Here is a 72,089-nt window from a genome sequence, read left to right as displayed (position 1 = left end):
ATATATATCCCCTATCCCGTATTCCCTCCTATATTTATATTTTCCCTATTTTTTATAATCTTATGTATGAGACATGACATTAAATTTGCATTTCATATAAGAAATATTAGAGATAGGTTAGTACATTTGTTTGATTAGATTAGGGAAAACCCCTTGAGTATGAGATATGGACGAGTTTGATTTTCTAATCTTAGCACGCTCATATTCCCTCTGTTAAAGGAAAAATTGAGTCACGAACATTAGTTCCCCGTACCCGACATGATGCATTCCTTTAGCACATGTATATTTGTATCATTATGACTATTTTTATTACTTTCCTTTTCTTTTCTTAGAGTCTCATATTTTTGCATTTATTCGTGACTTCTTCGAAAGGTCTTTATTGGGCATTACAATTAATGTGATTGGTTCCAAGTAAGCTTTGAAGATACATTTCCTCCCTCCAGAATAAGCACAGAGACCACAGTCAACCACCAAAAGAAGACAGGGGACCACAATCAACAATTACTACTCAATATGCAGAAGCCCAATAGCAAAGAGGGACCACAATTACTCCACCAAACAATGACAAGGCAACAAACACAAAAATACCCCACTGGCGTCACTTGGCAGACAACAATAAAGAAATAGATCCAACACCCCACAAATTGGAATATCAGTTAATAATAGTCAACAACCGGCGAGTTACTGACCACGTGTACCAAATATCAGATTCACCAGAGCCCGCAGATGCCTCCCCCCAAGATAGATAATAAATAAAAGGTAGATATGAGGTCTCTCACTTTCAGATAGCAATCAAATGACCCCCCGATAAAACTACTAATTATGTCAACCCAATAAGAAGCAAAAATTCAGCAATAAAATGCCCCCTATCTAAGTCACCAGTGCAAAAAGAGAGAGATAGGGGTACCACTTTTGTTCCTATGCTAGAGTTGACCGTGGGAGGGACATACGGCGAACCGGCGAGACGCACGTGCGCTGCTAGGCTGCGGAAGGCTGGACTCGAGTGCACTACTGCACCCGCAGGAGTTCGACTGCGCACGGAAGCAAGGGCGCGCGCGGTAGGGCTGCCTGTGGGCAAGAGCAGCGCACTCGTGCGGCTGCTGAGGACTGGGCGCATGCTGGGGGGGTCCGCGCGCTGGGGCGATGCTCGCGCACGGATAGGCTGTCGCGTGTTGGAGTTGTGCGCACTGCTGGGGGTCGCGCGAGCGGCTGACGAGCTGCACCGGTTGCGCGACGGCAGATGAACGGCTGTGTCAGCAGATCTGGGCAGCGGCGAGATGGGTCTGTTGGGCCACTGCTGCGTGCGCACGGGTTGAGAGAATGGAGCCCGCGATGGAAAGAGAGAGTAAGGTGGGCAGCGGATAGCGACGATGATGGTGGAGGCGGGCGGCGGATCTTCGAAGGTGGCAGCGGACGGCGACAAGAAAAGGAAGAAAAATTACTCAAACGTAGACAAAATAAATTGGGAAGACATTGGGCAAGATTAGACAAAGAAGAAGAAAAAGTGGAAAAGTAGGGTTTTGGTCAAATTTTTTTTTTTTTTTTTTACTTACGTTATCCGAAGGGTTGGAAGGTATGGGCACGCCTTGGAGGCTGTAGTCTTCTGACCGTCGCATCTTGACAAAGTCCAAAAGAGTTCCTTCCAGGGCGTGGGCACGTCTTGGAACCCCTAATCTTCTGTTCATCACCACCAAAACAATCAAAATAGAAAAATAGAACTGAAAAATCGCCAAGTAATGAAAAATGACCACAACTGATACTGTAATCCTTGGATTGCCTCCCAAGCAGCGCCTTTCTTTAATATCTTTGGTTAGACACGGCCATTAGCTGTTTAGACCTCACGACTTGGGTTATCAAGAGATATAACTCCACTTGCTCACTATTAAACCCTTCGTAATAAGGTTTAAGACGATGACCATTGACTACGAACTTCTTCTCCGTCTTCAGACTCTAGATTTTCACTGCACCATAATGGAAGATATTAGAAATGACAAATGGACCAATCCAACGCGAACACAACTTATTCGGAAAAAACTTAAGTCTTGAATGATAAAGGAGAACTTTTTGCCCTACGACAAATGACTTCCTTGAGACTTGTTGGTCACGGAAGATTTTGCTCTTCTCCTTATAAATTGCTGAATTCTCATAGGCTTCATTCCTTAGTTCCTCCAACTCTTGTAATTGGAGTTTTCCATGTCCTCCGACATCCATAAGATCCATATTATACCGCTTAAGCGTCCAAAATGCTCGGTGTTCAAATTCCACAAGGAGGTGGCATGGCTTCCCAAAGACTAATCTGTATGGAGATATTCCAATCGGCGTCTTATACGCGGTGCGGTAAGTCCAAAGAGTATCGTCCAACTTCAAACTCCAGTCTTTTCTATCAGGCCGCACCATTTTCTCCAGAATTGACTTAACCTTCCTATTCGATACTTCGGCCTGACCATTCGTTTGTGGATGATAGGGAGTGGACACTTTGTGGAGCACGCCATACTTACGAAACAAAGCCGCAATCGTTTTATTGTAAAAATGGGTGCCCCTGCCACTGATTATAGCTCTTGGCATTTCAAAACGGACAAAAATGTTAGATTTAATAAATTTTGCAACCACTCTCGAATCATTAGTCTGGGTGGCCTTTGCCTCCATCCATTTAAAAACATAATCGACAGCAAAGAGAATGTATAAAATCCAAAATATGAGGGAAAGGTACCTATAAAATCTATACCCCAAACATCAAAAATTTTAACAAATAATATAGGGGTCTGACTCATTTGGTCTCTACGAAAAATATTCTCTACCCTTTGACACTTATCGCAAGATTTACAGAACAAATATGCATCCTTAAAAAGAGTAGGCCAATAAAAACAACTCTCTAACAACTTACGAGTTGTTCGTTTTGGCCCAAAGTGCCCCCCACATGCAAATAAATGACAAAAAGTCAAAATGGAATGGTACTCACCGGCACTTACACACCTCCTTATTACTTGATCCGAGCATTGCCTCCACAGGTAAGGGTCATCCCAAATATAATATTTGGCGTCATTTCTTAACTTATCTCTTCTCGCCTTTGGCCAACCTGAAGGCAATTGATTCGTTACCAAAAAATTTACAATGTCAGCATACCAGGGTACCGATGAATCAATGGCTAGCAATTGCTCCTCGGAAAATGACTCTCTCAACTGCAGATCCTCCTTATTTGTGAGCATACGGCTCAAATGATCAGCCTCCAAATTCTCGGCTCCGCTCCTATCCTTGATCTCTAGATCGAACTCCTGCAGAAGCAAGATCCACCGAATTAGCCTTGGTTTTGCGTCCTTTTTCGCCAACAGGTACCTCAAGACTGCATGATCAGAGAAAATAATTACTTTAACACCCAATAAATATGATCTAAATTTTTCTAGTGCAAAAATAACAGCCAGTAATTCCTTCTCCGTCGTGGAGTAATTAAGTTGGGCTCCGCTCAATACTCTCGATGCATAGTAGATCACGTGCGCCGCCTTGCCTATTCTCTGTCCCAACACGGACCCTATGGCATAATCGCTCACGTCACACATTATTTCAAACGGCAGGCTCCAATCTGGGGATTGAATGATGGGCGGTGACGTCAACGACTCCTTCAATTTATCAAAGGCCACTTTGCATTCATGGGTGAAATTAAATGTCATGTCCTTTTGCAGCAATTTGAACAGGGGTGCTCCTATCTTTGAAAAGTCTTTGATGAACCTCCTGTAAAATCCTGCATGGCCCAAAAAGGAACGTACTTCTCGTACACATACGGGGTAAGGTAGAGCAGAAATAAGATCTATTTTAGATTTGTCTACCTCTATTCCTTTAGCCGATACAACGTGCCCTAAGACAATACCATACTCTACCATAAAGTGACACTTCTCCCAGTTAAGAACCAAGTTAGTTTCTATGCACCTTTTCAGAATTAAAACTAGATTATCAAACCATTCATCAAAACTATCCCCGTATACGCTAAAATCATCCATGAACATCTCGATTATTTTTTCTACATATTCTGAGAAAATACTTACCATGCACCTTTGAAAAGTTGTTGGAGCATTACAAAGACCGAAAGGCATCCTACGGTAAGCAAATGTACCAAATAGGCAGTGAACATTGTCTTTTCCTGGCCCTCTGGTGTTATCGCGATCTGGAAGTACCCTGAAAAATCATCCAAAAAATAATAATAAATACGATCAAATAATTTTTCTATCATCTGATCAATAAAAGGGAGAGGGAAATGGTCCTTTTTCGTCACAGAATTTAGCCTCCGGTAGTTAATGCACTGACGCCAGCCAGTAGCTTTCCTAATCGGAATCATGTCACCCTCCTAATTCTCCTCTACAATCACTCCCGTTTTTTTCGGGACCACTTGGACGGGGCTCACCCAAGGACTGTCCGAAATAGCAAAGATAATCCCCACCTCTAGGAGTTTAAGTATCTCCTTTTTCACAACTTCCATCATCAGGGGATTTAACCTCCGTTGTGCCTGTCTTAATGGTTTCGCATTATCCTCGAGCCTTATCCGGTGCATGCATAGGGACGGGCTTATCCCTTTGATATCTGCTATGCTCCACCTGATCGCCTCCTTATGATCCCTAAGGAGTCGCATCAGTTTTTCCTCTTGATTTGGAGATAAGTGTGCGGAAATGATTACCGAAAGTGTCTCTCGATTTTCCAGAAATGCGTACTTCAGATGTCTCGAGAGAGACTTTAATTCTAATTCCGGTGCCTGCACAACTGATGGCAATAATTTTGCATGAGTTTCTGGCACAAAAAGCGAAGTAAGCTCATACGTTGGAGGGATGGTTGGAAGTGAATGTAAGGCTCAACTGCATGGTGTAACTCATCCCTCATGTCCACATTAGGGGTTACTCCCAACTCGAGATGCTTGATCAACGCCATTTTCAGTGCGTTTTCACTATCCAGTTCGAAAGTTTCCTGTACAATGGGCTTAAGAACACTCAACGCAAAAACTGAGTTAGACTCCTCTGGTTACTTCATCGTCTAAAAAATATTAAAGTTTATAGTTTTGCCATCAAACTCCATTGATAAAGTTTCCTCATTCATATCTATTTTAGTCCTGGCAGTGCTAAAAAACGATCTACCTAACAAAATAGGTGACGGATTTAACGACTTTTCATCTCCCATATCCAGGATATAAAAATCTACAGGAAAGACTAATTCATTTACCTGAACCAAAACATTCTCAACTAGCCCCTCTGGGTAAGCATTAGTGCGGTCGGTTAGTTGGATTATAATGGCCGTTTCTTTTAATGGCTCAAGATTCAGGGACGCATAAATGATTTTTGGCATCACGTTGATTGACGCCCATAAATCCAACATGACTCTCCTGATCGGTGTATTTCCTATCTTACAAAGGATGATAAATATACCTGGATCCCCACATTTGGGTGGGAGTTTTCTTTGGAGTATGGCTGATACATTTTCTCCTATCGCTACTCTTTCATCCCTTCTCAACTTTCTCTTATGGGTGCACAAGTTATTGAGAAATTTCGCGTACTTCGGTACTTGCTTGATTGCATCCAACAAAGGAATGTTGATCTCCACTTTTCGGAACACGTCCAGGATCTCTTTCTCTTTCTCCGCCTTCTTCGATTTCTCCAACCTGCATGGAAAAGGAGGTAAATTAGATTTAATAGGAATTGATGGAGCAAGAGTTATCTTAGGGTCTCTATGAATGTGCCCTTCTTCTTCAATATCCTTTTCTATCTTCTCCTCACTTTTGCTTTTCGAATTTACCAACTTAGGTCCCTCTACCTCTTTGCCACTCCTTAATGTCATGGCACTTACATTCTTGAGATTTGCCACGGATTGTGATGGCAATTTCTCATAAACGTGGGACTCCAGGCGATTAATGGCTGTTGCCATTTGACTCATTCGAGTCTCCATATCTTTCATGCCTGCTTTGGTGTCCTGCTGGAATTGAGTAGTGCTCGCGACTAGGGTCCTAGTCTCCTGCTGGAGCTGAGTGATAGTCGTGGGCAAGCTCTTAACAATCTCCTCCAAGGAACTTCCTGAGTTGGAGGACGAGAGTTGAGACTTTTGTTGCCAAGGTTGCTGAAATCCTGGTAGGCGATTGGAGAATGAATTCTGTGGCCTATTACCATAGCTAAAATTGGGGTGATCTCTCCAACCCGAATTGTACTTGTTGGAGTATGGGTCGTACTGCTTACAGGGCGCGGGCACGCCTCCAACCATGTTCACTAGTTCAGCCCATCCTCTTGCAACATAGGGCATGACTCAGTGGGGTGGTCCACATTTGTGCAGATTCCAGAGGCCTTTGCTTGGTGCCCGTTTCCCACAGCTAATCGTCGAACAAAAGAAGTCAGCTCCAATAACTGCTGCTGAATGGACGACGTCTCTACCTCATTAACCCTACGGGTAGGGTTACTCTCACGGAAACCAAACTGTTGAGAATTTTTCGCCATTGATTCAATAAGTAGCCATGCTTCCCTTGGTGTCTTGTTCGCCAACCCTCCCCCACTCGCAGCATCAATGATACTCCTATCGGACGCTTGGAGTCCCTCATAAAAGTATTGGATCAATAGTTGTTCACTAATTTGATGCTGTGAGCATCTAGTGCACAACTTATTGAACCTCTCCCAACAGTTGTATAGGGATTCTCCAGGGTACTGTTTAATGCTGCATATCTCTTTCCTTAGACTTGCAGCCCGGGATGCAGGGAAGAATTTTTCCAAAAATTTCTTCTTATGTTTGGCCCATGTTGTGATACTACCTGCAGGTAGGTAGTATAACAAATCATTTGCTGCATCCTTGAGGGCGAAAGGAAAGGCCCTGAGTTTGATCTGCTCCTCAGTAATACCTAGAGGTTTCATACTGGAACATACCACATTGAACTCCTGGATGTGTTTATGAGGCTCCTCACCTGAGAGGTCATGGAACGTGGGTAGGAGGTGAATCAATCCTGACTTCAATTCGAATGAGGTATTTTCAGCCAAAATTGGAAATGTGATGCACAAAGGTTGTTGGGGCAATTCAGGAGAAGCCAACTCCTTTAGTGTTCTTGCATTCGCCATAGGGATGTCCTCTTGGCCTGGGTCACTTAAATTTTCACCACTCAAATTTGTTGACTCGACTTTTTGATTCAGTCTCTGAGATGCAGTGCTAGATTGCTCCTCTCTGAGTTGTCTAGTTTCTTTCATAGTTTGGCGTGCAGTCTTCTCTACTTCTGGATTGAAAATCAATTCACCTGTACAAGAAGAACGAGGCATAAACTAGAAAAAATGCCAGACAAATTCAGAGAAAATAACTTAAAAAGAAACAAAATTAACCAAAACACCGTTCCCCGACAACGGCGCCAAAAATTGACAGGTGCCGAACCTGTGCAATAATAATTACTAAAAAGTCCTAATTACCACCACAATTATTTATAGAACAAATTCAAGTACTAGAGTAGGAACCCTAAGTGTGCAATGAGTTATTTGATTCACCCTATTCCCGAAGGCTTTGCTTGATCCGATATACCAGACTTGTCTATAAAAATATTAAATTTGCATACAGTAGCAAGTAGGGTCGATTCTATAGGGAACGGGTAGGAAGTTATTTCTTTCCAAGTCAATAGAATAAAATTGGGGAATAATTAATGGGATGAAAATAAAAATAAAAATAACAAAATTCAAAAGCTAATTCACCAAGTACAATTTACTTAAAAATAGCAATTAATAAAATTCTACTCAAATGATCAACTTTTCTGGCACGGTCCAATTAAATGTTCATCGATACAAAGATATTTCATCCATTCGTCACTAGGTTGGTTATAGTTATCAACAAAAACTGACAACCAGTTCTTTCTTATTTTTTCGACAGTCAAGGTACGACCATTGACTGTTTTTCTAACCAGAAAATAACCCTAGGTACGACCGTAGGAATTTAATTATCCAATTGCATTAAAACTAAAAAAAACCCAACCCTAACCAATAAACACGCTAAGAGGGTTTATTTAAACCAGATCTTACGTTTTCCCAACATAAAACCAATTATGGTGGTTGCCACTAATTGTCAACTAAACGAATAATTACGGATTCAATTTAATTAACGTGACAGTAGGCTATTTTATTAAATTAAATATCCGACCATTGATACTCAATTAATAAAATAACCATCAATAATTAATCTAGAAAACGCACGAATAGCGACAAGTTGAAAGAAATAATGAAGACTCGATTAGATCTCACAGATATTATGGACCGCGCCTTCGCATCGACCGTTGGGTAGAGGAGAAAACTAGCCGCTCCTCATCGTGTTGATCTCGCGTGATTTAATTGAATTCATTCAATTAATTACCGAAAAATTGGGAAAAGTGAACCAACAAAGGACGAAAAGAAAGTCTCTTAATCCCTTTTCTTATTTCTTGTCCGTACTGGGATGAAGTCGAAAAGAGTCTCACGAAATTTATCAAAAGCCAAAGCAGAGAGAGAATCCGTCTACAGTGAAAGAAACGAAAGCTAAACTATTAAGCCCACGTGATTCTGGCTTTTACTCCTGTTTGCAGCCGAAAAAAAAAAAAAAGACAAACGTCTGACAGCTCTTCCAAAAGAAAACTAAAGCTCTCCTCTTTATTGATCGTGAATCTGGCTTTTTTCCTTCCTCTTGTAGCGTCGCCAGGGAGTTCCCCACAAAAAGGTCCGTAGCAAAGCTTTTCTTTTTGGAGTTTTAATCCCATGCACCTCGCGGTTTACGTGGACCCCCTTTCTTGATTGGTTCTGCTGCTATTAATCCCGCGGGTCTGGTTTTTAGGTGTAACTCTTCAGTTTTTGGCGTGGGCACGCCATGAAGCAGAGAGTCGTCTGAAAATTTGTCTCGTGAAAGCACTTTTCACACCAACCACCTACAATTCATACAAATATGAAATATGAGCAGAATCTCAATACTTAACATAGTAAGTAGCCAAAATTAGGACAAGATAACAGCGTAAAATGTGCCCAATAATTGCTCTATCACTCATATTTTTGCATTTATTCGTGACTTCTTCGAAGGGTCTTTATTGGGCGTCACAATTAATGTGATTGGTACCAAATAAGTTTTGAAGATACATTTCCTCCCTCCAATATCATCCTAGGTCTAGGGTTTGCATTCATATAATACATCCAAATGTGATAAATTTTTAGGTTAAAAATAAGAAAATATTTGACTAAATCACGCAACTAGTCTTGGTTAGGTCGAAAGGGTGCCTCGAATTTTTATCCTTACCTTCCTTTTTTTCAAATGTGACTCCCAAATACCTTCTTTGATTTTCGTAGATTTAGGAATCGTTTAAAAAGGGTTTTCTATAATTTTATCTAAAATTTCATTTTTAGGTGACTTGATACACCTTAACTCTATACCAAGTGGCGACTCCGATTTTTATTCAAAAATCCTTTTTAAACTAAAATTTGGGTCAAAATCGTCGCACTTTCAAACCTCTTTTAGGCCCATGTCATTTTCTTTATTTATTTTCTCAAAATTCAAAAATTCATTATTTTCATTCAAAATAAATCCAAAAACTCATTTTTCCAAACTATTTACTATTTTTCTTATTATAAAAATGGGGCGCGACAAAAATATCATGCATGAATTGTCTATTATAATACGTTTTTCAAATGATATGGTCCACATAGCCATTCCATTTTTTGTTGGTGATACAAAAAATTGGTTGAAATCAATGAAACCTATAATGGATGTTAAAGAAAATACTATAACATGGGAGGAGTTTAAAACGTCTTTCTTGATTAATACTTCCCAAGGATGTTAAGAAAGAAAAGACAAAATGACTTCTATAATTTGGAACAAATTGCAAAAATACTCGTGCTACAATATGCAAAAAGTTTGCTTCTTCGGGATGCTTTTGCCTAAAAGTATTTGGAAATGAAGAAGAGTGGATGGATTGTTTTGATCATGGACTAAGAGAAGAAATCGGGCATCTACTATCCTCTCACAAATTCACAATATTTAAGGATCTCTATGATATTGCTTTAACAGTAGAGCGCGATTTAAATTGAATAAGGGTAATAAACTTGTTGACAAGAAACCGAAATGGATGAATATACATAATCAAGGTATGGGATCGGGACAACAATAACAGGTTAATTTTCAAAATGCTAATAAAAGTCAAGAACCTCCAAATTTTGCTAGAAACAAATTTAAACAATGTGAACATTGTCAGAAGTTTCATAAGAGTGAACATTGACTAAAGATTGGAGCATATTTTGCTTGTGGACAATGAGGGCATATTACATGGAATTATCCAACAAATAAATTAGAAAAAGGAGTTAGACCTTCTAAATAAAAAGAGCAGAAGCCAAAAATCAATGTTCTTGTTTTTGCTATGACCAATAAGGAGGAAGATATATCTGACAATATGGTTATACGTATCATTTCAATAAACGCAATTCCAACTCATATGCTATTTGATTGTGGTGCTACCCATTCATTCATGTCAAGAAAGTTGGTTGAAAAATTGAATGCTAAAAGTGAAAAATTGTATAACCCCTATTATGCTGCTACTCCTGTGAAAATGATGTTTGTTGTTGATTTAATATTTTGGAGTTGTTAAATAGATATAAGTGGTCAGGAATTAAGAGCAGAATTAGTAGAAACAGACATCAATGATTTTGATGCAATTTTGGGGATGGAATTGGCTATTTAGGAATTACACACATATTGATTGTTTGAGTAAAAATGTTAACTTTTATATACCAAAAATTTTCTTTTCAAGGTAAATTAATGAAACCACCTGAAGGTTCTATACCAATAATTTCTGCTATTAAGGCATTCAAGGCCTTAAAAAAAGGGTGTGATAGCTATTTGACATGCATTGTTGATATTCAACAAAAAGTTTTGAAACTTAAAAATTCCTTGTAGTGCGAGAATTTTCAAATGTTTTGTTAAATAATTTTCTCATGTTATCTCCAGATAGGAAAATTGAATGTAAAATCAATATCATATTGGAGGTTGGTCCTATTTCTAAAACTCCTTATTAGATGGACCCTACTGAATTGCAGGAGTTAAAGGTGCAACTCCAAGAATTATTAGATAAAGGATTTGTTTAACCTAGTGTATGATGTTATTTGTGAAAAAGAAATATGGGAGTTTGCGATTATGCGTTGATTATCGTGTTTTGAATAAGAATAAGTATCCTTTACCTAGAATTGATGATATATTTGATCAATTGAAAGAGACATCTGTGTTTTCTAAAGTTGATTTGCTCTGGTTATCACCAGTTGACGATAAACTTGCCGATGTACCAAAGACTGTATTTAGAATAAAGTATGGTCATTATGAGTTTTTGATCATGCCTTTCGAACTGACAAATGCACCTACAAATTTTATGAATTTGATGAACATGGTGTTCAAGCCTTATCTGGATCAATTTGTAATTGTATTCATTGATAATATTTTGATTTGTTCTAAAACCAATAAGGAGCATGAGGATCATTTGAGGCCGGTATTAGAAATTTTAAGAAAAAAAGAAACTATATGCCAAATTCAATAAGTGTGAATTTTGGTTTAATAGTATGGCATTTTTGGGTCATGTGATATCATCAAGTGATGTTTTAGTTGATTCTAACAAGATAGAAACTGTTGTTGATTGAATTCGACCAACTAATGTGACCGAAGTTAGAAGTTTTTTAGGATTAGTTGGATACTATATAAAATTTGTGGAAGAATTTTCAGTGATTGCTATTCCTTTAACTTATTTGACCTAAAAACAGGCCAAATTTGAATGGACTTCAAAGTGTGAGAGGAGTTTCAAAGAGTTGAAGTAAAAGCTGATTTCTGCTCTAGTTTTGGTATTGCCACAAGATGGTGAAAATTTCACTATTTATAGTGATGAATCTAACAAAGAATTAGGTTGTGTTTTTATGCAAAATAATAAATTGATTGCGTATGCTTCTAGTCAATTGAAACCTGAACATAATTACCCTCCACATGACCTGTAATTGGTAGCAGTAGTATTTGCTTTAAAGATTTGGAGATTTTATCTTTATAGAGAATAATGTCAAGTCTTTACTAATTATAAGAGTTTGAAATATTTGTTCACTTGGAAAAAGTTGAATATGAGAGAGTGTAGGTGGTTAGAATTACTTAAAAAGCATAATTTGATGATTAGTTACCACCGTGATAAAGCTAATAAGGCGACTGATGTATTGAACAAGATATTTACTTCTAATACTACCTGTTTGTTGATTAGGCAAAGGTAATTTTGAAAGACTTTGAAAAGTTGGAGATAAAAGTTGTTCCATAGGCAAATAGAGAAGTAATGGCTGCTCTAATTGCATAACTCTCCTTAATGAGCAAATTAACATTTTCCAGGTACATCATCCTAATTTAGTAAAAACAAAGGAGAAAGTTAAGGAAGGATTATGGCAAGATTTTTCAATTTATAATGATGGTAGTCTATGGATGTGTGGCTAATTGTGTGTACCTAATAACATAAATTTGAGAAATGTTATATTTAATGAATCTCATAATTCTAAGTTCTCTATACATCCAGGAAGTACGAAAATATACAAAGACTTGAAGCAGTATTTTTGGTGGAATGATATGAAGCAAGAAGTAGAAGAATTTGTGGCCAAATATTTGATATATTAACAATTCAAAATAGAACGTCAAAGGCCAGGAGGGTTATTGAAACCCCCTTGAGATATCAGTGTAGAAGTAGGAGCACATTTCTATGAATTTCGTAATTGGATTGCCTAAAACTAGACAATGCAATGACATAATATGGGTAACTATTGACATGTTAACTAAGATGGTTTATTTTCTTCCTACGCGCACTACCATGTTAATAGAGAAATGGGTTGCAATGCATGCACCACATTATGAGGCTAATGGAGTTCTTGTTAGTGTTACGTCTAATCGGGATCCTCAATTTATATCTCAATTTTGAGAAATTTTCAACAGGCCATGGGAATTAATTAGAATCTTAGTACAACATTTTACTCTCAGACGGATGGATAGACGGAGAGAACAATTCAAACCTAGAAAGATATGTTAAGAGCTTGTGCTATTGACTTTAAAGGCAATTGGAATGAGTATATTACTCTCATATATTTTTGTTATAACAATAGCTATCAAGCAAGTATAGGCATGACTCTCTATGAAACTCTTTGTGGAAGAAAGTGTAGGTCTCCCCTATATTGGGGCGAGATTGGTGAGAAACAAATTATTGGACCAAAATTGATTCAAGTCACTCTTTAGAATATTTCATTGATAAGGGAAAGAATTAAGACGGCTGCAGATAGACAAAGGAGTTGGACAAACTTGAAAAAAAGATCTTAAATTTCAACAAAATGATTTTGTGTATATCAAAATATCTTCTTTAAGGGAGTTCTTAAGTTTGGGAAGCAAAGAAAGCTAAATCTGCATTATGTTGGTCCATTTGAAATTCTGGAATGGGTTAGAGATTTGGCACATCGACTTGCTTTACCTCTAGACTTGTCAAGAGTGCAAAATGTGTTCCATTGATAAGGGAAAGGATTAAGACGGCTCCAGATAGACAAAGGAGTTGGACAAACTTGAAAAAAAAAAGATCTTAAATTTCAACAAAATGATTTTGTGTATATCAGGATATCTTCTTTAAGGGAGTTCTTAGGTTTGGAAAGAAAAGAAAGCTAAATCCGCATTATGTTGGTCCTTTTGAAATTCTGGAATGGGTTGGAGATTTGGCATATAGACTTGCTTTACCTCCAGACTTGTCAAGAGTGCAAAATGTGTTCCATGTGTCACTTCTAAGAAAGTATGTGCATGTGCCCAATCCAAACCATGTGTTAGAATATGAACCACTGCAAGTAGAAGAAAATTTGGCACATGAAAAGGTTCCTATGCATATTGTAGACCATAAAGATCAAGTTCTCCATCAACATGTTATACCATATATTAAAGTCTAGTAGTCTAACCATATGTCTCGTGAAGCGACTTGGGAACTAGAGGAGAATATGAAAAATAAGTACCCTCATTTGTTTCAAGAATCAGGTATGTTGAGTTTTGAGGATAAAACTTTTTTATAAGGAGTATAAGATATAATATTCAAGCCCCAATATCCCAAACGTTTCTACTTAAATTGAGAATTAGATACAAGTATGGGGTACAATTAGTAATTGGACGAGTAATTGGAAGATCAAAGTGCAAGGAAAGTTTATGTATATCTATCCTACCGCTTGTTGCTACCCTTCTTACTTCTACTATTAAACTTGAATGGCTAGAACCTTTGGAAAAGACAAACTCGGAGCGTAGCTAGGAAACATCAAACTCCCACTCTTTAAGTCGAGTTGAGTTAAGAATCCACTCTCCCTAAGTTTCATTAGTTGCAATTGAGGGTTATGCAATAGAACCTTGATGGTTTCTCTTGATATGGTTGCTCCAATAACTGCTAGTTACCAAAAATAAGATTCGACAACCATAAATCAATTTTATGGGAGTAATTTCATATGTATGTTGCTGTTGACCTGTAATAATCAGTTGATACGGACATACATGAAACTAAAAAGATTTTAAATGTTAATGGCCAAGAAATATTTAGTTCTAGCTAATCCCGTGGTTGACAGTCACCTTTGTGTAGCTTTAGTAAATTGACCATAACTTGATATGAAAAAGTCGAAATTGAGTGGCGTCAATTGCAACTAGACTTAGAGATCTTTTCAGGGGTATAAAATTCAAGCTTTTTTCTATAAATACCAGAAAATCTACAAATCTGGCTGAAAATTGAAACAAGTGTAGCTCAAAACTGAAGAATTGTAGTGGCTTGCAACTAAATTTAGGCTAGCTTATATTCTAAATCTCTGAGAGATGTCTTCTAAAGATTTTTAACCCTTCAATTCTAGTTTCTAACAGCACCAATTTCATAGTTTTTTTTGACAAATGTAACTGGAGTTATGTTGATTTAATTGAATATTTTCGTTACTAAATATCTTGGGCAAGCATCCTTACTAGGAGTACCTTTTAGGTATACTAAAAGTACCTTACAACTGAATTGCTATTGTAGGGAAAGACTAAAATGACATTTCATTGACTTTTGACCGAAACTAGAGTTATCCTCATATAGGGTAGGTGGCTCTGTCATGTCTCTATGATTTTTTTAAAAATATCTTTATAAAAGATTTTATTTGCTAATTGCTATGGACAAAAGTATTTTATTACATTAAATTGGATTAAACATATGTAATTCATTGATGAATATGTGCCCCTGATTGAGTTGTACTACATGTTTAAAGGTGATCGTTATGCAATATTTGGACATGTTGAACTTGTTAAAACAAGTAAAGGATGGGAAAATACTCTAGAATTGCTACATTTGAATATGGGTACTATTTTTTCACGAGATATAATAGTGGACAAACGGACTTGTCATGGAAAAAAATAGTGACCGTAGTAATTACCCACAACTTTTTAATCGATTTATGACCCTACCATAGAAAATAACATTGGTATTTAATGGCTTTGTCGTGGGATAAAATATAAACCGTAGAATATTATTTAGTTGAAGGCAAATTGAAAAAAAATAGAAGATACCACAAATTATAATTAAATAATAATGAAATATGAATTTATGTATAGTTATGCATTGTATATATAATATGCATGTAATATGCTAATTGTGATTGAATTCTATGAAATAATTTTATTAACTGTTATATGTAATATTAATGTGCTTGATTCAATATATGTATCTTTGGACTACTTACTAAGCAAGTTGATGCTCACCCCACTTAATTTTCCTCTCCTGCAGATAAGAATCAGGATTAGAATGGTTTGAAAACTATTTTTGATTAGGCTATGTTTCTAGAGTTGAATTTTGCAAAATTGTAGCCTATTTAGCTTTTGTATTCTAGTAATGTATATATGTTGAGAGTTTAGTGCGAAGTATTGTATGAGTGATTTTCTATATGAGTAAATCTTTCCTACACTGACGGTGTATACACTATCATCGTTGGATTCATGACATGTGTGCAAAAGTTGAATTTCAAATTCAAATTTTGCATAGTTGTCATGAATCCAACGATGATAGTGTATACACTGTCAGTGTAGGAAAGATTAATCCTTTCTATATTTGAAACTTTTGTAAGCACATTCAAAGTTTTATATAATTATTGGTTTGTACTTATAAGTTTGACAGATAGCTTTGTATCCTCTAGGGAGGATATGCCGGTGTTGCATTTCAAATTATAATTTAAATATTTTTATGTACAGTTATCGGATTTGGGGCATGACACCTCCTATATTTAATGGTATTAATTATGTTAGTTGTAAAGAATGTATGGAAATATTTTTGCAATCTACTGATGTTGAGTTATGGTATATTGTTAATGAAGGTCTTTATGAAACTACTATTTTAGATGTGGATTTTGGTAGGTTTAGAGTTAAAAACTAGAAATGAATCAAGTATTCAAAATAAGACTAATCTTGCTTTGAATGCCAACGTTATGAATGTTTTGTATAATACTTTAGATGCCAACAAATCTACTAGAGTTAAAGGTTGTAAGTCGACGAGAGAGGCTTAATATAAGCAACGGTGGGCCCTATTTGTGTGCGTGAAAGGTTATGGTCTCATATTCATTGAAAAGATACTTAGTGGAGAAAAATCCAAATTTGGATAAGTTTAGGGGTGGAGATAAATTTGAAAGAGGAAGTCAAACCATTATAAATGAGTTTGAGTTACTTTGCCTTGAGTTAATCTCTTTGTTTGTTTGTTCTTCAACTTATTTGTTTGTCATCTTCTTGTTGTAATTTGCAAATTGAGGTTAATTTGGAACTAGTTTGTTTTGTTTGACCATACTCGTTTTATTTGGTTTAAATCTAATAGAAAGTTTGATTAATTTAATTCACCTCTCTTCCCTCCTCTTAGATTGTTCTGGGTCAACTTCTTGATTAATTTAACTAGTCCAAATCAATCAATCCAAAATTGGCTCAACCGATTCATTATCACATTGGTTTAGAAAGATGTTCATTTCATTACATTAATGGGTTAACAAATTCAAAAGAGGAATAATTCAGAAACCTCTTCTAAGGTTTCTAATAGTTTCATTTGACTCCTCTAAAGTTTTAAATGTTACACTAGCTCCCCTATTTTGAGTTTCAAAGTAACAATATCAATTAGCTCCCCCATTTTGAGTTTTTAATGTAATAATATCAACTCATGTCCATAGAAAATTCATATCAATTGGTAAAAAAGTATTTTCACTCCTAAATTACCCTTCCGTGGGCTTACAGAGAAGATGCAATATTTTAGCTAAATAAAGGTTGAAAATATAACTAAAAAAGTAAAAGAAATTGTTATTTGAAAATTTACTTATGAAAAGCTACAACAAGTTAGAGATTTGATATTGAAATGTTGATGCATCAAAGTAATTGGGTCATGCATATTTGGAACAACAAATTAATGTAAAAAAGGTTTGAAATTGTAAAGGGGAAGAAAAGATAGAGACAAATCCCTCGTTAGCAATAATGAATTATACCGCGTTATCACACTTAAAAACATTTAAAATTGAACCTCTTCATTTGACAAGCAGAATTTGGCATTTTTCTTAAGTTTTTTCCTAAGCACGAAATTTTAGATTTTCGATTAACTCAAATTATGCCACAAATAATTTTTTAAGATCAACTTTATCTCCTTTTTTATTGCATTTTTCTTCTCCCTTTTCTTTCTTGTTTAATATATTATATGACTGTTCAATTGTAATTTGGGAAAGAAATAACTTTTAGCATTTATATCATTTTTGTAGACAAATAGACTGATTTTACTTTTTACATTTTACTTTTACGAAATAGAACATCGTTAATCTTCATAATACCCATTCCGGCCCCCAAGCCTAAGAACCCTTATCGGATAAATACATTACTTCGTTTCTCTTATTATTAGACTCTTTACTTAAGCATCTGAATTGCGTCCGAAGCAGCCAATCAAGGTACGAATTCTCTCTATTTTATCTCTGAAGAACTGGGTTTTTTGTTTTATTTATATTTACTAACATATTCGTTGGGAAAATCTGTATAATCAAAGAAAACCACAAAAAAAAGAGGTAAAAATTCAAGTTTGATATCTTATTATAGGCGCTTGAGTTTTCAATTAGGATTTTGCTATGCGGATAGAATTGATTTGGTTCAGTGGGAAAATTTGTTGATTGCAGTTTATGATGGAAATTTTAGGTTTTTTTTCTTTTAAGGTTTGAGGTTTTCCTTGATTATAAGCTCGTAATTTTGCTGAATTTTGGTATATAATTGATGAGCGCCCTTTTGTTTCTTTCCTATTAATATGTTTTACATCATAATTCTGCAGCAAGAATTAAGGGTTTAGAAGTAAGAGGCTGCATGGATTTAATTATAAGTTAAATTATCATTAAGGCGAATCTTTATCAAGCAAAGAAAGGACTTGACTATTATATTCAGTTAATTGCTAAAATTGAATCATGTATCTGTAGATAGATAAGAGCCCCACCTTCTGAATTATTGAGTGGATGTTGTGTAGATGTTTTTGGTTTAAATCACTTTTTTTTTTTGGAATGTCATTGCTCAGGGTTTAAATCACTTACTAGATTCGTGTGGATCTTGTGTTACTATTTATGAATGCTCATGGCATAGAAACAGGATGGGGTTTTTGTTATTGGGCGCAATTCCATATCTAAGGGATTGGAATATCTAATTCCTAGTATTTTGATGTAAATGTTACTTAATTCCATTGATTGGGACAAAAAGGATCTCTTATACCTAGTCATTCTTTTATGTCTCTTAGAGCTCCTTTGGGGTATAAAGTTTTGGCAAGTCATAATTGCCTAAGACCTCAATAGATGAGAATTAATTAATGTCAGAGAAATTTCATCTAACGATAATCAAGTTAATAAGTTGAAATGCAGTTACCTAAGCAACTGGGTGTCTATGGGTCAAACTTAATTTAGGCTGCCTACATTTTCGGAATCATTTTGGAGAATTCATATAATCGGATGGGTCTTACAATTTGAATGGCTTCTTATCCGATTGTAGTTATTATGTGGGAGAAGTCCATTGAAGTGTCTTCCCGTTATTTGCCAAAAACATGAGCTCTCTTGATATCTTGACATGACAGAGTAGTAGTTTTCCATCCTAGCTAGTACAGTGATGAAGCCTACCAGTACAGTAGACATCATAAGTTATACATCTCGTGATGCAATAGATATTCTTGACGATCTTATAATTTTATCAAGTACATAACTTATTCTCCTTTCAGACATTTTAAAACTTTAAGTCAGGAGGTGATTTGTGTAGACAGAGGCCCTTCTGCCAATCCCCTCTGCTATTCATCTTGAATGTGTGCCTGTGTTGACCAATGGAAAGAATCTTGTGTATGAGATATGTTGCCTACTAGTATCTAATTAATGAATTCTTCTGGTACTTGACACTGCACAATTGTTGAAGCTTGAAGGGAATTAGCAGTCTAAGAACCGTCTTCAACACTTGAGTGTCCATTATCATTAAAAACTGTAAATATACTTCTTGTCAGCATTTTTTTCGTTATCTTGCCATCCTGTTCTTTGGTGCCACAAGCAACCTCGGATAACCATTCAGCTAATATTATGGATCTCTATTTGGATGATACTATCAGTTCCTTTTTGTTTTAGCTGGCACAGCACTCATTTGGTTCCTCTCTCTAGGGACTTTGCAAAATCTGTCCCTTTCAAATGTTAACTATGACTTATTTCCTGTAATAATGTTACTGAAACCTTAAAAATTTCCCCTTATTCTTTGGAATTCAATCCTTTAAATTGTTTCTTATCTGTGTGCGATATAAGTTCTTTGTGTTGAAATTTATTAAGTGGTTTTGGTTTTTGACATACTTGTTCATATGTGTGATAAGAATTATTTGGATTTATCTGTTTCAATCAAAAGATCTTATCCATCTCTCTCTCTCTCTCTGTTTTTTTCCTCTTTTGAGTTTCAGTAATTTAACTGAAAGGATCCTGGATCTAGAATATCATACTTTTCATTCTGGTCTATGATTAAAGTTTTATGCTTAATTCAGTCTTAGTCATATAAATCAATAATTTGGGGGTTCTTCTAGTAGATTTTGAATCCAACGAGGCTCATAGATTGACGAATAATGCTTGTAGGTGATCGGTTTGAGTTATCCAAGCTGCCTATCATCATAACTGTGTATCTTCTGTTTAAGGATATTGTATTCATTTTTTTGATGATAAGTCCTTAACTACAGCAATCAATCTGGACACCTTCTAAAGGATTTCTCCTAACTTTATGTTCTTTCCTTGTGTGTTTTGGATAGATGGAGCAATCTCTTTCCTCCCTTACGTTCAAAGGTTCAATCATGGAAGCAATTGCTGAAGCCAAACAGCAAAAGAAACTCTTTGTGGTTTATATCTCAGGTATTTCTACCTTAAGGTACTCCTTATACCTATGATTCAGCATAGTATTGTGCATGATGGTAAATAACAAGTATAGCAGCGAGGGAGGAATGGGCCTTATGTATGATTGGATAAAAAATTTTGCAGCTACATTGGTTCTTAATTCAGAAGGGATCACTTACCTTCCTTTTTTTTCCTTCCCCCCTTCCACCAAGGTAAATATTTGTTGGAGATGCCTTTTTTCCCTAATAACTAAACTATATTTTTAGTAAAGAAGCAAGGTGATCTTTCCACTTGTTACTAAGGTAACATGGTAATATGTTTTTTAGGTGAATAATAGGCTAAATATTTTCTTTGGTTGCTTTAATAAAATTTTTGGAATGAGCTACCCACTTTGTTTTCTTTGCCTCCCTTTTCTAACTGCTGGATCTGGGCAATTTTCCAGGCCATTTACTTATTAACGGCTTTCTCACTTGATTCATGTTTTGCAATTATTTCGCCCCATATTCTCCATATGCAATAAGTGAAGGGAGTAGAATTAAACTAATTTACTACCAACATTATGTGGTTTTTTTCCTTCTCCACTGGACTAATCAACTTAAACTTGATGAGAAACCTTCCGTTCACCTGGCAATATAGCTTACAAGTATCCTTGAGAAACTCATTTGTATATGACTTAGCCAAGGAAAGATACTCAGTGTCTACTTAACTCTGAGAATTACAGGTTGTTTGCAACTTATATTTCAATTTTCCATCTCCAAATTAGTAATGAAGTTGTCAGTCACTATTTCTCAGTAATAGCCACTAGACCACATTCACATCCTTGTAAGCACTGAAAGTTCCCGCCTGATGTCTGACAATTTTAAGCTACATGACAGTCTTTAGACTTTGGCTCTAAATAAGGAGGGAAAGGAATGAGAAAAACTAGGGAGAATGGTTTAGAAACTTAGGAACACAGAGAGCAGAAGACTTCAGCATGTCAAAGGGTAAGATGTACGTCTTCTTGCTGCGCATTTGACACCACATCAATTATAATAAACAAATTGAACTCTATCAAATGGCAGGTTTTTCATAGTTTCATGGTGCTTCACTTGACATATACTAACTTCTGTTGCATGATAATTTGATTTGTGAATAATTAATTGTTTTGAATATGGATGTCAATATGGTCCCTGTAAGGAGAATTGCTGAAATTGTTTTCTGTTCTTGAGTTATTGTAAATACCGAGAAAATGTTTGCAGTAGAAAAGACGCGTACAATGTGTCATCCAACAGGTGCTGTTAGTTTTGACTTTGACTTACGTCTACATGGTTTTTCTGGTAGGTGACAATCCAGAGTCACATAATCTAGCAGCATCAACATGGATGGACTCAAGAGTAGGGTTTATTTGACGACTTATCCTTTTATATAAACGCACTTTGTTTTGGTAGTTGACTTACAGGGAAGATGATATTGGAATAGTTTTTCTCACAAACATCTTCCTTCATCTAGGTGGCAGAGTCAGTATCAAAGTTTTGCATATTCATACACATCTCAGAAGGGAGTGCAGATGCTGCAAATTTCTCTGCTATATGTATCCTTTGAAATGCACATCTCTATGTTTATAAAAGAAATTCAAGGCCACATTCGGGATTAAAATGTCAGCTGGTAGTTGCCTTTCTAAGCACAAACAGCAGATAGGGAGCCATAGTGGCTTTTCAAATCGTATTCAGTCTGGTTCGATATGTCTGAGAAAACAAAGTCATTAATGGCTTTCTTAAGTTCTCATTTTATACCTGAAAGGAGTTTGTGTAGCAGAACTATTATACAACATTTTGCTTTATTGTTTCCAATGTTGGTTAATCTGGCTGTAAGCGATGGATTTGTGTTTCAATTGTTAATCTGGTGGTGAACTATCCTGTTAAACTGCAAGCAACTTATTGTATATCAAAGCCCATCTAACATATTTAACATGCTTAAAGATTATAAATCTTTATATGCATACCCTTTGACATGTTGCAAGGAAAAGTGCTATCTATGGTCTAATGACTTAAGTGTCACCGTGATGATCGCTTTATTTGCACCATCAATAGTTAAAAGTATGTAGCATTGAGAGGTCATGCATTTTCTTTAATCAGTCTTCACAGATCCTCAGAAGTCTGCCCCATGCACAACAGCTGTTGGATACAATGGTGTACAGCTCTGGCAGTACGGTATGGAATTCTTTCAAGAATTGAATTCTTCTTATTGACATCTTGGGGAACTTAAACAAGCTATCTGAGTATCATGCTTTTGTTTTGAACTCATGGACCAACAGAAGGCTTTGTTGCTGCTGATGCCTTATCATCCAGTATCGAAAAGGCATGGTTAAGTCTTCATATTCAGGTATTTGCTAATTGTTTTGAACAGATGCCAGTGCCCCTCTCCTCTCTTACCTTTTGCTGCAGTATGTTGCGAAAACATTTTCATGGGAAGATGAGGATGTTGTTTGATTTCCTTCAGTATTTGTATATGCAAGTAAATACCATAATTCACTATTGTTGCACTGTGGAAAAATAAGGCTGCAAGTGTCCATCATTATTTGATATCCCTTAGTGTTTATATATGAAAGTAAAGATACTGTATTTTACTCTTGGTTTACTCCTTTATTTTAAGTTCTTTTTGAATCATCCTATCGTCATTTTTTGAGTCCCTTAATTATTACTTGTATGAAACTTGGTTTATGATTATTTTTAGGAGACAACTGCAACTTACTTGTCTGCCGCACTTGCCTCGAAAAAGCAACCTGCTTCTGGAACTTCTGATGGTACTTCATCCGAGGAAGGGAGTTCTTCAAGGACAAATGAGTTATCATCTCCTGCAGCTGCACAGAATTATTCTCCAGAGGTTGGACCATCAGTGAATCCTGAGATAGTAGAGGAAAACAATCATCTGGAATGTGCATCTGAGGTAAATTTTAGCTTTTTGCAATCGATTATCCAAAGACTTGGATTAAATGTTTTTGTTCATTAACATTCATAGCAGGAAAAGCTCGAACAGCTTCATGAGGCAACTGCTCAGTCATCCTCAGCCAACGAAATAGCATGTGGTGAAGTCAGAGATGGTACCCCCACCAGTGAGACTGCAGAGATTTCGATTAATCCTCATGGGAAGGATCCTATCAATAATGAAGATGAATTGGTTGTTACAGAAAAAAAAGTGAGCAGTCACCATTTAGAAGCTAAAGAGGAAGTTTCTTCTATAAAGATCACTAAAGAGGGTACAGGAGCTAATAAAGTTGAAAAGGCTGATTTCTTGAAGGTCTCAGCCAATAAATCAAATGAGGTTCATTTAAATATTAGATTACCTGATGGATCTAGTTTGCAAATGAAGTTTTTAGTGATGGATACTTTGAGAATGGTCAAAGACTACATCGATGAAAATCAAACAAGCAGCTTTGGCTCTTATGATCTAGCAATTCCTTACCCTCGCAAGGTTTTTGGTGAACAAGGTATGCAAGCAAGATCTACAACTTCAGTTTCTTGGTTTTCCTTGTCTCCCATTTGTTGTTAAAGACTCATTGTAGCGGTCCAAAACAGATCTCCTTTGAAAAGGTTCCCATTTCTTTTATGTTGGGGCAAGTGACATGGTTGAAGATGAATTACCTTCGTAATTTGTTTGCCATTAGCTAGGAGTTCTATGAAAAACTAGAAGTTCATGATATGTTTTTAGTTGGGCATAACCATTATCTAAATGTTGAAATCCATTCGGTACCATTTGGGCAAGTTAAATAAGAGAACATATTACAGTGCTGTGATTAGTTAGATGGCATGAAATGAGAGCACCAATAGCAAGTGGTGCAGTATTTTTGATGAAGAAAAGAGCCATTTAAGGAATTAATATTTTCAGATATAATGGGGGTTGCAATCATTTGTCTAGTTACACTGTAAAAGGCCTTTTGCCCTCCAAGGGCCAAAATAAAAAAACTGTAGTGCAATTGTTTCCTTTATAGAGGATGGTGGAAATCTTTGCTGGGAAGAGCTCTGTAAAGTCAAGATATCCTTTATATTTGTATGCTGCATATGCAATAGATCAAGACAATCATGGTTGGAGATGATGACATTTGTGCCTTCTCACTGAACTGCCAAGTAATGAGATGTACTTCTAGGAGGAATCCCTTCATGTGACCACATATTTTTAACAAAAGATGCATGAGTTATCATCATATCTTGATTCTAGTTTGTGAATGAGTTGGTGCAAGGACTTCTACGTTAAAAACAATTATAGTGCACTGGTGGTTGAAATACTGAAGTAGGTTATTACAAGCTTTGCACAAAACATCTCTCACACACATATTTTGATGCTCTTATATTAAATATTTGTATCCCAATTTCTTTTGAATGCACTATAAAGCAGCTGAAAAATGAAATTGTCTATTTTTATATTTCTTTTCACTTCAGTGTGATGCGTGAGAAGAATTCTGACTTACAATGTAATGTGGTGTCTGAGCACTGTCGGTATGTAAGTTTCACAGACTGAGAGTGAGGAGGACGAATATTAATGACTTGCTAGCTTGTTTAAGTGCCTTTTCTTTGTGACATAGATACTTGTTATGGTACTCACTAGTTACTCTGTGTATTACTAGCATATGCGACATGCACTTACTCATGGTCCACCAGTTCCTCAATATATAATAGGAGGGCCACTTTTTGTCTCAAATCTTGGTGCATACATTGCACGGCATGCGCTTAAGGGGAAATGAAATCAAGTAACACACTGTTGTATGACTCTGGATGTTTTATCTGGGTAGGGGAGGGGAAGAGAGATGGGTTTTCATGGTTTAGTATGTCATTATTGTGGCCGAGAGGTTGATCTACCTTGTATAATTAATTTTATGGTTATATAAATTAAAATAAGTCAAATTAACTCCAGCAATTCTAATAAAGTTGAGGAACTCTTAGTGTAAAATTTTGGATCATCTAGAAAACCTAAATCTGTTTACTGTCTAAAATCCCAGTTGAAGAAATGCTGAAAAAAAACGAAGTTTGTGATTATTTAAATCACTTGACCGGAAGGATGAAGAAATAGAACTGTGGTACGGTAAGTACTGGAGAAGTATTGAATGTAAATGTACTAAGAAAGCTAGACATGTTCGAGCAGAATTTCTGTAACTTTACCGTTTCAGGACTCTTTTATTGCATCAAAAAGATGTGCTTGTGCTTCTCAGACTTGTTGGCTTTGTACTGAAGCTACTATCAGATTTGCTTTATTCACTAGGATGATCTCCTAGCAAGAAGAAGCTGGTTTGACATCTATTGAGCATTTTTAGTATGAAAGTTGTACTTCTCATTTGCAAAGTAAATCTGCAAAGCTATCTTGCATGGACAAAGCTTTTTTATGTGGCAGATAAAACAATTTTCAGTTTTACCTTGATCGTTTTGCATATTAGAATTTTATGACTCCTATAATCTGCAGATTCTGTCAACATACTTGTAAGCTTAGGTAATCTTACATTTTGGGTTTTACAGATTTAAGCAAGACACTTCAGGATTTGGATTTGTTTGGCAGACAAACATTAGTAGTGGTTCTGCATCATCGTGCTAACTGGCACCCTAAAGGAGAATCATCATTGCATGATCAAACTAATTTTATCAGAGAGAGCTCTTCTAATGAAGGCAATGATGGATATTGGGGATCCCTGAGAAGAATTTTATCTTACTTGAATCCAATCTCCTACCTGAGTGGAAGTACCAATGCAGAGGATACCACTGTACAGGAATCTCAAAGCCGCGTATGGCAATATGGTAAGTTGAATTAACTTTTTATGTTGATTTTTTTGGAAATCAGTAGTGTTCATGAAAAAACAGTTTTCTACAATCTCGAATTAGTCATAACTTGAGAGCTGCTAGAGCAGAGGCTTTTAAGTTTCTTTGACCATTAGAAGCCTTATCAGACTTGTGGGCCTGAATAACCAGAAAGTAAAAGGTTTTGACAGTTAGTTCCTGTTTGATTATTGTCCAACTAATTTCCCAAGATTCTGTGATAAATCACTTTTCTTTTTTAATTTTTTATCTTAATCTTCTCTCTTTGTGAAAACTGGAAGAAGTATTCCCTGGAGATCTTTTTTCTTTTTTTTTTTCCTTTCATATTTGTGGGATCAGTTTATTACTCCATTCTCTTCTCTTTATCCTGGTTCCTTTAATGATGATATTCCTACTTGAGAAAGCTGGAATATGCTTTTTTTTTTTTGTAGATTTTGATTTATGAATCTGTTATGGATCTACGAACTACATTTTTTTCATCGGGTTTTTTGAATTGCTTTTTCATTCTTCAGATCCAAATCCTTCACTTCAGAATGATCTGCAAGGCACAGGAATATCCTCTGGAGTATACCGAAGCACGGATACAACCAGCCGAAGCAGCAATAGCAGGAGTAGGCAGCTCAAGTCATCTCCTTTTGGAAGCAACATCCACACACTAAGACATGATGAAGATGATGGCCGGTTTAATGACAGAAATGCCTTCTGGAATGGGAATTCCACACAATATGGTGGTGACAATGATGGCAAATGACCCCTTCCTGCAGGGATCTGTGTGTCATGGTTAAGGCTGCAGATTGTTTCTTCTTTTGTTGAATCCTTGATAGATATAATGGCCGTCTGTAAATGCCCATTGAATAAGGGCTGGACAGGAATAAAACCTCAAAATCTTGAATGCGAAGAGTATAACATGTGTGTAATAATTCGGATATCCAGTGGGAATGTCACTTTCTGAGCAAGCCCAGTGTATATATACTTTTTTTGTCTCATTTCCTTGTTTTACCATTCGTTATTTCTTTTCCGCATGAAAATTACTTTTTGATCTTTCATTAAGCCCAACTTAGAAGGCTGACTGTGGCATCACAGAGACAGAGGTCTTCATGAACTCATTTTCATCAAAACGTATAGCAATCTGGACTTTTTCAATATTTGTTTATAATTTGTTTCTGTGCCTAAAATTTTAGAATGAAGGGTGAAAACAATTTCTCCCTTTAATTTCAGACTTATTCTATGACCATTAGGCACAAAACCAAATCGCTACTTTTGTTTTGCTATTCTTGCTAGGAGATCATTCCGTTTGTTTTACTAAAGATGTTTAATTATATAATCGTTCAATGGGACTAAATCCTCTCAGTTACTCTTTTTTCTGTAAAATACTAAATACTGCTACATGTACATTAAAGTTTTCATGTAACAACATATTAAATCACTTCTAAAGTTTAAAAACTGAATGACCCTTTTTTTTTTTTTTTTTAAATATACAAGGTAATTTGTCGACAGCACATGGATTCAGACTATGAAATGAAAGCATATCTTATCATTTTTGTCTCTTGCTGATATATTTTCTGAAATATTTAGAAATCTTATGATATATTTTACTTAAATATACCAAACTATGCGAGATTGTGACGGAAATGTAGCAAACAGCCACAAGCATTGGTCAGAGTCCTGATAAAAAAAAAAAAAAAATAGTACAATTATGTCATCATTGTGATGAGGATTTCAATTGTGACATAAAAGTTTTTGATCTGTTCAAGACGAGGGAAAAATAAATTAATTAAAAAAAACTGATTTGGCAAAAATCGGCAATCAGGACAAGTGTCAACATTTAATTTGCTAAATACCAAGATCACAGGGGCTAACTGGGCTACTGGTTCACATGAGCACATCCCCACAAACATATACACACACCCTAATATGCCTGTAAAAACCTGTGACAGAAGAAACTGATCCTCTCTCTCTTATGTCTCATGGCTATTGTAATTTGTACACAAGTACAGCTTGAAATCTACTGACTGCTGAAAACTGGAGGTAGAGCGCGTCTAGTCGAGGCTAATATACAAGCCCCACTGAGAGTCAACACTCTTTCCTTCAAAAATGTAGTGCAGACCCCAAAACTTGGAAAGAAGAATAAAAAGTTCAATCTTGTCTTCTGTTCTGGCTTAAGAAAAACGCTGAAACAGTAATAAGTATCATTTTACCTCCAATCTACTTTGAGAGATCCTTCAACGAAAATTTCCAGGGACAGCCTCAAAAGTTGTCGGGGTGTATGTGAAATTTGCACTTCTCGTGTCAAAGAGATGCTGTCCAAATTGTGGGAAGATCTGGAGCTGCCGGTGGCTGCATTAGCTAAGTCGCAAATGAGTCTTTATTCTTTTAGCAGCGTAATTAAGTGAGAGAACAACATTAACATTACACCAAGGTCTGATAACCATATCAAGATTGATAGGTCATTTCTGAGCTAAACGCACCTGAGCATATGATGCATGACCAGCCCCAGAACCATATCTAGGATGCTGAAGCATGACCTGTCCTAAAACATGGTGAATGGTGACACAGAAAATACAGTCTTTGGCGGATCTTTATATGCGATAAAATTGTAGTTGTACTGCCTTCTTTGCCATGGTTGTCGCAAGAAAGAGCACAAAAAGCCATCGAGGCTACTTATTCACGCAAATTTGTCACCGGCTGATCCCTTCAAGTGTCATTATATATAGGCATGGAACCTCCACGGGATGCAGATTTAAGCATTTTGCTTCTGGTGCTCATCACTGAGCAGCCAATGAATACCCTGCACGGTTCAGAGCACATAGGTATAAATAACATTTGGTAGAAACAATTATAAATGTCAATTGAAATAAGAAACAAATAATATGATGTTTATCATGTACTAGAGGTCAGCTTTAAGCCCCCCCTTCATTTTCTATTTACTATCAGTTTATTAATAAAACTTGGGGTTGGCATCCAAAAAAGAAAAGTAAAAATAATATGATGTAGTTGATCAATTCAGTCCATAAGTAAAAATTCATCAATCTGCGTTTGCCGACTATCCCACTCATTACAGCAGACGTCAAAAGCAATTAGAATTTCCTTCAATGTGTTCTTACATTAACTTTAATCAGAGGATGTTCACGTTTTACAAAGTACTGAAGAGTTCAGCAAATCAAAACAGTGCAAAAAATGCTTCCTCCACAGGTTCTTTAAGTACCTAGAAAGTGGCTTATTTCCACACATTTGGGAAGAACAAACACAACCATAAATGGCTAAAAATGAAAACAAATTATGCTTTTAATCTCACTACTATAGATTTTCACCCCTGAGTAAATCTATAGCTATAACATTCTAGAAGACTTGGAAGATCTCAATCATGACCATGGACAAAGTAAAAAGCACAAGGCAGGAGACTGCAACTTGCTTATTGATGTTCTTGTATTAGCTTCAATGGAAATTCAAGTTTATCAGGCACACTAGACTCTTAAAGATGTAGTGGCTTAATTCCACAGGTTTGAGAAGATGAAACACAACCACAAATGGCTAAAAAGGGGAAGGCAATATCCTTTTAATTTGACTTCGAGAGATTTTCACCTCTAGCAATATACTGCTATGACCTTCTAGAAGGCTCGGAATACAAGTACAAAAGAGAAAAGAAAGAGAGGAAGCAAGAGTTTCCATTTTAACAAGCAAGATACACAAATCGAGGGAAGTAGCATCAGTAGATTGATCAAAGCAGCTGTTGCCTTCATGTTTTATCTCATATTAGTCACCCATTTAAAAGCTACTTAGAATGGTACTCTTTTGTGTGCTTATGGTAAAATGTCCTGCCTCCTGATGCTCAAACAGTAGATTGATCAAACAGTAGTAAGTTCTTCAAAGACAAGGAGGAATCCTTATGTTTTGAGTACAAAGTCACATTTTAAAACAAAGGCCTGAAGCAGGTGAATATCACCACGCATCTTTCTAAGAGTTTCTATCAATTGTATTAGTCAGAGAAAGAGACATCCCACTAAACAGAAGGATAATAGTATGTGAGGACTCTTTTGAGGGGCAGTCTGGTTATGGAAAGGTGTTGTATCATTGGGCACTATGTTAAAAGGGAAAAGAATTCTTCTAGAAATAAAATCAAAATCAATCCAATAAACACTGAATATACAGAATTTTGCATCTCCCGAGTTTTACAGATTCAAGGATTTCAAAGATTACTACTCTAGTGAAAACTAATACAACTTTACTGGAAGCTCAATAAATTGACAACCAAATGAAGTATGAGCACCAGAAGCTAAATGCATTGACAACCAAACCAAGTAAGAGCTCCCTCTATAAGCTCAGACTGGTTAAGCACAGAAACAGCTAATGGGAATAACTTCTGGAATCTACAATACTTTTGCTAACTGTGAGAATAACATTGAAAAAAATCCAGCTTAAAACTAAGTCACATCATTATCCTGTAATTTTACACGAATTTTGATTCTAAAAACCAGAAAAAAGTCGCATCATGTTTATGTGATTGAAGCAAATTTTAGAAGATCTTGACTGATAAATTACCTAACTTACCTTTTGGCAAAACTTTGGATGCTGCAGTCCAATTCACCCACATACCATGCCATCTCTTGTCACGCTACAGGTAAAGGACTTACTCTATAAATTATTAACCATGTTACAGCTGCCACCAATAAACATTTAAAATAGGTTGTATAATTCTAATATAGAGTCGCACAACTCTTTCATCAGGGAACAGCACCAGCTATAATTAACTCATCCTGGCATATTTTTATTCATACTGAAAATACTTTTGTTGTTTGAACTTAAAGCACCAATATCCAAAACTGTAATTAGCATCCGCTATCTTGAATTTCAGCGTGTTCTCTAGTTTACAGCGAAGCATTTTCTCTTGTTATCATACTAATGTCTACCCTTAGTATGCCCAAGTAAAATTACACTTCGCTAGCCAACTTTCACTCCCTTCATCAGCACAATGTATTTTCCCAGCAACACATAGCAAAAGAACACTTAGCTAGAACTTTAGATGGATTGAAAATTGTCTAAAATGCTGACCAGTCTACTATTTAACAAAGGCAGTTGAGCTCAATCAGACTTCTCACGAGGCTCTGCTAATTTGGACTAACAGCCTCTTGAGAGATCGCTATCTTTGCCAGGTTTTACAAAACAAACATGACCAAAGAATTTCATACAAAAATCATGCTCAATTTGTCAAAGTAACTCACATAACTTTCAGCTCTAAAGGAACGATATAACTAGTTCTAGCTAAACATTCGGATAATGCTCAAATTTAGGCATATTTCAGTTACAGGTAAAGAATGGAAAAATCTCTTTCAGACTGGAAACTTACCATGGAAAGGAGATATAACTGTGCATATAACCAAAAACAGCCCGCAAATTGTAATTGACTTCAATGTGGCAGAAGCAGATAAACAGCCAAGCAAGAGTACCAAAGCTATCAAGCTGTGGAAAGTTCTTGGGAATCTCAACAACTTTAGATCTTTTACATCAACACAAGCAAAAGATAATCTCCATTTATTTCTCTGTTTTGTGTGCTCTTTCTTTGCATCATCTTCTTCCATTACTTTATGTGCTTTGTAACAATTCAGTCTTCAGAAATTGGAAAATCTATCAAAGCCTTGAGACCATGCCAACCATTAACAAAAAAATTTATTTTCCGCACATGTATATGGAGCAGGCATAGTAGAAGTGAAGAGTTCTGCACAATGGAAGACAACATTTCCAAGAAATGAAATGCATTCTCCCATGTATTCACGTGGATAAGCCCTTTAACAAGATTAAAACATAAGCGAAGATCAGGAACTGAACCTTTTTGTCTTCTCCAGCTATAGCTGAAATGCCTTCTCAACTCTGCATGAGTTGGATAGACTCTCCAACAGAGAAGTATACATATTCATCAGAACCTGCCAAACCACATCTCGAAATGCTACTAAGGTGGCATGGCACCTGCAAAGAGATATGTTGAGTCTGGGATGATGCTGTCAAGAAATAGTCCAGCGCAGATCATTTCTTTTGTCCATGAACCCTGCTGGTAATGCTTTCCTCCACTTTTGGAAGCAAGAAAGCTCTTTAGAGTCTTCACTGATATGAGCTAGAAACCAGCTGGGCATTTTTGTCATCTCTCAAGACATCCTCATAGAGGTATACATCGCATCAGGATACATCAAACAAGGAAAACATTTATGAATTGAACCAACAACTTCTAGCTAACTCCCCTGGTGTTATCACAGGGCAGCCATTGGATATCCTGTTTAAATGGAAATTCAGTTGTAAACTCTGATAACAAAGAAGTAAAACAATACCTAAAAATTGAAAAAAAATAATAATAGAATGAAAATGTCAAGTTGGTCCAAAACTTTCATTAACATATGCAATAGCACTTTTTCTTGTCATCTCAACCGTATGAATCTCATTACCAAAAATTTCAGCTTAACATGATGACCAACGATAAAGGAAAAATTTAGAAGCTAAATAACAGTTTTAGAGGCAGACTAATGATGGTTTTTCATTGACTTCTAATGATCATACACATCCTAAAGTTGGTCAAATATGTTAATTCATTTGGTAGAGACTGGATATTTTTTAAAAATTGCAACCATAAAGTATTCTGCTATGACATATTCAAGAAATCTTCCAAGTTTTGAACCATGAACATCCAATAGAGCGAAAGGCTTCTGTTGCTATCAATACCACTCTGCCTAGGACTTTTGGTGGAAGCAATATCAATCGACAAACAAACAAAGTACAGAATTATTCTGTCAACCAACTGCACCCCTTGTGGTAGAATTAAAGTACCATTCTTTTGCTTACACAACCAATATCATTCCTATGTTATAATCCAAAAGACAAAACAACAATTTTGAGTTCTAGTTTTTACAATTTGATATGCAACCATAGTATAACAAGAAAGAATTGGCAATAAACATCAGATTATCTGTCTCTCTCTCTCTCTCTCTCTCTCTCTCTCTCTCTCTCTCTCTCTCGATGGCGCAACTATGTCATGGTTAAAAGGAGATGCAATGAACTTTGGCAATCTAAGACTAAGTTCCTTCGCCTGAGTTCCAGCGCCCAAAAGAAGCTTCTTGATTGTCAATTACTTTTCAATGTGTTGCTCATGCCAAATATAAACTGTTCAGAATATCCTAGTAATTTCAAGAACAGCTGATAGGTGAGTTACTTTGGGCATTATAGAAAAAGGTCCTTACCTGTATCTGTTGGCCCCTTTCAACATATTTAGTACAGCAGAGGTCTCTTCCATGACTAAATGCTTTTGAAGAGTGCATAAAGCTAAAAAGCACGAGTTAAGCCCTTCTCTAAAGCTTCTTTTGACCTTTACTTTATCAGCCAGTACTGACGGTTCATCGCCAAGGGAAGCAAATTCATATTATTGGTGTTTTACTTCTGACCAGTCAACCATCTAAAACTTCGGCTGCTATTTTCTACCCTAAAAAGCAATACTACCAAATTACAGGATCAACCTCAAAGACACAGAGAGAGAGAGACAGAGAGAGGGAGAGAGTCAAGGAAATAAAAGTTCATGTTGGTGCTAAAAGTACACATTTGATGCACTTGAGATTCATTTGCTACTAAAAGTAAATAAAGAATCATGCCCTAGCAAAACAAAAGTCTGAGGGAAGCGGAATTCAAAATTGCACAACTATCCATTCAAACCACGCAGTTAATATACTGCAAATACCAAAAGCTGACTTGACAAAATGAGAATAATGACTGTACTGAAACAGCAAAGCCTTATTACTCTTGTTCCATAAATTTGGGATACCAAGAAAGTAGTTAAACCCCATAAACCATGTTTCTTAATCTGACAATACATTTAGACTTGTGATGGAGCCAGCCTTGAAAGCAGTGGATAATGTATCTCTGTCAATACGTTTTTCTCCTGATGCTTTAGTCATGTATGCAACATTATTTGACATTACATAATTAACCTGTGAATTGTTAAGAACTTCAAATGAAACTTCTTAGTACCTATGTCATTCTTATTCTGTTCCTTATGCTTGAATTTCACCATCTTCCCTCAGTTCGAGTAAACCATTTTGTAATTATTTATTACTCCTTCTTCTTGCCATATAAAGTATCTTCCAGTCACAAAATGCAAAAGAAATGGCACAAATTGGTGCTTAGATAGATTCAAGGCGTTTCTTATATCCTGAATCGACATCTGTGCAGCAACTTGAGCTAAATTAGACTTCTCAGCAGGCTCTGCTAGTTTTGCAGACAAGCTCCACTAGATGGTTTTAATTGACATATTTTACAAACAAAACATGCTCAGACAATCTGATTCATGGATAAATATCAATTTGTAAATGACAATAATCCAATCAATTTTTAGCACTAAATGGTGGAAGTATCTGAAACTAGATCTAACTAAACAGTCAGGTAATGTTACAGTTAAGGATATTACATGTTAAGGATGACCAATGTGTGACCTATATAAAAAGGATAAATGATAATTGAAAGAAGATACATGTGTCTACTTAATTATCCACTCTGTGCAATGTTCCAGTGACTTCCTTTCAGCAAAAGAAGGAAAATGGCCTAAACAGAGAACCATTGCTGAAGATACCATCCCGGTCAAAAATTTTTTAGGACCTGAATGATGGTTTATTTTTTCCAGTTAAAAAGGGTAAACACAATGCCTGTTTGCTGCTACATTTTCCTTTCTTACTTATTATCATCATATTATACCAGTAGTTTCCCCTTCTTTATTTGCATTATATATTTTTGTCTTCAGGAATTGTTAGACAGAGAAAGATAGCAAAGGCTCGATATCATGACAAACACAAATCCATAATCATGCACATGTACTTAAAAAAAGGCACAGTAGGAGTGAAGAATTCTGTACCATGTAACATAAGCTCTCCGAAAGATGAAGTGCATTCTCCCATCTATTGACATTGATTAGTCCTCTAATAAGATTAACAAAGACGCCAAGCTCAGGAATTAAACCCCTGTTTATCATGTCCACATACAGCTCAAAGGCTTTCTCAACTTTGTGTGAATGGCAGAGGCTCTCAATCAGAGATGAATACATGTTTGCCATGGTAGATGGAGACGAGGACGATGACGAGATCTCTTCAAGCAGCTCAAGAGCCACCTCCAATCTCCCTGCTTTGTTGAAGCTATGGATTAGAAGTTTGTAAATTGGAATAACTGGAACAACAGAATCAACCTGACTTATGTCAGTTAAGAGGCCAAGACTCGTTATAAACTCTTTGTTGAAGCCTTCAATGACCTTACGGTAGCTTGCCATTTGTACCGGCCAATAAGTTTTTCTCATTTCCTCCAGCAGCTGGTACGCTTCATCTAAGAGACCAGCCACAGAATAATGATTTATTAATACCGCATAAGTAATGTAATTTGGAGCACAACCTTTCATACTCATCCTCTGAAAAAGCTCACTGCATCTATCCAGTTTACCGACTTTACCAAAGCCATCAATCATGGAAGTGTAAGTCACAACATTTGGTTGGCAACCCTTTTCTTCCATCATTAACAGAAGTTTATAAGCTTCATCTGTCTTCCCAACTTTGCAAAGGCCATCAACCATCTCTGTGTATATCACGACATTAGGAGCGCAGGAATTTTCAAGCATTTTAGACAATACTTTAATAGCAAGATCAAGGCGCTTATCCTTAAATAACCTGTCGAGAAAAGAGCTATAGGTATAAAGACTTGGATTGTACCCACGTTCCAACATCCGTGTATATATACTCTGTGCTTCATCTAGCTTCCCAGCCTTGCAAAATCCATCAATAAGAGCATCATATACTATGTGGTTTGGCTCACAGCCTTGAGTTGACATTACATCCAAAAGATTACAGGCCTCCTTTACCTTGTGTACTTTGCATAAACCATCAACCAAAGCACCATATGTAACAACATTCACTTCTTTAGCACTTTCATCGCTGCCCCTGAAATACATGTCTACATCCGGAATGTTTTCATTGCCCACCATCCTTGCGTAGATTTGGTAAGCCCTTTCAACATCTCCAGCTTTGCAATGACCATCAATCAAAGCAGTGAAGGTGACAACATTAGGCAAGCATCCTTCTGTTAGCATCATCTCAAATAGATCATTTGCATCAGACATTTTCCTTGCTTTAAGGTAAGCATGAATAAGAGCAGTATATGTTACCACATTGGGCTTGCAGCCATCCTTCACCATTTCATTAAACCAGCTGCGTGCCTGTTGAATAAGGCCAGCTTTGCAAAAATTGTCTATAAGCATTGTATAAGTATAAATATCAGGAACAATGCCATTGCCTCTCATTTCCTGGAACAATAAAAATGCCTTGTCTAGTTTTGAGGCATTACAAAGAAAACTGATAACCTTAGAATATGTACTAACATCTGGTATAAAGCCCTTCCTCATCATCTCACGAATCACCTTCATAGCTTTTTCAAATTTTCCAACCCCACAGAGGCACCTGCTGAAATTGGCAACATTCACTTTGTTTAGTACAACACCTCGATCAAGCATTTCATCATAACATTTTTCAGCAATTTCTAGGACATCTGAGTTAGGCAGCTCCTCATTGCCACAAATACCACCAATCAATATGTTGTAGACCACATAACCTGGCTGATGACCACAAAGAACCATTTTTTTAAGCAATTTATAGGCATAAGAGTAGTCCCCTGACCTGCAATAGGCATGCACAAGAGAATTAAATATCTTCGGACGGGGATAACAACCTTCTGTAATCATCATACTCAGCAATCTCTTGCACCTACCTAATTTTCTCTTATTCAAACAACCACAAAGCAAAGTCTCATAAGTTACATCATTAGGAATGCATGAATTACACCGCATTATGTTTAAAAAATTCATAGCTTCTTCAAAAAGTGAAGCTTCACACAATCCGGATATCATGCTAGTATACATAACTGTATCTGGTACAAATTCTTCCTTTTCGATTAAATCTAGAGCTTCTCTCCATTTACCCTCCTTACACAAAGAACGTGTGAAACACAGCAATGTATAGGCATCCATCTTAAATCCCAAATCCAACATCTCCCTATGAACCAAAGCTGCACTTTCCAATTTGTCAACTCTCAGAAAAACCTGAACCAAAGCATTATACGTGGCCCTTGATGGCTTATATCCAAAATCCTTAAGCCTCCCCAACTCCTCCAGTGCCAAATTCCACAACCCGTTTCGGCAGCATTTCTTAATCAACACATTCAGCAATTTACCAAGAACCTCTCTATCATCGTTCTTGATTTCTTGAAGAAAACTTTCTTGAATTCTATCATTTCTATTACACCCCAATAAATCTAACAGAGCGTCATAAACAGCTAAACCATGATTATACCCAATCTGCCTACCAGCCCATGTGAAAAACTTTACACCAAGTTGAACATTTTGTACATTCTTTAACACATCAACAACCAAAATTTCATCCAATTTATGCCTAAACTGCCTAAGAAATTTCTGGGTTTTATCCCCAAACCCATCATCATTATTCTTTACAGCATCAAGAATCAAAAGAGCATCATCTGAACAATTACCAGTCTCCAAGTTTTGAGCTTTTGAAGTAGCTTCAGTGCCTGGATTTTCCAACAATGAGTCCCTCAAAAAGGAATATTCCTGGGGTGAAAAAGAACTGGCTGGAGTTTTTTCAGGTGGAAAAGACTCAAAGTCTTGAAAATTGCAATCTACATCTGTAAAAGTATCCCAATTATTTTCTTGAGTAGTGATGGGTCTGGTGAAGAATTTCAGGGAGAAAAAGAGGGGGTCTCTGGAGGATGAGCAGAGAACTGGAATGGATATAGCATTTCTGAGGAACCTTTTACTCATTCTCCCATGAGAAACTAAAGATTGGGCGAGATTATAGGTAATTAAGAAGAAATGGAGCCGGCGGTGGTGGTGGCTTCGGGGGCGGCGGCCGGAAGGATTTGAATTATTATGTGTGCACGGTGAGTCTGGGCATTCGCTGGGAGTGAAGAAGTGAAAAGGGAAATTTTGAAACTGGGAATAATAAGAAGAAGATTATTATTTAAAGCAATAATAAAAAGATTCAATATAAAAAATGGTTAATATAAGTACAAAATGGCATAAATTGTAACCAAAATATTTAAAATACGCTGTTTTGGTCAATAAATTTTTTATTTAGTTAAAATAGTCACTCGACTAATGCGGCACATTTTTTAATTTTGATTAGTTGAGTGACCAATTTGCTTAAGAAAAAGTTTATTGACTATAACAAGAAATTATAAAAAATTTAGCAATTATTAAAGCGATTTACTTTCTATAAAATGGTGCAAGTTTTTGAAATATTTGATAATGGCTAACAATTTACTATTTACGAATTAAAACAACTACAAGCAACAAATAATGTGAAAGGTCTCTAAAATATTTAAAATTTCTACATTTGGTCACTTAACCTTCTATTTTTGAGTCATAATGGTGACTCAATTAATAAAAACATGCATGTAACTTAATATGCTTTATATTGCGTTTGGATTGCGATTTTTCTACGGAAAATCACTGTAGTTTTTTTTTATAAAAAATACGAAAATCCATTTGAATTGCACATGTTCAAATACTTTGTTTACATTGTACGATTTTTCGGTGAAAAATATTGGCGCCATTTTTTCATTGATAATTGGCTACCCAATATATCTCTTCTTCATCTGCTCTATGATCTCCATACTTCAAAACTCATGTCTTGAACAAAAATTGTTGGCTGCATAATTTCCGAGACCACCCGAAATTTTTTACACTATAACCTATCATTCCTAGGAAAAAAAGTAGTATACTTTGCTTGGCTCCCTTGTTTTCACTATTGATATGAACATTTTAAAGCCAAACAAAAATATGGAAATATGGTACTTCCTCCGTCCCACTTTGATAGTCATGTTTCTTTTTCACACAGTTTAAGAAAAAGTAGTTAACTTTGATGGAAAAGTAAATTTAGATTGCTATTTTTCTAAAATACCCTCACATTAAATATGGTACAACTTTACGAGAACTTGAATTGATGGTAAAAAAAGAATCAACTCTCATTAAATGTGGTAGGTTTATAGTAACAACTACTTACATTGAATAAGGGTATTTTAGGAAAATTAAAATACAATTACATTCTTCAATTAGAAAGTGAATTACAATTTGGGATAGATGAAAAAGGAATATAGACTATCAAAGTGGGACGGAGAGAGTACTATTTTTTTTAAGGAGACTATTATTCGGTCCGGATTTTGCCATCAAAGGCCATCGAAAGTGGTACTATTACAAAGTCAGAAGTACGTGGATAAAAAAAAAAAAATTTATCACCACCCACAAACAATTCAAAAGATAGTCATCATTGAAATTAGCAAAATGTCCGTGGCTTTTGGACTAGTCTATAAATGCATGTATGATACTATTAAACGTTTTTCGTTGTGAACTAAGCCAATTTTTGTCACTCATTTCATGTCCTTGCCCTGCAAATTGAAAACTGAATAAAAATGTTCAACAGCATGTATAATGTGTTCCAGATGGCCAGACAAATTAATTTCAAATGCTTTCGTAAATCACTTGTTAGCGATTGCATTACGAGAGTAGGAGGCGATAGTTCCCAAAATTCGAGTATTTAACTATACTAGGCATTGGTGAGTGGGTTAGACCCCTTGTTCCCTTCCCTATATCCCACATCGTTTGAGTTGGGTGTGTGAGTGTAGTTTATAGTCTCCTCAGTGGTACCAGAAGTTACCGGCTTTTGGTATTACTGTGGATTTAAGGTTAGAAATTATTCTTGTCGCTTCTGACAAAAAAGAACCAAAAGATCAGTGGTAGGGTTTAAAAACAGAGTGAGTGGGTTAGACCCCTTGTTCCCTTCCCCGTATCCCACATCGTTTGAGTTGGGTGTGTGAGTGTAGTTTATAGTCTCCTCAATGGTACCAGAAGTTACCGGTTTTTGGTATTACTGTGGATTTAAGGTTAGAAATTATTCTTGTCGCTTCTGACAAAAAAAAAAAAACTATACTAGGCATTGTGCCCCGTGAGTTTCGCGGGGTGTCCATTATTGATTGTTTAAGAGTAATGTAAGATTTATTTAATAATTAATGTTTAGAGTGTTTTATATGATAGTAGGGTTGGAATAATAAATAGAGGAACAATATATTGGAGTAATATATTTATAAATAGATATAGTAATATTGCTGTGATTTGTATTTAATTTTTTAAGAGCAACAGGATGTAAATATTATTTAAATTAATGGAATGTAAATCAGTTTTTAAGAGTTGAGATAAATTAATAATTCGAAATAATTTCGATATGTTTATTTTTATATTGTTAAATATAAGTGGAAGTAGAATAAAGAAAATTTAGGGAACAGATTAATTATGATTGTTGGATAAAATCTCTGCTGAAGAGCTGCAGATGATAATTGTTTTCATTGAGCATAGTGAACAGGATGACACTTTCTTCATGTAAGAAGTGTTTTTGTGCGAATATTGGCCAACCTTCTGTTATTTCTATTCCTTCTGGTTGAAAGATCCATCGAGTTTTAGTATGATAGCAATTGATGACTCCTATGTTGTCTATTTGTATATGCGAGGGTATATCACCAATGAGTACCTGAGATAGAAAATAGGGAAAAAACGTAGTTGTATTATGAAATGAGAGTAGCAATGTAGTGTATGAATTATATTGATTGGAATATAATTTGTATGAAACTCACCAAAGATTCAAGATCGTGTGTTAGATAGTGGAAGAGTTTAGTATTAGAAAAACTAAAAGAAAAGAAATATAGTGAAGAATATAAATTCATAAATATAATATATACAAATTAAGGATTTTTAACAATTTGAAATTATAAATTTAGAATCATATATTTGTATTTATTGATCGAATAATTGTTTTTTGAATCAATAAATATTGGATTGATTTATTTTTAAGTTTATATATATAAGATACATGTCAAGTACATATGATTTTCATTTATTTGTATTAATACGAAATAGCATAATCAATTTATATATAGTGACTGGATACACATAGAATTTGTATTCATTTGCATATATTAGATGCACGTAGGATTTTTAGCGATTTGCATATTTTTTTCATATTTAATATTTTTGTTAATATATACATTTTGGAGAAAATTAATTAAATTTATATACATTAGATACATGTTAAGTACATATGATTTTTATTGATTTGTATTAATACGAAACAACATAATTGATTTATATATACTAATTGGATACACATAGAATTTTTATTCATTTGCATATATTAGATGTACATAGGATTTTTAGGAATATGCATTTTTTTTCATATTTAATATTTTTGCTAATATATATTTTTTGGAGAAATTTAATAAATAAGTGAATAAACATAAAAAGAAGGTTATTTTATGTATTAGATGTGCATAGCATTTTTAGTGATTTGCGTATTTTTTTTAATAGTTAATATTTTTGTCAATATACATACTTTAGATAAAATTAATAAATAAGCGGATAAATATAAAGAAGGAGAGAAAATTATAAATATAGAAATAGTCTCGAAATTATAATTATTTGATATAAATAACACTTATTGTATGTTAATACAAGGCAGTATTATTAATTTAAATATATTAGATATAGGTTAAACACATATAATTTTCATTGATCTGCATTAATACAAAACAGCATAATCGATTTATATATATTGATTAGATACATATAGAATTTTTATTCGTTAGTATGTATTAGATATACAAAGGATTTTTAGTGACCTGCGTAATTTTTTGATATTTAATATTTTTTTCAATACACACACTTTTGACAAAGTTAATAAATAAGTTTGTTAATAAATAAGCGGATAAATATAAAGAAGGACGGAAAATTATAAACACAGAAATAGTGTCGAAATTATAATTATTTCACATAAATAACACTTATTATATGTTAATACAAAGTAGTATTATTAATTTATATATATTAGATGCATGCTAATCATATATGATTTTCATTGATTTGCATTAATACAAAACACCATAATCGATTTATATATATTGATTAGATACATATAGAATTTTTATTCGTTTGTATGTATTAGATGTACATAGGATTTTTAGCGACTGGCATTTTTTTTGATATTTAATATGTTTGTGTATATAGCAACCTGCATATTTTTTTGATATTTAATACAAAATAGCATAATTGATTTATATATACTGATTGGATACACATAGAATTTTTATTCATTTGCATATATTAGATGTACGTAGGATTTTTAAGAATTTGCATTTTTTTCATATTTAATATTTTTGCTAATATATATTTTGGAGAAAATTAATAAATAAGCGAATAAACATAAAAAGAAGGCTATTTTATATATTAGATGTGCATAGCATTTTTAGTGATTTGCGTATTTTTTTAATAGTTAATATTTTTGTCAATATACACACTTTCGACAAAATTAATAAATAAGTGAGTTAATAAATAAGCAGATAAATATAAAGAATGAGAGAAAATTATAAATATAGAAATAGTCTCGAAATTATAATTATTTCACATAAATAACACTTATTATATGTTAATACAAGGCAGTATTATTAATTTATATATATTAGATATAGGTTGAACACATATAATTTTCATTGATCTGCATTAATACAAAACAGCATAATCGATTTATATATATTGATTAGATACACATAGAATTTTTATTCGTTAGTATGTATTAGATATACATAGGATTTTTAGTGACCTGCGTAATTTTTTGATATTTAATAGTTTTTTAGTCTCGAAAATGCAAAAGCTTTAAATTAATAATTTAGTAGTTAACAAATATTATGGAAGTTACATTTTTGAAATAGAGGGAAATTATCCTATATTTTTAAAAACAATTGGTCGTATTAATGGAAGCTAATACAAAGCGGCACAATTGATTTATATTTATTAGATACACACAAAATTTCTGTCGATATATATTTTCTAGAAAATCATTATTTTTGTCGACATATATATTTTGGAGAAAATGACTATATATATATATATATATATATATAAAGGCACACAAATAGGATGCAAGAATATATATAGAGTTGTATAGCCCAAAAAATTTGCGTCTGCATTAAGGAATGGAAGGTAGCGGCTGCACAGTTGCAACAAACAAAAGCAAAGAAACAATAATTAAGAGAGAATATCATCGAAGCAACATCTTTATTATTCAATGTGTGTATCTTGTTTCTTGTATATAAATTAACAATGTGATATCGAAGCAACATATATAAATTAAAGATTTTTAACAATGTGATATTAGAAATTAAGAAATCATATATTTGTATTTATTAATCGAATAATCATTTTTGTATTCAATGAGTATTAGATCGATTGATTTGTAAATAAATGTTGCTGGAAAGAATAGTACTTGCATTAATTTTTTGGGAATTAATAAGATTCTAAAATTTAAAGATAACACAATTTCGAAGAGTTCATTAGTTTATTGATATCAAAAATTAATAATGCTTGATTGAATAGCATATATGAAAAAATATTTATTTAATCATGAAGCAATTTATTTATTGATCAATCAATATCTTACTCAATTTTTTTGAGAATTAATAAGATTCTAAAATTTAAAGATAACACAATTTTGAAGAGTTCGTTAGTTCATTGATATAGAAAATTAATAATGTTTGATTGAATAGCATATATGAATAAATATTTATTTAATCATGACGCAATTTATTTATTGATGAATTAATATCTCATTCAAAATCAACGAATAGATAATGTAACTGTGACAGCCCCACTTCCCTCTTAGGCGAACCAGAGGGTTCAGCGGACCGCCTGCCTAGCTCTCGCCGGGACTCAGTCGTTCACTCACACAAATCAAAAATAGATCCACAAGAAAGAACAAAACGAGGATCCAAACCTTAAAACAAAACTTATATATATTGCTATCTCCGAAAGTAGTACAACCGACGAGAATACAAAAGTTCTCAAATCACCATACAACCAGCCCGTGCCAAGCACTAGGGCGAGAATCAAAACAAAACCAAAACTAGACCCAACCAGTCGGTACAGAGCTCTAGCCCTTGCTCGCCTTCCCCTGTTAAGGAAAACAAAACTAAAGGGATGAGCTAAAAGCTCAGTGAGGTTCCGAATATAGAATCAAGCCATAAATCGAACAATAAGTCAAGAAACATTTACAACATTTACAATAGTCACACATGAAAAGGATACGTTCGTTCATTCGTTCGTTCTCCTGTCATTCCCCTTATTCCTTCATTCGTTTGAAAATGCATTGTTCATTTATCAATAAAACCCTCGTTCGTTCGTTCGTTCGTTCATTTCATTCAACCCTTCCTGGGCATTGGCCAGGCTCCACCAACCTCCACCAACCTACAAGGTAATACTCGAGTATACCAAACGTTCACCCAGGTCACCAAATCGCCCGACCGAGTCCGCTTCTGGCTCGAGTCGATCGGTAACAAGGGGCAGTGGCCAGTTCAGCCAAAAGGCTTACATTCATGCACAAGTAACATTTCAATCGTTCAATCATTGAAAATTTCACAATCATATAGGCTGAGTGCGATAAAGTACACACTCGCCTAGAAAACTCGTTTTGGCCAATCATTGAAAACACTTGACACATTATCAATCAATAATAACAAGCCAATAAATCAAGGAAATATAACAAACAAGGAACACTCACCGAATTATGCAAAATAACGTCCAAAATGTCCTATCGAATCTTACCCTCGGTCACCGAGAAAACCTATGATTCAACGAGAAAGAATATTACAATTCATCTAGCAAAACAAGTAAGTGGAATCAAGGAACTCGACTAGTTACGAGTAAAACGGATAAATGTGACTTTAAAGTGAAAATAAAGCCACTTGGATCTGTGGACGGAAACAACTAGGGTGTCATAAACCAAACTCAAAGGGTTATAACAGTTCCAATGGAAAACACTTGAATCAAAGTCAAGTCGGAATCCAACCAGATAGGCTCAGAAATATTAGTTTTCGGAATCGTTTGTGGTTCAAAATCAATATACATTCAAGTAGGTATTATGGCCTACATGTCTTGACTGAGAAAACCTTAGGTCATACCTCGATATTTTGGTATGAAGTAGCAAATAAACATTTGAAGGTTCAAATGGAAAAGGTATCATGTTTTAGATGGAAAACGGGGATAGTATTTGCCAAACGAAAATATACAAGTTCAAATAGAAGCTTAGCCCTTGAGCGAAAATTTGGGCAGCACGCCCTTTGTATTTTCCTCTTTCTAGCCATTTATGGCTTCATTATTTTTCTTATTCAAACCCAAAGGTACACACACAACAATTTAATTTCAATAGCCGTTCAGTAAGGTCCAAGTAGTACCAGTACAATTCAAGCTAGGGAAAAGTCCAGAAATGAAAGTTAAGCTCTAAACCATAAAACAGTTTTTGACATCATTTTGCGGTTTTGGCACCATTGGCACTACGATTATCGGATGGAGGTGCAAGATACACCGTTTCAAAGCTAAGAGATAGTGCTACAATGTTGAAGAAGGCTACTCAGTCCAGTTTCTAGTGCAATCAGGTCAAAAATTCAATATACTAAACCAGAACCGCAAAAACAGGTTCACCAACCGCATTCTGGTTCAAACATCATAAGTCAGGCTACCTAAGTCCAAATCAAGTGATTCCAAAGCCATCCGAAAGATAAGATATGAGGCTACAATTATTCAGAAGACATCAACAACCAAATCAGAAGCATTCCCAATCAAATTAGCCAATCAGAGAAGCAATTCTCAAGTTCGGGTAGAAACAGGGCAGCAGGGGTATTTCAGTCTTTTCACAAGATACGTTGCTCCGATTGACCTGAAATTTTTCAGGCATCTCTAAAATATCATTCCCTACAACTTTCATGTTTTAACCCAAGGCAAATTCAGCCTCTAACTATGATGAACAGTGCCAGGCAGAATTGGGAAAAATGAAACCCTAATCTGGAAATTTTTGCTTCAAACCAGAAATTTTCCACTAATCATTACAATTATCATACCAAAGCTTCATTCTAACCCATACTAGACCATCATACATGATCAAACAATATTAATCATATGAAAACAGAAAAATTCCCAATAAATAGAAAACTTAGACAACACAACCATAATTCATGAAATACTCCACAAAATTGCATCTTTAACTACCAACCTCTACTAATTTCACATCAAAACCAACAAAGGGATAATTTCTTAACCACTCACCTTTGTAACCTCAAGAAACAAGATAGCTAGGGCTTGTTCTTCCCAAATGGCTCCACCAATCCCCTTAAACTAGTTTAGCAACTCACTTTTGTGGAGAATTTTGGAATTTAGACGGTTGATTTATGAGATTCAAGCAAGAAATTGAAGAAAGAAGTTGGGAGTTTTTCTCTTCTTTTCCACCAAGAAATTCGGCCAAGGAGGGAGAAATGGAAGATGATTTTTGGTCAAAATTAGTTTTAAGAAGGAAAGAAAATATCTTGGTCAAAAGTCCACCCTCGAATAGAAACGCGACATGTGGCGCCTTTTATGTGTAAGCTTATCTTCTTGTCTGTCCACTCTCATCCATATAACAACCTTCAATTATCTCTTAACACCTGGTAAAATAAATCCGATATCCAAAACTTAACCTAACTGGCCGAATTTTTCCGAACTTTTCGTACTAGCGGGTCCCACGTCCGGTATACGTTCTTAATTTCTCAAAAACTAACCGATACTAGAAAAATAATTTTAAAACCCTATTTGCTCATAAAAATTATCTAGAAAATTTTCCTAATAAAGAAAATGCAGAAAATATGCCATTAAATAGAATAAAACCCAGAAAATGAGAAAATTACGGGGTCTCACAGTAACACATAGAATTTATATTGTTCTGTATATATTAGATGCACACAGAATTTTTATTGATTTGTATTTTTTTAGAAAATCAATATCTTTGCTAATATATATTTTTTGGAGAAAGTTAATAAATATAAAAGAGTAGAGGAAATTATATTTTGAAGAAGGAGACGTTAATACAAAGTTAAAGAAGGAAGTTATATGTTGAAGGAAGTTAATAAATCAAATCGATAAATTAATATATTTTTGTCAATAAAGTTAGATAACAATTGCAGCAGCGGAAGATGCACAAGAAACAAAAGGACAAAACTGTTAGATAACAATTGCAGCAGCCGAAGGATGGACAGCAAACAAAAGGACAAAATTGAGCATATAATTACAAAGAAACCAGGACAAGGGCACAATTAGAAGAAGGGAACAAAAGCAGGAATGAGCCAAAAGGCACCAGCAGCCAAAGGGGCTGCACGGAAGCTGGGAAAGGACCAAAAAGGACGAAATCAGCTGCGAAACCACAGCGAAACCGGCACAATTAACTTTAGGTGAGCCTTCGCGGCTTTATGTAGTTTAGGATATGGCAGTCTTAGACAATACAGGCCATAATTTCAGGGGTTCACAGATGTTTCTTCCCACAAACTTCAAAATAACATTACTTATTTGCCGAGATTAGTCTTTCTTCTTTGCTACTCTACGAGTTCAGGCTTTCGTCACTTCAATAGATCCGTCCACATTGCAGTGCCATTGCTGTCCTTTGCTACTCTGTGGTTGACTCTCTATTCGCCATCATGGTTCTTGTGCGATGAATCTTCTAATCCTAGATACAAGTTGATTCAATTGATAAGGATCACTTCCTAACAAAAGATCGTGTGTTCGAATTTCACTATTGATGTCAGGGTTGTGTTGATAGGTGATCTATAAATAACTCTGTAAGCGATCTATGGTTTCCAAATCTCGATCTAACTCATGGTGGTGACTAGAGTCGAACTCATCCAAACTTTTTTTTCATCAAAAAAAAAAAAAATTGTCTGCAAAATATGGCTATTTGTATGCGGTGTTTTAAATTTAAGTTCCCAAAACTTTAGCATTGCATCAATATCCATCATATTCTTTCGTTTCATAGGTCAGTTCCATTGATTTTGTACGTTATTAATATACGCTTTTGAGGTACGCGGGTTACCTAAACTCATCCACCTTCCTATTTCAAGTAAATACGTATTGAGTTTTTTACACTTCCATTGGTTCTATCCAGCATGCACAGAAGAGTGAGTTGGCTTAGCTATAGCAAGTTCATCACTTGTTATCACTTTTACTAGGTAGTTTTGGAACTTTGCTAACTGTTTTGGTGGTAGGATGATAATTTTGGCAGAGTTGTGCCTTAATTGTATCTATTTTGGTCAGTTGACCAGCGGATAGAGGTGTTACAACCGGGATGCCTCATCCCCATACTCAGCTATACCTAGAGTTTTAGTCTTCATCTCTGCTTTCTTTAAATTCCTGCAAAACACAAAAAGTTCTGGTAGCTTTTAGATATTGATTAAATTTGATGACTTTTTTAAGGACAAAATTAATTTGTTTCATGACCATTTATTTTGGGTTGGATAACTTCTTTTTTTTTTTTTTTTCCGTTTGTTTATATTAAGACTATTAAAAGAAAGCTTCACTCGTGGAATTTTGGCTAGGATAAAAAAAATTTTCTTCAGTCTTGAGTTAGCACAATTTGTTGAGCTTTTAGTCGTTAGATTCAAGGTTTGATAAAGTGTCAAGCCTTTATACGATATAGGAAGTCGCATGTGGCAAAGGGATTAAACATTTGTGTGAAAAGAAAAGTGATTTTTTTTTTCTGTTCCCCATTTTCTTTGAAGCGATGAGATTCCCTCTTTTTCCTGTGTTCATACAAGCTGATAGGGAGATAAAAGAAACAGTTTTTCATTCAATCAAAATCATTTTAGGGTTCTGAAAAATAATCAAAAATTAGAGATTTTTATTTTGACTGAAAAATTCGTCGTGACCTTTTCCGCTATATAATTAAGATATGATTAATCTTTTTTGGTTATCATTAGTGTAAAATTCACTTGGCAAGTTTGTGTTCGTCCTTTAATTCTGGTCTTGAGGAAAAATGTCAATAAATAGCTCAAGGAAGCATAATAGTTAAAGCCTAGACAACTATCACCACAACGAGTATTACTTGTTATAAGACATGTTAACATATATGTACAGAGTAATTGCTACAAAAAGGAAATTTTTTTTTTTTTGGGGATTGTACAATGGCCTATCCTTTATCTCTATTGCATCCCACAAAATAAGCATAATCATGTAGATTACAAGTGTAAATTTACATACTATGAAAAAAATATTTGCCCTCCCTTCTGTCAATGTATAGTAGTGACCCTAGAAACTGTAAGGAATCTAGCAAATAATATAGCAGAAAATGAAAATTTTAATTCCCTTTAGTAGATTGTTAGTATTTGATTAATTATAGATAGCTACAAGATTTCTAAATCCTCTTTAACCAACAAGATTTCTGTTCTTACAGTGATAAATCTCACTCTACTTCAAACCTCTTTATAGTGGTGTTGCATGGGAGTGTTTTTCAAAAACTAGTTTTTCAAATACAACAAAAAATTTTAAAAAGTACTCTAAAAGGTAATCTAAAAATTAGTTTAAATTAGTTTAAAATTTTAAAAATATCTCAAAATATATTCTAGAAACTCTTCTACTCTTAAATATCTCAAAATATTTTTTGAAAATATCTCAAAATATAATCTAAAAACTCTGCTACAACAAAAATTTTCAAAAACACCCCAAAAAATAGCTAATCCAAACAGAGTGTAAGGTCTTCAAGTTTCACTTACAATTAACTAGTTTGTAAGTTACAGCTCAACTAGATTGCTATGCTTCAAATAAAACTTGATCAAGGCTCTACACAAACTCTTCTAGACAATTTTATAGGGAAAAACAAGAACAAAACAAATAAAGTCTTACATGTTTCATGGACACTAACAATTTTTTGACTTGCAAAAAAGTCCAACAGATGATAGCTAAATGAAAACATCTGGTTATTTAGAGGAGAAAGATAAACTCCAAGAGTATCGAAAAGATGTTTGTTGGGAAAATCAAAGGAAAAGGAGCAGGTAGTAAATGAATCTTGATAGGAATTGAAGCTGCACTGATTTCATGAATCTATTGGGACAAGAAAACAGGCTATTAGAAAGAACTTTTAATCACCAATCAACTATTGAATTGATTAAGGGAAATCTGGATATGAAGGTCTACCAGATTTGAATAGATTTTCCGGCCACAAACTCAGAAAATAATTTTGTGTACGAAACATGATTTTAATTTTCATCATAAATCAATTAATTTCTCATACTCAAAACACATTTGAAGACTCTACTAAACCAATTGGTCGATCCAAATCTCAAATGACTTAACCCTCCAGGAGGAGCAGAAAAAATTTTGTGAACGGTACCCTTCACAACTGCTTCTTATCTATGTACATAGAGAAAATCTGGTTTTCGCCTCTTTTTTTGCCAAAAGATATCCTCTCCATAGAATCAGAAGGTTTCTGGCCTCTGGCTTTCTGCTGAGGGACTTCTAGCAAGATGGAGCAAGTTACAACTATTCTCTGCAAATAATTCTCGCAAAAAAAATTGTAAAAAAAATTACTTCAAATGAATTTACTGATATGAAGCCTCAAGAGTAGGCATCCTTTATTCTATTAGAGTACTTTTACATAAAAGACATCACAAATCACACAGGTGACATTAAGGTTTCGAAACATATATAGCACAGTCATTCACTCGAACGTCAACATTGATTAGAGAACAGACACATACTGAGGTTGCCATCAAACATACACATCAAATTATTCTTGCTCACGTAAATAAACAATATGCTCTGGTCCAAGCTACCAGAATTTCCATCTTCTGATTCTAGACTTTGCGCAAGGTCAAATGAGCCCCATACTGAGGTTGGGTGGTGACACGAACAATGGGGGCGTGGACATAGGATGGAGAGACCTCTAAGGAAAGGCTACGGAGAATTATTGACAATGCCATTTTTGATGCCAAGAGGGCAAAGTTGTTTCCAATGCACATTCTTGGCCCCAAGCTGAAGGGGAAGTAGGCACCCTGGATTCTTGTTGCCTTCATAACTCCCTCAGAAAATATCTCTGGCTTGAACTCCAGGACATCATCACCCCACAGTTCGGGGTCATAGTGGAGGACTATTTGTGGATTCATCATTTGCACACCAGCTGGAATAAAATACTTTCCAAGTTGTGTATCTTCAGTAGCCACTTTGGAGAGCTCAGCTAGTGGTGGATATAACCTTAGGATCTCGTTCAAGATCATAGGTACCTGCAAACGTGAGAGTGCAACGAGTGACATGAAAAAACCGAGTATACTTGTTTAATTGGATTGTGATTTTTTGCAGAAAAATTGTTATATTTTTCGTGAGTATATTTTTCAATTATCTTTTTATTTCACATATAATAAATCGCTATAATACACTTTTCTACAAAATTCCTTAAAATAGCAATATAAACGGGCAAGTGTCCCAAAATTCTGTAAGGATTGTTTTAATGGGTGTCCAAAATCTCTTTAATCGATCTAAACTATGAGATTCTATGGTCCACTAGGATCTGTTTCAATTTTATCGAGTGTGAGCAAGATATTTTGTTGAGGTCATCAAGAAAATAGTATGAGCAAGCAATTAATAATACTAACAAAGGGAAATAAGTAGCTAATTTTATGACATAAAAAGAGGAAATAAATAAGTTTGGACAAGGAGTGGATATATAAAAAAATAATAAAAGAGCATAGACAAAAGGAAAACAAAAATCATTACGACAGTGGAGGGTACTTTCTTATAGATATAGGCTACAAATAGCAAGATTACTAGAATATTAGGACAAAACTATCATGATTTAAGTAGTTTTTAGTATGATTGAGAACCTGAAGGGATTAAGATTAGGAAACTTACAATTTTGAGGTGGCTTAAACCATCATAGTATGGATCTTTGTCCCCAAAAACTTGCAAAATTTCTTCTCAGGCACGTTCCTGCCACTCAGGGTGCTTACTCAGGAGGACGAGTGACCAAAGCATCAAAGTTGAGCTAGTGTCCTGCCCAGCCCAGTAGAACACTTTGCACTCATTAATGATCTGTTCAATGGTCAATCCAGCAGTTTTGCTTCCTTGGAGCTTAATCTCATTCATATTGGATTCCAGCAATATCCCCAAGAAGTCATCACCGCTGGATTCTCCTGCTTGCATTGCCTTCATCTTTTTATTGATCATTTCTGTGATCTTGACTCTTAATTCTCTGTCTATTGCCCTCATCCTGTTGTTCCTCTTAAGCGGCAGAAACCTTCAACAACAAATTAAACCATGAAACTATAGTCAATTAAAGTTGATGAGACTCAAAAACTTCAAAGTAAATGAATATATGAATATATCATTTTAGACAGACACCCAAAAAACATAGCATCCAAACGGACTCGTAATTACCCTTAAGGTCTGAACAAATTAATTAACAGAAATAAATATTACCTCTTTCCTGGAAAGTAAACTGACCGAACGGCTTCCCATGTAAGAGAGGCGAGTTCTTTCATAAGTTCAACAATCACGCTTCCTTCTTCATAGCTGGTCCCTAAAAGTGCTCTCGAAATTACACCTCCTGATAAGCCTTCAATACCTTTCCAGACATCTTTCCTCTGCTGAGCCACCCTCAGGGATCAATCTGCTCCATTTGTTCACCGTTTCAACGCAGCTCATTTGAAATGCAGGCAGCATAAGCTGTAATCCATGAAAGAAAATACTAACTATAAACTAACTTGGGCTATGCAGATTATTGATAATAATCAGTTGATGCATGCATAAGGATTCGGAGCAGGTGCAGCTGTGGTTTGGGGCTACTGTATCCACGTGTACTATTTACAAGATACAGTGTACACGAATAAAACTCACACGTACAATAAAATAATAAAAGTGTATACCAAATCACGTGAAAAGTACACCACCAGTAAAAAACTGCACAGCACAACTGCATCCACCCCATTTCCCCATGCAGTAGAGAATGTGAGACAAAAAAAAAAAAAGCTCAAATCATAGTACTTTTAGCTTATCAAAACTGAAAGCAGGGTTGATGATCTTCCTATGCTTCGCCCACTTCTGCCCCTCAGCGCAGGCCACCCCAGTGAAAAGAATTTCTATGAGAGGATAAAGATCATGATAACTCTTCTGAAATGTTACATATTTAGTCAAGACTTCCTTTACTAGTGTTGGATCTGTCAGAGTCACCCTCGGATATCGTCCAATCCACATGAAAGAATTTTTTCCTGCAAACATAAATGCTTCCAGACCATTAATATGTGTCAATTTTCACACACACTAGGGGAGAAAAAGAAAAACAAAATACCATGGGTTTGGAGAGTTTTGTAGACATCAGGCATCATGCGTTTTATGATATTATCTCCAAGCTGAATAGGCTTGGACAAAGTTTCCTTGAGTAATTTATCATTTTCATGCTGGTCTCCTCGCAATAGCCTATAGGGATTCCCTTTGAACCCTTGTTCCCTGAGAATTTTCTCAAGCCTCTTTGGCTTCAACCAATAGACTTCGACCATCCCATAAAACCAGTAGATGACATAACCTAGCAATCCCAATAAAGGTAATAACTTGAAGCTCCAGACTTCCATTGTTTCAGGAGGAAGGACTATAGCTTTCTTTCTTGGGTGGGAAAGAAAGAAAAATGATAGAAAGTAAGATGGATGGATTGGCTTAAAGATGATTGAGTCTATTTATATATAGATGTGTATGGGCGAAGTTTTATGGCATAAAAAAACTGTGCAACTTAAGCATATGGTTGAAGAAATTTAACTATTTTTTTGGTAGTATATATTCCATATACAAGACAAAATTATTTGGCTCTTCAAAAAAAAAAAAAAATTTTGCTCTTAAAATGTCTCTAATCTTGCTAGTGTACACGTTGTTAATGTAGAAAAGATTATTTGTTTTTTATTCCTTCAATTTTTTTGAAACTCTTAAATAAATTTGTTTACTTTAGATTCTCAAGAAAATAATTAGATTAGGTTTTCTGTTAATAGATATGTGTTGAAGCTCCTGCTGGAATTTTGTAATTATTTTGTGCGGGCATGGTTGTGGCCTGGTGGCTGCAAAAATTAGTAATTTCGGTGAGTATTTGAAAGATAATTGTAACAGGTTTTGAAACAACACAAGTGTCAGGTGGGCTGGTGGAGCATTTGCTAGGAATAATAATGAAAGAAAGTAATGCCCATTTGCAGATTTAGAGAGGGAAAAATCTAAAAATAAGAGAGAGTGATTGGCTCACAGATATTGAAGTCCAGAAGAAAATTATGTCCTCAGTCATGACTCATGATACGTCTCCATGTGTAAATTTGGCGAGTTGTGATCCAAAATTCGATGTAAAATCATATTTATAAAAATTACGTAATTATAACTTTTAATTCGACTCATTCAAAAGAAAGGCTCAGTTCTCTATTTGCTCCAAATAATGCGATCCCTCAATTCTACTCCAATTAACATCAACTTCTTTTCTTTTTGGCTCCCAGAAAAAGTCAATGCCATGGGACATACCAAAGTGAGTCTCTAGGTGGTGATTTTCGTTAAACCATTTGGCAGAATTTGAATAGGTTGAAAACAAAAAGCATTTTATTTGGGAGATAGATTCTATATAAGGGAAAGGAAATAAATAAAATGGTAAATTGAAGCAATCGTCACTCATACATTATTGATGTAAAATTTTAGTCTCTCAAAATTGATATGATCAATTTTAGTCCTTAAAAAAGTATATATATACTTTTGGTCCTTCGTTACTTTTCTAGTCAAATTTTGATCAGAAAAAGTCACAAATCCATCACATGATTAATTTTTTTAGAACAAATTTGGCAATTCACTTAATGTTAACCCAATTTTTTACTTAATTTGCCATTTTGTTAAGGGCAACATGGAGTGAGCTGCCAAATTTGCCTTTAAAAAAATTGATTACATGATAGACTCGTGATTTATTCCGGTCAAAATTTGACAAGAAAGATGAAGAGAGTTCAATAGTGAGTATTTTTTATTTATTAGGAACTAAAATCAATCATTTTGATTTTGAAGGATTAAAACTTTATATCAGTAATATGTGAAGGATAATTAGTGTAATTTTTCCCAAATGAAAATTTGAGGACAAGAGCCTGCTTATTAAGGAGACGTTTTGACATTCACATTTTGGTCATTATACATGTGATTGATCTAAATATGTACATTTTGTACTCTTAGCTTATTGGTCAAAAGATGGGACAAAAATATTAGTGGTGCAATGAGATTGATTCCCTGTTTGTCTTCTAAGGTCACAATCAAAGCTCTATTTGTTGCTCGAGTTAGGTGATAGATACCTCTCTTTATTTGTGAAGAGTTGTACTCATCAAATCTCTGCAAACCCTTCTTTTTTGTATTTTTTTCCCCTTCATTATTTCAAAACTCCAAAGTAACTAGTCTGTCTAGTTTCTTCATCACTTCAAGACAATAATGAGATCTCCCTTTGGCAACAATGTGTAATGAATGAAGCCCATAATAAATTTAATTTGTCAATTGGTGCATGCATGGCTCGAGGGCTAGCTTGTGGCCGCAAAAATTATTGCTGGCTTTTGGTCAATGATTGCAGTAATAAGTTTTGGCCGCAAAAATGTCGGGGGTGTTGGTGGTCGTGAAAGAAAAGAAAACCAACCCGCGATGGGGGATTTTGTCGGTGTCGTCAACTGTGTCTGATTTGTCTTTTGAGAAGTCTGATTTGTCCTAACATACGTGGTAGTGTGTGTGTTCACGTGAAATATGAAGCTGCAAAGCAAGAATAGAAATAGAAATATTGGCTCGCTTTCTCGCAAAGGGTTTTATATTTGAATTTTACTATTAATGTAAAAATCATGTTAGTGGACAATTTGTATAAATTTCTGTAAACGATCTATAATTTTGGGAATATACCTTAATCTATAATGATAACTGAAATCGAATTCATCCAAATTTGGAATATGTTTTGATCCGTGGTGATGATCAGCGCTGAATCCAAACTTTTAATTAAAAAAAAAAAAGGAAAACAGAAACGTTGGAACTTTTAGGTAGGACGGTTGCTAGCTAGAGAACAACCATACTCTTCAAAGGCCTAGATGTGGCCAATAAAGCAATAAATAAATACAAGAAATTTCAGCTTCAATTTTATGCTAAACATTTGGATCAGGGCACATTTATTTATCAAATAGGAAGATATCGATTTTTAACATTTTTGTTAGAAAGTTGTACAAATTTGTGATGACTACGACTTGTAAAATTTGTACACCTTTCCGAAGCAGTTGTGTAGGTAACCATGCCATCCCTTCCCGACATATTGAGGCAAACTAAGTAAATGAACAGAATCTTCATGCATTTAAAGTTTTGAGAATCAATATATATATATATATATATATATATATATATATATATATATATATAAATATATATTGGTCAAAAACATCAACTTGTATAATATACATCAGAATCCAGTGCTGAGCAACTGTCCAAATAGACTATGCAATCTGTGGAATATCACAGCAGGATAAAAATCCCTTCACTCTCCATTCTTCACAGTGAGAATCATTACGGTTTCATTGAATAGCATATGTATGGTTTACTAATACAAATGTGAAGTTGCGCAGAATTGAAAAAAGGAAAAAGATGTGAATACTCAACAAAATTACGTTGATACTCATAACTACAATTCTTTATTGTGCGTACTTTATTTTGTACTTGCAAATGTAGTGAATATGTATTAAGCACTAAATGTTTATATAATTTTTAATTAAGTATACTTTAGGATTCTAATGAGGGTAATTGCCCTTTAGAGAGGTTAATTTCACACCCTCCGTTTTAATTGCACCCATATATAATCATTGTTTTGTAGCTTGTAACCTAAACTATAAATTGTAATGCTAATTGTTTTATACTATCAATTTGTAGCGCATCGGTTAAATATAAATAAATGTTGATTCTTGTTTTTGAATAAAACCGCTTTAATACTACAAAGTGAATATAAGTATTTCAGTCATTAAGAGATGCAAATGAGGGATACTAATGTCTTTTCAACCAAAAATAGGTTTGAAAATTTTCAATGAGTGTTGATTAATGTGAATAATGTTACAAAAATTGTTCGTATAAGAAACTATATTGTTGCAATTGATAGCTTAGGGAGCAATGTACAAATGGGTGATAGTTCAAAGGACCAATGTACAAATAGGTGATTGTTCGAGATGCAAATTACAATTGACCTTCTAATCAAGACAAACAATTAACTTCATCCACAATGTAGAATCTACTTACCATAGTTAATTACCTATATTTGATCTATTGGTACTTCGTTCTGGTTTCTTTAAAATGTCTAAGAATAAGGTGGGCAATAAAAATTGAGTACATGCTCTGCAAAGGAGGAAATGTGTGAGATAACAGTATCTAAAATCCACTCTCGGGGTAAGGTGTAAGGATCGAAAACAATCTAAGAGAGGGGGTGAATTAGATAGTTTAAAAACTGGCTAAGTTGTGAGTCACTTTTTGAGTACTTGCCCTCTTTTTTTAAAAGACCACACAATGGAGTAATTGATGAGAAAACACAAGTGCTTGTGAGTAAAAGAGATGAGCAATTTATAAATCAAGACAATAAGTAAAAGAGATAGAGTATCAAACCAAATACCAAACTCCTCTTGAGTTTGAATATCACTTTATAGAGCAAGTTTCTTCAAGTTGATCAACTTACAACCAATCTTTTGTGTACAAAGGAAGGATCACTTCCTCCTTACCCCAAGCCACACTTGGTCAAGCAAGGAAGTTTTACTATCACTCGGATAACCCTCACAAAACTACACTATTGAAATAATTGAATTACACTAAAAAAGTTTATCGAAAATTACACAACTAAGTGTACAAATCTTCTTTGAAGAGTATTTTCACACTAAAATCACTCTAAATCTCATGTAGTCTCAATGTGCAAAGTTCCTTTGAAGTGGTTGACTTTGTTCTATTTATATGGGATCAAAAAGTTTCTCAATTAATGCTTCCAACGGATAGAAGGCAGCTAAAGAGTCAACTAGCCGTTGGTAGTGTCGGACGTCTGGTAGACCAACTTCTTGCATCCGAACGTAGGCAGTGAGCTCAAGAAATTTTCTTGAATTATTTCGGACGTCTGGTACCTTTAATGTATGCGTCCGAAGGTAGGAGGTGAAACTGAGAATTCTTCTTCAATTCTTTTCGGACGTCCGGTGCCTCCAAGGCTTTGCGTCAGAAGTGTCGCAACGCTTGTCGGACGTCCGGTGCTCTGATGATAAGCGTCCGATCGAGGTTAGTGAGCTTAGAGGGAATGACTCAATATCTTCGGACGTCCGAGAGTGAAATTCTTCATGCGTCCGAAGTTGCGTAAAGGTTGTCGGACGTCCGATCCAGTCTTCTTGTGCGTCCGACAGCGGTTTCAGCATCCTTTGTACTTAATTTTTGAACCTGTTTGGCTCCATTTCTGAAAAGGTCTATTGAGAGAACATTAGTAACATCCATTTATTTTGTAATCATCAAAAGTTATGGACTGAGATAAACAATCTCCCCTTTTTTGATGATGACAAAAGAATGGATTGAGGAAAATAATTGGGGCACAACTCCCCCTTACTTGATGCATCCAAGGAGTGGATACTAATAATGTCCTCTCACATATAGATTACTGGACACTCCCCTAGAGCTGGCAATTTGTCCCAAGTCTCAATGGGCTACCCATGCCCAAAGGAACTTTGGGCGGGATGGGTATTATAATTTGGTATTGGGTTTAAGTTGGGACACATCCCAACTATACCCATTAATGAATGGTAAAGGATGGGAAATACTTGGGTACCCATTGGGCTCAAATGGCAAGGGCTCCGTTTGGATTAGCTGTTTTTGGTAGGTATTTTTGAAATATTTTATTGTAGCAGTGTATATGAAAAATTTTTACTATAAAATTTTTTTGAAATATTTGATATATTAATATGGATGGGATGTTTCTTGAGTTATTGTATATTACTGTAACATTGTATTTGAAAAACTTATTTTTTGAAAAAAAAGTCAATCCAAACGGAATCTTAGATTCAAAAATTATCTTTAACAATTTTTATAGTCATACCAGCGAATATAATCTAGTAGTCTTCCTAGTCATTATCCACAAGAATTTCCAACATTTCAGTTAGTTTAGACCTGTCATCCTTGGACAATGATAAGGATAAATATTCAACATCCTAAGGACCTTGGCCATCTTGATATATATTGGAATATGGCTGTATATCTATCTTTTCCTTTATTTGTTAATCCAATTTTTGGTGGGAATCTTGAGTATAAAGCACTTGCATGTTTATTTAATAAAACTAAAAGAAATTTAATAAATCAAAAATATTAAAATTATATAAAAATAAAAAATGAATTAAAGGAAAAAAAATATGTAGAAAATGGATTTGGGTATTGGGCGGGATCAATCTAAACCCATCCCAAAATGATCCCGCCCAAGTTAGTCCCAAAACACATATGGGTAAGGTTGGGCCCAAACCCATATGACTCGGTTCCATCTCAAACCCAAGCAAATCCCGCTCATCCCGCCCATTTTGCCACCTCTACACTCCCCCTAAGTGGACACTCTCCCTTAGAATGACTCCCCTTCACGTATAGATTACATATCCATTTCTCTCCCTTTTTGTCATCATTGAATCAACCAGAATCTAGTATCCGATATACATCATTAATATTTCCAGCAATATTAGAAGCCAAAACTATCAACAATTATCAGCAATACTATCAACACTTATCAGCAAAACCAGAAGCCAAAACACAGCATCATCAATATTGGTAATTGTCAATAGCAATCATTCATCCAGTCAATATCAGAAATCAGAGGTCAGATTGAATTAAGCAACATTCATCCAAAAATCAGGGATAATCCACAAAAGCAACATTCATTCGAAACATAAAAGATAACCAAATAGTTTTACAGACCAACAGAGGAAGGGAAATAGAATTCTTAATACAGAACACATGAAATGTTTAAAATACAAGAGATGCCAAAAGCCTATTATGAACTACTAATCATAGCTCTATACTTCTTTTCATCAATTTTTGTACCTTCTTTATCCTTGTCAAATTTGGTAGATGTGTGTTCCAACTTGTTTTGAATCTTCCATTCCAAACCTTTTGAGCAGCTTCTTGGTGTATTTTGCTTGATTAATGAACATTCCTTCTCGGGTTTGAACCACTTAGAGTCAAATGAAGAAATTTAATTCTCTCATCATGCTCATCTCAAATTCTTTTTGCATAATTGTGAAAAAAATCCTTGCACAGGCTCTTATTAGTAGCACCAAATATAATATCATCCACATATATTTGCACAATTAAAAGATCACGTGAACTTTGTTTAGTGAAAAGAGTAGTATCTACAATGTCTCTTTTAAAACCATTTTCAATCAAAAAACCACTTAAGCGTTTATACCATGCCTTTGGAACTTGTTTTAATCCATACAAACCTTTTGAGAGTTTAAACACATGATTAAGATAAATCTCATTTTCAAAACTAGGAGGTTGATCAACATATACTTCTTGATCAATAAAACCATTTAAGAAAGCACTTTTAACATCCATTTGAAATAATTTAAAATTCTTGAAACATGCAAAGACCAAAAACATCCTAATTGATTCTAGCCTAGCTACGAGTGCAAATGTTTCATCAAAATCTATTCCTTCTTTTTGAGCATATCCCTTAACTACAAGTCTGGTCTTATTCCTTACTACCTCACCTTTGTCATTCATTTTGTTTTTAAAAATTCATTTTGTACCAATGATAGGATGATCTTGAGGTCTTTCAATTAATGTCCAAATCTGGTTCCTTTCAAATTGATTTAACTCCTCTTCCATAGCTAAAATTCAGTTCTCATCTTTCAAGGCATCAACAACATTTTTGGGTTCAAAATGTGAGACTAATACAAAATTATCCATCAATTGTTTAGAGGAGAAACGAGTTCTGACCTTCTCGGATGGATCACCAATGATGTGCTCCTTAGGATGGTTTTAAACAAATTTTCAGACTCTTGGAAGATCGTTAGGTGTACTAATATCTCTGTTATTGTCTTCCAGTGCTGGACTATCTTGAGAATCATCTTCCTTTGAGTCATTTTCTGGTGAAGCAGTGTCTTGATCATTGATTGTGAGCTTCTTTAGTCCTTCTTGAACACCTGCATCATCATCTTCACAACAACTTTTGAAAATATTACCATTAGATTCATCAAAAGTAATATGTATAGTTTCCTCTATAACTAGAGTCCTTCGATTGTAAACTCTAAAACCTCTCTTGTTCTCACAATACCCCAAGAAAATTTATTCATCAGATTTTTTATCAAACTTACCAAGATGTTCCTTGATATTTAAAATGAAACATTTGCAACCAAAAACTTTGAAGTATCCAACAACAAACTTTTTATCAAACATCAATTCATAAGAGATTTTGTTCAAGATTGGTCTTAAAAGAATTCTATTCATAGTATAGCAAGCTGTATTTATGGCTTCAATCCAAAAATATTTTGGCAAATTGCACTCACTTAACATGGTTCTAGCAGTCTCTTGAAATGTTCTATTCTTTCTTTCAACAACCCCATTTTGTTGGGGAACTCTTGCAATTGAAAATTCATGTGTAATTTCATTGTTATCACAAAATTCTGGAAAATCACAAAAATGAAATTTTGAGCCATTGTTGCTTCTGATCTTGATGATTTTCAACCCAATCAGATTTTGAACCTTTGCAAATAATAAAACAAAATTTTTGAAAGCATCATCTTTGTGTGCAACAAAACATCACCCAAGTGTATCTAGAATAATCATCAACAACAACAAGGCAATATCTTTTGCCACATAAACTAGTAGTTTGTGTAGGACCAAATAAATCAAAATGTAAAAGTTTTAAAAAGTTTTGTAGTAGAAACACATTTCTTGGGTTTAAAAGAAACTTTGACTTGTTTTCCAAATTGACAAGTATCACAGATTTTATTCTTTTCAAATTTGATTTTTGGCAACCCTCTAACAAGTTCCTTTTTGAAAATCTCTTTTAGCAAATCCATATTGAAATGACAAAATCTTTTATGCCACAACCAAGGGTCTTCATTTGCAACTTTAAGACATTTAAGACTAGAAGAATCAACATTTTTTAGAATAACTACACAAATGTCATTAACTCTTTTTCCTTTGAAAATAGTGTTGAATTTTGAGTCAAGAACAAGACATTCATGCTTTTTAAATAATACAAATAGATTTCTATCACACAATTGACTAACACTTAACAAGTTATAACTCAGATTGTCAACTAAAAGAACATTGTGAACAAAGGTTTGACCATTCTTACCAACATCACCAATTCCAACAGTTTTGGCTTTGTTATCATCTCCAAAAGTTACTTTTTCGCTTGCTTTTGGCTTGAGTTTGATGAATTGTAATGGATCACCAGTCATATGCATTGAGCATCCACTATCTATGAATCATTTTGATTCCTTGATAATATTCACCAAATTCACCTACACAAAAGTTCACAAGATAATATTTGGTACCCTTTACTTTTTGGGTTCTTGAAAGTTAGTATTATGCCTAACTATCCACATGCATTTCATACCATTTCTCATATTCTTTCTCACATAACAATTACTCTTCATGTGACCAATTTGACAACAAAAGCTGCACATAGTCAGTGAGTTGCTCGCATGGACAAGTTTAACAAATCTGATTTGCCTTCTCTTATAAATGGTAAATTCGTTTGCACTAGAATTCAACCTTTTCTCATGAATGTCAAAATGAGATTTTGTATCAATCCTTTGAAAGCAGTTTTGTTTCTTATGTTGAAGCAACTGATTAAGATCATTCATTCTTCTTTTCAAACTCCATTGTTCATTTTTGAGCATGTCACAGAAGTTTGTTTTTCTATTGAGTTCAGCATGTAAATCATTTTCAATCATTTTCAGGTTTTCATTTTCATTTTTCAGATTCTTGTTTTGTCGAAAAAGGTTTGCATTGTCTTGAATCAGAAAATTGATCTTTTGTTTTAGTTCCTTGTTTCTAACATAGGATTCTTTCAAGGTATTATGCATTCTTTTCATAAAAGAATTAACATCATCATCAGATTCATCATTACTATCAGTTTGAGAGTTACAAACAGTTACCTCTTTATCACCAATGGTCATGAAAGCCATTTGGGCAAATTCCTCTTCTTCTTCGACTTCACCTTCTAAGTTGCAGTCATTCCAAGTGATGTGAAAGTTGTTAAATTTTGATTTTCGTTCAATTTTTTCTTCTTTCTTTTTCTTTATTGGACACTCGCTCGCATAGTGTCTAGGTTGGCTGCACTCAAAGCATTTGTCAGTTTGTTTCTTATTGAGCTCTTGCTTCCCTTTGTTTCTTGAGTTGTTGAACTGATTTGGGAATGAATTACTAGATCCTCCTTTTCTGAATCTCCTCTTGTTGAGAATTCTCTTGAAGTTTCTTGTGATGAGTGCAATATCACTGTCATCAACTTTCACATCATTTCCATCCAAGGAAGCTCAGTTATCTTCATCTTGCTAGACTTTTAGAATAATACTCTTTCTCACCTTTGCATCTTCTTCCTCCTACACCTTGGACTTGAGTTTCAGTTAATAAGAAGTTAGAGAATTAACAAGTGATTCAATAGGCATGAAATTTAGATCTCTAACTTCTTTAATGGCAGTCACTGTACTCTCCCAATCATTGGATAAAGCATTCAAAATTTTTCTATTTTTCTCGCCTAGAGAATATTCCTTTTTCCAGCACTTCTAAGTCCTTAATGAGATTATTGAATCTACAATACATCTTATCAATATTTTCATGAGATTCCATCTTAAAAGATTCATACTTAGTGACCAAAATAGATTTCTTTTGTTCTCTCACATTCTCACTCCCTTCATGGATTTCTCTAAATTTATCCCAAATCTCTTTTGCAGATCTACAGCCTTTGACTCTAATAGACTCATTTGAATCTAGAGCAGTGTATAACACATTCATAGGCTTGGCATTCAAAATGAGGTGGGTTCTATCATCACCAGTCAACTCATTTCTAATTTTTGGTTTTGGTCTATGAGTGATTTCATCAACAATAGAGGCATCATATGGACCTTCATTGACAATAAACCACAACTCGATATCAATAGATTGTAAGAAGATAATCATCCTTTCCTTCCAACTCACATAATTTGATCCATTGAATATTGGGGGTCTAGTGACGGATTGTTTTTCAAAAAATATGGCATTGTTAGTTGTCATTTTTACTCCAAAATCGATTGAGCTTAATCTCTAGGAGACCAAGTTCTGATACCAATTGTAAGGATCGAAGACAACCTAAGAGGGGGGTGAATTAGGTAGTTTAAAAACTGGCCAAATTGTGAGTCACTTTTTGAGTACTTACCCTCTTTTTCTAAAAAATCACACAATGGAACAATTGATGAGAAAGCACAAGTGCTTGTGAGTAGAAGAGATGTGCAATTTATATATCAAGACAGTAAGTAAAAGAGATAGAGTATCAAACCAAATACCAAACTCCTCTTGAGTTTGAATATCACTTTATAGAGCAAGATTCTTCAAGTTGATCAACTTATAATCAATCTTTTGTGTACAAAGGAAGGATCACTTCCTCCTTATTCCAAGCCACACTTGGTCAAGCAAGGAAGTTTTACTATCACTCGGATAACCCTCACAAATCTACACTATCGAAGTAATTGAATCACACTAGAAAACTTATCGAAAATTACACAACTAAGAGTACAAATATTCTTTGAAGAGTATTTTCACACTAAAACCACTCTAGATCTCATGTAGTCTCAATGTGCAAAGTTCCTTTGAAGTGGTTGACTTTGTTCTATTTATATGGGATCAAAAAGTTCCTCAATTAATGCTTCCAACGGATAGAAGACAACTGAAGAGTCAACTAGTCGTTGGTAGTGTCAGACGTCCGGTAGACCAACTTCTTGCGTCCGAACGTAGGCAGTGAGTTCAAGAAATTTTCTTGAATTATTTCGGACGTCTGGTACCTTCAATGTATGCGTCCGAAGGTAGGAGGTAAAATTGAGAATTCTTCTTCAATTCTTTTCGGACGTCCGATCCGGTGCCTCCAAGGCTTTGCGTCAGAAGTGTCGCAACGCTTGTCGGACGTCCGGTGCTCTGATGATGTGCATCCGATCGAGATCAGTGAGTTTAGAGGGAATGACTCAATATCTTCGGACGTCCGAGGGTGAAGTTCTTCATGCGTCCGAAGTTGCGCAAAGGTTGTTGGACGTCCGATCCAGTCTTCTTGTGTATCTGCTAGCAGCTTCAGCATCCTTTGTGTTTAATCTTTGAACCTGTTTTGCTCCATTTCTGAAAGGGTCTATTGAGAGAACATTAGTAACATCCATTTATTTTGTAATCATCAAAAGCTACGGATTGAGATAAACATAGGGTTTATCCAATGCACACTTTCGAATAGCGGCTGTGAATTTTCTTATCAATAAAGCAGTCCCCAGAATCCATATTGTAATCCTTTCTCCAATTAACACTTTTAATTTAAAAGACCAACTATATGACCGTCCTGAGACTACTATAGGATTATTTTTCTTGAAACCTTCATGAGGCCATTATAGGATTATTTTTACTAAGCTAAAAAGGTAAAATTATATAACCAAGATCCAAGCCACTATTGAATCCATTTATTTCCTTCATCCAGTAAATCCTCCCCTACTCATATAGTCGCTGGTAGCAATGTCTTATGGATACTGATGGATTTGGAGTCATTGGTTTGGGGTGCTTACCAAATACTTTTCGTGCCCTCGTTGGGAATACTTCCGCCTTTTGAGAATTAATTAATTGTTCAGTTAGTATATAAATATATGTATATGGTTCTTCCTTGGGTAAATTGCTAGCACTTTTTACTATCCCTTCTCACTGATTTTTCCTTTTTAACCAGTAGATGAGGATTTAATAAACGAAATTTATTCACAGGTTTGGAGCATAGGTTGCTAATTTAACCTTTTTGCCCCGTAAAAATCATCACATTTTTTATTATTATTTAAGTGATAACGTGATCGGATTGAGTACATTTTTATTTTTCTAAACATCTTTTTACCTCACATACATCAAATCACTATAATATATTTTTGTATAAAAATTCTAAAAAGTAGCAATCCAAATGGGACACAACTAGTGTATTTTAGTTTTTCGAATAACATAAATCCACCATTTTAAAGGTGAAGAACAAAAGAGCCAAATATGAAATGTGAGGGATCATTTTCATTATTTACCATCTTTTGAGGTACTTGTATAAGTAAATAACGGAAAAGTCTGAAGTAACGATCGTTATGATAACGAAACTGTTTTTACCTGATATAACAGGTAAAAATACTTTTAGTGACTATTTGATTACCTATTGGACTGGTCACCTAAATAAGATAGTACCTAAAAATTTGGTTAGCAAGTTTTACATAAAAAATAGTATGTTAACTCGATAAATTAGTAACTTTTATGTCTCAAAAAGTAAATTAGAATAAATATGGAACTTACATTTTTTTGAAATAAATTACTACTCTATATTCAAAACTTACTTTTTGAAGAGTAAGTTTTATTTAAATAATAGTAAGTTTTTATAGATTAATAGTAAATATTGTTGATAGTGGTCAAAACCTACTAGTTTGTAGTATAAATGTACTATTTTACTTAAAAAACTTATATGAAACAAGTATTAGGAAGTTTATTTGAAATAATGCTAAGATTTTTTATTAATGATTGAAACTTAGTATTATAGTTAATAATTACTCGTACTGTCGATGTATGATACACAATTGTACGTATAATTTATAAATGTTATATGTTTTAAGCATTTTAAATATACTATTAAAACTTTTTTTTTTTTTGCACATGACCTTATAAAATATGTAAGAATAATTTGTCATATTAAAAATTTTGAATTATTTTTGAATTTGTGAAAGATTATGATCTTTTTTAGAGGTCAGAGATCGTTTGCATTCCAATCCATTGGTCAAAGTCAGAAAGTTTGGATGACAATAACAACAAATCTTTCTATTTATCTATAGAACTGCACTTATCTATACATCACAATTTCCATATATTAATACCTATGAATATAATAAAATGGTAAAGCTTTAATAAATTTATTTACTGGTTCACAAGTATAAAAGTTAAAGTTGTATTATAATAACAACAAATCTTTCGAGTTGTATAGAAAATAGCACTTACTTATACATCACAATTTTCATATATTATGCCTATGAATTTAGTAAAATGGTAAAATTTTAATAGATTTATTTTCTGGGTCACAAGTATAAAAATTAAAGTTGTATTAACGTAGCATAATCTTTGAAAATTATAGTAAAATTACCCATATGTTAAGTTTTGTGACTTTCAAATATACTTTGTATCATTTACATTATGGATTTGTATCCATATTTTTTCTATCAAACTCTTTTTTTATTGGAAAATGGTATGTAAATTATTATAAAATGTCATTTTATAATAATCATAATTTTTTATAGATGAATGTTATGTAAACTATTAAAATTATCAATTCACAAATGACTAAATCTTACTATTTTATGGCATATATTAGCCTAATTGAGTAAAAAATTACTGTAATCATGTGTACGTTGATTGTTGAATTGAAATTTCCTTTATTACTGGTACAAGTTCTTCTAATCAAAGAAAAATCAAATCAAATATCTTTTCCTTTTGTATGCAATAGTTATGCTTAGTAGAAAATTATTAAACCATTTTTACAATACATAATTTCTCCTAAAATTAGTAACATTTTCCATGACATCTAACCTGTCAATAATACTAACCACCGACATGTAGATAATCTTAAAAGCAAAAGCCATCAATCTGACAAAAAAAAAGAATATTTTCATGCTGAACGAAAAAAATTACAATTCTATATAGAATGGAAGAAATTCATCATGAATGAGAATGAATTGCAAAGTTATCACATTTCTAATTTCATATGCATCCAAAATTTCATGCAGCATTACTTTAGAGGAACTTTCCTTTTTTACACTAAGGAACCAATCCCAATCTCTACGTCTCTTTTATTTTTTCTTTAACCATTAAATGGGGCCAAAGTTGTTAGCAGTAAAATACTAAAATAAATTTAATTCCATTTCAAGCTCTAGTTAATTGTATACTAATATTTTACACCACAATCAATTGAGCACCAATTTTCTTTTTTTTTTTAAGTGGCTATTATTTATCTTAGGTTAAATATTTACATATAAAATAATAGAAATAGAATGCCAATCCTCGGATCAATGGAACTTCAATTATTGTTAATAAAATTAATTTTGCATTGATAAAAATTAGTCTACAGAATGAAAAGTCAATGGCAACAATTGCTAAAATATAGCAATTTTTAATTATGGGAAAATAAACAACTAAGTTCCCAAAATATTTCACTTTTATTGTTTAAAAAATCTCAACTTGTTAACCAAATTCAAAATAATTCTATTGTCAAAAATATTTTTCCTCAAATTAACTTTAATGATTAGATGTGAGATACAAATATGATAAAATATCCCTCATATGTATGTCATGGATATTTGAGACTTTTAGTAAAAAAAAAATTTGTTGTTAAAATAACATAATTGGGTTTGTTTGGATAGTAAAATTATCCCAAATAATATTTCGCTTACATCATAAACACATTTTCCAATCCATCTTTTTATATTTCCAACCATCTTTTTATCTCACATACATCACATCACAAAAAGTGCTACAGTAATTATTCCAAATAATATTTGAAATAATCATAGTGTACTAATTATTTTAGGACCATTTTATACGTGAACTAAATTTAATTTAAATTATACAATAGATTATATATGCATGTGATTTTCATTTATAATTGTTGGATCCCATTTTTATGAACAATCTCCCAAGGAAAAAAGTCCAAATCATTTTGATTTTCTTATATTAATTGTTATACTAATATTGTCATTTTTATTGTTATATTATTTCTCATTTTGTTTGGGCTTTAACTCGTATTATTTCTTTTGTCCCAGATGTAAATTTATTAAAAATTTATCATCTTATTATATTCATAGGTGTTAAATTATAAAAATTGTGATATATAAACAAGTGGTATTCTATTTATAACTAGGAAGATTTGTTGTTATTGTTATCCAAACTTTCAAATTTTTCAAAAATTGAAAATGATTAAAAACTTATAATACGACAAAATTTTATTACATATTTTACGAGATTATGTGAAAGTCAAACTTTTTTTCATAGTATTTTAAAATGTATAAATAAAAAACTGTTTAAATTATGCCTATAATAATGTATTATACAGGTATATTACGAGTACTTACTAACTAAGGTACTAAGCATTAATCATTAATAAAAACATCTTATTGTTATTTCAAATAAATTTTCTAATACTAGTTTGAAATATGTTTTAAAGTAAAATAGTACATGTGTCCCATAAATCAATAAGTTTTGATTATTAATCAAATTTACCATGTTATTAGTAAGAATTACTATTTATGTATACAAACTTACTATTACTTGAATTAAACTTACTCTCTAAAAAGTAAGTTTAGGATATAAAGTAGTAATTTATTTATTTAAAAAGTAAGTTTAATATTTATTCCAATTTACCTTTTGAAGTATAAAAGTTACTAATTTATTACGGTTAACTTACTATTTTAAATGGGAAACTTACTTTCTTATATTTAAGTGTTATCCTATTTAGGTGGATAGATCTATCAAGTAATCAAATGGTCGCTAAAAGTACAACAACCTGTTATAGGAAAAAAACTGTTTCGTTACCATAACTATCATTACTAAAGCATGGTACCTAAATAACACACTTTAAACTTATAATTGAGGTACCCTCGTGCAACGCGCAAGGCTAATAATGCTAGTTATCTTATTGGTGTAAGTAATACAAATTTATATGCACCAATCAGATGCATTTTATATTATGCGGAGTACTAGGAGGTTGGCTGGGGGTCCTCATAATCTGTTATTGAGCCATTTAGTTTGGTGTGGTGGTTGAGAGGACAATTTCAAGTAGTTAAACAAGACCCTCGTAAGCAAACCTCCAAAGGCGGTCCCGTCCGACAAGCTTCAGTTTGAATTTCATAACGTTTCGAATTGTAGTTACTGTATAACCTATGCTTTCCATTTCATATATAGAGTCTAGTTACTCTCTCTCTCTCTAAATTGTTTCTTCTGCTACAAGGAGGCATAAGCAATGTTGTCTGCTTCCAGTTCGGAATTTAACCAGTTGGATTGATTCAACTCCAGTTCAAAAATTTTTTTAATTTATTTTAGTATGAAAAATGAAATGTTTTTTCAAAAATAAAAATTTAGTAAATTCCAGTTGAACCTCTTAATTTTTATTGGTCCAATTGGTTCTTGATCGAGTTTGATTAATTTAATTAAAATTTTGAATTAATTATTGAACCAGATCGGAGGCATGACCAGTTTTGCGATTCGCACGGTCGAACTGGCCGATCTACTCCTATTCTTAGAACATTTGGCCTTAGGCCATTACATTGCTAAATTTCTACGATGAGCTACGTCAAATCTTTGGCTAAAAGTGGTTTTATAAAATCAGGCACACAAGGAAAAAGAATTACACCATACCGCAATTTCAAACTAGTTTTGCCTAGTTACTTTAAGGGTGCATTTCATTCATGGAATGAATTAAAGGGAATTATTTATCCTTGGATTATTTATCTTGAGTTGAATCATTCTCGGATGAATAATCTTGTTATCTAGTGTTTGATTGGTTTTATGTTAGAAAATAATCTCATCTTGTGTTTGGTTGAAGATAGGATGAGATGAGATTATTTATTTATAGACTAAAATACCCTTTTGGCAAACCTAAAATTAGGGTATTCGGATTTTGATTAGCCCAAACTCGATTTGTATACATTATATATATGTATATATATATGTATGTGTGTATGTGTGTGTACACATACACACATGCATGTACACATACACACATACATATACATATAAATATATACTAATCGATTTGAACATAAGCTTGATATTAATAAACAACACACATATGTGTGTTTTGTGTTGTCCGGACTCGAACCAACATATAATTTTTTGTTTTGGGCCTACTTTGACCTTATTAAATGGATTCACGAGTGTCAATTTATATGTCTAATCTTTTATGAATTAAATTTGACCATAAAGATATGGCTATATAATTATCTAGTAGGGCCAAGATGGTATAAAATTTACTTTTACTTTAAGTAGGGGTAAATCAATCTAAAATTTAGTAGTGCTAGATTAGTGAAAATTTTAATATATTAATAATAGGGTAGATAGTCCAAAATTTAGTTATTTCATTAAAATGGGCAAATTAGTTCAAAACATAATTTTTTTAGAAGGGGCAGCTTTGTCTAAAATTTTAGTTATTTCATTGATATGGGTAAATGAGTAAAAGGTTTAGTTTTGTTAATGGTATGGGCAAATTAGTCCAAAATTATGGTATATTATTAAGAGTAAATCTTTCCTACACTGACGGTGTATACACTATCATCGTTGGATTCATGACATGTGTACAAAAGTTAAATTTCAAATTCAAATTTTACATTTATAGGGACAAATTTGTCTAAAATTTAGATATTATAGTGACAGAGTAGGTATATAGTTGTTAGTATAAAGCATTATTATATTTTTTTCAACAGCCTGAATCAGACTTTTGTTGTTTTATTAGTCGGGGTAAATATGTTCCAATTGTCATCATTCCACCTCTTACTCATCTTGGGACGGCTTATGCTACCTTTCTCCATGGGATTAGTTTATCCCCCATATTTGGTTGGGTAGGATAAACTACTTCTATATATAAAATGCAATTAAACATGGGATGACATAGAATTAGCAATTCAATCTTGTGTCATCCGATGAAACGAGTGAACCCTAATTAACTCCTAGGTAATCAAATTTTGTGTATCAGTTAGTACGTTTCATCGAATTACAATTGCAATGTCCTCCAACTAACGCTCCAACTAACGCTTAGTTTGT

General features: G+C 34.3%; 3 protein-coding genes, 1 long non-coding RNA gene and 1 pseudogene across 10 annotated transcripts; 1 reads left to right on the top strand and 4 right to left on the bottom strand.

The window, feature by feature from the left end:
- Positions 1 to 1,950: 1,950 nt before the first annotated feature.
- Positions 1,951 to 6,228, bottom strand: LOC140038419 (uncharacterized). Its single transcript, XM_072083771.1, has 5 exons — positions 5,200 to 6,228; positions 4,803 to 4,947; positions 4,038 to 4,167; positions 3,124 to 3,921; positions 1,951 to 2,710 (listed from the first exon to the last, which is right to left on the bottom strand). The coding sequence occupies exons 1-5, from the start codon at positions 6,226 to 6,228 to the stop codon at positions 1,951 to 1,953; spliced, it is 2,862 nt and encodes a 953-aa protein (XP_071939872.1).
- An 11,565-nt stretch (positions 6,229 to 17,793) lies between these two features.
- Positions 17,794 to 27,123, top strand: LOC113734786 (plant UBX domain-containing protein 11). 3 transcript variants are annotated; one of them, XM_027261467.2, is made up of 10 exons: positions 17,794 to 17,933; positions 20,279 to 20,378; positions 21,681 to 21,733; positions 21,849 to 21,930; positions 22,484 to 22,549; positions 22,654 to 22,721; positions 23,073 to 23,285; positions 23,361 to 23,826; positions 25,844 to 26,119; positions 26,650 to 27,123. In XM_027261467.2, exons 2-10 carry the CDS (start codon positions 20,279 to 20,281, stop codon positions 26,886 to 26,888), a joined length of 1,563 nt encoding a protein of 520 aa, XP_027117268.2. In that variant the 5' UTR covers positions 17,794 to 17,933; the 3' UTR covers positions 26,889 to 27,123. The 3 variants fall into 3 exon arrangements, with proteins under 3 accessions (XP_027117268.2, XP_027117267.2, XP_027117270.2); XM_027261466.2 differs by having other exon boundaries at positions 23,358 to 23,826; XM_027261469.2 differs by lacking the exons at positions 21,681 to 21,733; positions 21,849 to 21,930 and having other exon boundaries at positions 22,475 to 22,549; positions 23,358 to 23,826.
- Positions 27,124 to 27,943: 820 nt separating this feature from the next.
- Positions 27,944 to 38,132, bottom strand: LOC113734785 (uncharacterized). Of its 5 annotated transcripts, none has more exons than XM_027261462.2 (5): positions 35,016 to 38,132; positions 31,961 to 32,399; positions 31,482 to 31,850; positions 28,606 to 28,925; positions 27,944 to 28,474 (listed from the first exon to the last, which is right to left on the bottom strand). In XM_027261462.2, exons 1-2 carry the CDS (start codon positions 37,971 to 37,973, stop codon positions 32,355 to 32,357), a joined length of 3,003 nt encoding a protein of 1,000 aa, XP_027117263.1. In that variant the 5' UTR covers positions 37,974 to 38,132; the 3' UTR covers positions 27,944 to 28,474; positions 28,606 to 28,925; positions 31,482 to 31,850; positions 31,961 to 32,354. The 5 variants fall into 5 exon arrangements, with proteins under 5 accessions (XP_027117263.1, XP_027117265.1, XP_071900851.1 ...); XM_027261464.2 differs by having other exon boundaries at positions 31,482 to 31,769; XM_072044750.1 differs by having other exon boundaries at positions 31,482 to 32,399; positions 35,016 to 35,909; positions 36,006 to 38,132.
- Positions 38,133 to 44,011: 5,879 nt separating this feature from the next.
- LOC140038680 (uncharacterized) lies at positions 44,012 to 46,534 on the bottom strand. The gene is made up of 3 exons (XR_011842248.1): positions 46,350 to 46,534; positions 44,809 to 44,871; positions 44,012 to 44,202 (listed from the first exon to the last, which is right to left on the bottom strand). It is a non-coding gene; the product is annotated as an uncharacterized lncRNA (long non-coding RNA).
- A 4,177-nt stretch (positions 46,535 to 50,711) lies between these two features.
- On the bottom strand, positions 50,712 to 53,659 carry LOC113735289 (7-deoxyloganic acid hydroxylase-like; annotated as a pseudogene).
- Positions 53,660 to 72,089: the final 18,430 nt, after the last annotated feature.

Source organism: Coffea arabica, chromosome 3e (assembly GCF_036785885.1).
Source record: "Coffea arabica cultivar ET-39 chromosome 3e, Coffea Arabica ET-39 HiFi, whole genome shotgun sequence".
Classification (NCBI taxonomy): domain Eukaryota; kingdom Viridiplantae; phylum Streptophyta; class Magnoliopsida; order Gentianales; family Rubiaceae; genus Coffea; species Coffea arabica.
The sequence above is the reverse complement of the archived record's forward strand: the minus strand, read 5'-3'. Positions and strand labels throughout refer to the sequence as shown.

Excerpts from the sequence above, each read along its gene's own strand:
- LOC140038419 (XM_072083771.1), bottom strand. The coding sequence starts at position 6,228 with ATGGTTGGAGGCGTGCCCGCGCCCTGTAAGCAGTACGACCCATACTCC. Across the intron at positions 3,922-4,037 it reads CAACTTTTCAAAGGTGCATG|GTGCATAGAAACTAACTTGG; the intron begins GTAAGTATTTTC and ends AATTCTGAAAAG. Across the intron at positions 2,711-3,123 it reads ATTGATTCATCGGTACCCTG|GTACCTTTCCCTCATATTTT; the intron begins GTATGCTGACAT and ends TAGATTTTATAG.
- LOC113734786 (XM_027261466.2), top strand. The coding sequence starts at position 20,279 with ATGGAGCAATCTCTTTCCTCCCTTACGTTCAAAGGTTCAATCATGGAA. Across the intron at positions 23,286-23,357 it reads ATCTGGAATGTGCATCTGAG|CAGGAAAAGCTCGAACAGCT; the intron begins GTAAATTTTAGC and ends TAACATTCATAG. Across the intron at positions 26,120-26,649 it reads AAGCCGCGTATGGCAATATG|ATCCAAATCCTTCACTTCAG; the intron begins GTAAGTTGAATT and ends TTCATTCTTCAG.
- LOC113734785 (XM_072044748.1), bottom strand. The coding sequence starts at position 37,973 with ATGAGTAAAAGGTTCCTCAGAAATGCTATATCCATTCCAGTTCTCTGC. Across the intron at positions 32,400-35,015 it reads CGGAGAGCTTATGTTACATG|GATATCCAATGGCTGCCCTG; the intron begins GTACAGAATTCT and ends CCATTTAAACAG.